Here is a 55,624-nt window from a genome sequence, read left to right on the forward strand (position 1 = left end):
CAGGAAGCCATCTGCTTCCCACACTGAGTTCTTGGATCACTAGGGAGGGATCCAGAGTTGGAACCTATGTGGAATGATTTTACACTCTCCTCCACCAGGAGCCCTGTATCTTTTAACTCCTGGCCCATCTTCCCCACGCCTTGTGGGTGGGTCCCACTGTATCGCTCATCTTTTGGCCTCCTTGTCCACAGAGGCTTCCAGATGCAGAGTAAGACCTACTTTTCATAAATAGCCATCAGATGGCAGGAACACAGTGTCCATTTTACCAGGTGTCCGGTGTCCTGTGCCTCCTTGCTGGTCAGTTCCAAGCAGCGGTGTTGCCAGGCTGATTCGGAGGTCATAATGGGTCACAAGGAAGTGCTGAGCCTGATGTAGGTTAAAATATCAAGTGGCTGTTGTCTGATTCCCCTCATGGACACTAATTTAGCATGTGATTTCTTTATTCTCACCAACAATCCTTTGAACTTTGTATTGATATTTCTACTTTGTGGATGGAGAAATCTGGAGCTCACGGAGATAAAATGATTTGCCCAAGATCATGCAGGAAGTGGCAAAGACAAGCCTTGTGCCCGGTCCTCCAGACCCTCCTCGGTTCTATCACCCCCAGCAGTGGACCCTAGGAGATGTGGACAAGGAGGTGGGGCAGAGGGAGAGGAATTTAGATAAAGATCTATGTATCTGGTGCCTCACGAAGGGCAGGGCTCTGAGATGCCAGCTGACAATTTTACCTGGAAGCCTGGTATTAAAACATGCTGCTCCTGGCATTGCTGGTGCAGATACCGACGACAGCTCCCTTGGTAGGTTCAAACAGGCCCCAACCTGATTTTACTGGGTTTCACACTCCTGGGCAGAGTGGAGGAGATGGCACACTGTAGCCTCTGTTGCAAAATCTCCCTCAGCAACTTGTTCTTTTCAACTTAAAGATGGATTTTGTAAAAACAAACAAAAAAACAGCATTCTTCCACTCAAATCCATCATGCTTTAAAATTTCTTTTTCAACATTTATTTATTTTTGAGAGATCTAGAGTGAGCCGGGGAGGGGCAGAGAGAGAGGGAGACACAGAACCCGAACCAGGCTCCAGGCTCTGAGCTGTCAGCACAGAGCCCGATGCAGGGTTGGAACTCAACGAAGCGCCAGACCATGACCTGAGTGGAAGGAAGTTGGGCGCTTAATCCACTGAGCCACCCAGGGCGCCCCCCATCAGGCTTTTTAATATGCTAATATGATCCTGAGGAAAATGGTTCCTAAATGTCTTAGCCTGTTCAGGCTGCTATAATTCCAGAGACAGGGTGGCTTATACACAACAAACATATATTTCTCGGCCTCTCTAGAGGCTGGCAAGTCCTGGATTCGGTATCTGGCGAAAGCCCTCTTCTGGTTGCAGATGGCTGACTTCTCCCTGTGTCCTTACAAGGTGGGAAAGACCGGGGTGGGGGGTGGGTGGGGGGGTGGGGGTCTCTGAACTTCTTTTATCAGGCACAAAGCCCATTCATGACAGTTCCAGCCTCATGATCTCAGCACCTCCCAAAGGCCCCACTTTCCACTCCCATCCTCTTCTGGGGGTTAGATTTCAACACATGGACTCTAGGGGGACACAAATATTCAAACCACAGCACTAAATATTCCTTTTTAGCTGTGTAGTACTATCATCCAGGGTCCTCAAATTACAGGTTTTAAAAGCTGAAGAAAGCCACATTAAAGAAAAAAATGATAAAGTAATATGAGGCTAACTTAAAAATAAATCACAAGTTTTTAAATTAGTCCTAATAATCAACATTGATGAAAAGTCAGGATAAAATACAAACATTGGTTAAATGGTAAAATTTCCAGTTATAAAATATAAAAGTTTTGGAGATGATAATTACAGCATAGGGAATATAGTCAATAAATTTTTTTTTTTTTTGAAAAAAACAATCGGTCTCTAAGTCTCTCTGCTAACAATTTGGATTATTTTAAATTTTATCTCTCTTACCAGTGCAGATCCAGAGTTCTACACAGTTTGGGGGCAGTTATAATGACAGTAGGTTATAGGCTATATTTAAAAAAAAATTTTTTTTTTTTTTTTACATTTATTTATTTTTGAGAAACAGAGTGAGACAAAGCATGAGCAGGGGAGGGGCAGAGAGAGAAGGAGACAAGAGTGTGAGGCAGGCTCCAGGCTCTGAGCAAGGGGTCGGTACAGATAGGCTATATTTTTAAAATGCAATTTTGTTGCAATGCAGGTAAGCGAAACTTTGTATGAGGACCGCTTGCCTGGAGAGCAGCCTCTTAAAGAAGTTCTGTTTTGGGGCGCCTGGGTGGCGCAGTCGGTTAGGCGTCCGACTTCAGCCAGGTCACGATCTCGCGGTCCGGGAGTTCGAGCCCCGTGTCGGGCTCTGGGCTGATGGCTCAGAGCCTGGAGCCTGTTTCCGATTCTGTGTCTCCCTCTCTCTCCGCCCCTCCCCCGTTCATGCTCTATCTCTCTCTGTCCCAAAAATAAATAAACGTTGAAAAAAAAAAATTAAAAAAAAAAAAAAGAAATTCTGTTTTATAGGCTATCACACTTTACTAAAACATTATTATATAACCATTGCTGTTATCTTTCCTATATGAATAGATCACCCAGGTTAACCCCTAAGTTTTTTTTCTAAGGTTACCCTTTTATAAAGCACTGCAAGTGTGTAGTAAAAAAAATCTAAAGTTCAGCAGAATTTATAATTAAAAACATTCTCTCACTGTCTCCTCCCTATTTCCAGATTTACTTCTTTTTTTTTTTAAAGTTTATTTATTTTTGAGAGGGGGGGGAACAAGTAGGGGAGGGGCAGAGAGAGAGAGAGAGAGAGAGGAGGACAGAGGATCCAAAGTAGGCTCCCCACTAACAACTTTGACACTGACAGCAAAAAGCCCAGTGTGGGGCCTGAACCCATGAACCTCAAGATCATGACCCGAGCCTAAGTCGGAGGCTCAACCAACTGAGTCACCCAGGTGCCCCCAGACCTACTTCTTTGATGCAACCGCTTTTAACCTTTTTAAAAGTTTTAGTTCTGGTGTTACAGGGGAGGAAAAGATTTCCTCGATCTTTTTAAGGTCCCCAGATGGGTCTGAAAAATAAGCTGACAAAGGCATTAACAGAAGAACATACACATTTATTTAATAAAAGTTTTCATCCTCTATCTGAGGGTTTTGTGACCCGTTACAAGGAGAAAAATGGGGAGAAGAGCAGAGTGATCTCGCTTATGCCATTTTCTCAAACTCCTTCAGCCTGAAACACTCTACATGTTAACATGCCATATTTTGGGGTAACCCATCGGTGGTTACCTCCATAATTTCAAGTGAATGCTGAAAGTATGATTTGGTTGTTTATCAGTTTTCGGCAATATCTATTGTCTCTTTACTACTCTCAATTTCCCTTCCTTTCTCCCTCCCTATCTTGAGTTTTATTACTATTACTTTTCTTTATCTTTGTAACTTTTTATTTTATTTTTTTAAATTTTTTTAGCGTTTATTTATTTTTGGGACAGAAAGAGACAGAGCATGAACGGGGGAGAGGCAGAGAGAGAGGGAGACACAGAATTGGAAGCAGGCTCCAGGCTCTGAGCCATCAGCCCAGAGCCCGACGCGGGGCTCGAACTCCCGGACCGCGAGATTGTGACCTGAGCTGAAGTTGGACGCTCAACCGACTGAGCCACCCAGGCGCCCCAATAACTTTTTATTTTTTAATTTAATTTAATTTAATTTAATTTAATTTAACTTAATTGAATTTAATTGTTTTTACTTTGAAAGAGACAGAGACAGCATGAGCAGGGGAGGGGCAGAGAGAGAGGATGAGAGAGAACCCGAGCAGGCTCTGCACTTTCAGCACAGAGCATGATTCGGGCCCAAGCTCATAAACTGAGATCATGACCTGAGCCGAGATGGAGAGTTAGACGATTAACCAGCTGAGCCACCCAGGCGCCCCATCTTTGTAACTTAAAAGTTCATCTATTTATTTTGAGGGAGAGAGAGAGCAGGGGAGGGGCAGAGAGAGAGGGAGAGAGAATCCTAAGCAGGCTCTGCACTGTCAGCACAGAGGCCAATGTGGGGCTCCAACTCATGAATCTGTGAGATCACCACCTGAGCTGAAATCAAGAGTTGGTCGCTCAACTGAGTCACCCAGGTGCCTCTATCTTTGTAATTTTGAATAATATATCCACTTTCCCATCCATTAGCCTATGGATTCTAGAATTTAAGTCTCCTCTGTATGTAAGATATAGACAGGATTCCAGACCCCTTTCCTTTTTATCCTCTATCTGTGTCACATCAGCTACACTTTTATGTTTATGTGACTGAGAGTGATAATGATAATTCTGTAGAATAGGACTAAGGCTAAGGAGAAGAAGCAAGAGGAGGAGGAGGAGGAGGGGAAGAAGAAGAGGGGAAGAAGGAGGAGGAAGAGGGGGAGGAGGAGGAGAGAGGCACTTGGGTGGCTCAGTCGGTTGAGTGTCTAACTTCGACTCAGGTCATGATCTCGCAGTTCATGAGTTCAAGCCCCACGTCGGGCTCTATGCTGACTGCTCAGAGCCTGGAGCCTGCTAAGGATTCTGTGTCTCTCTCTCTGCCCCTCCCCTGCTTGCACTCTCTCTCCCTCTCTCAAAAATAAATAAACATTAAAAGAAAATTTTAAAGCTCAAAAAAAAAAAAAAAAGAAGAAGAATTTTCTTTCATGCTCTCTTCAAGGTGGGCTTTCTCAAACCGGGCTGGATAATTATTTTGGGGACTCTCCTATGCATTGTAGATTGATTATCAGTATATCTCTGGCCTCTACTCAGTAGATCAGATCCAAGAATGACTCCAGATATTACCAAATGTTCCCTAGGGGAGGGGAGCAAAATCACTCCCTACCCTCAGTTGAGAATCACTGGTCTAGTAGAATCTATGGTATATCCCAAAATTGAAAACCAGAATAGCTGGAAAAATTCTAAAGTACCCCCTGCCCCCAGAAACTAATTTTCCATACATGCCTTCTCCCAAACACTAATGTAGGCGTTGCAGTGAAGGTATTTTTGCAGATGTAATTAAGGTACAAATCAGTTGACCTTAAGACAGGGAGATTATCAGCATGGTCGTGACTTAATCACAGGAGCTCTTTAAGTCTGAATCTGGAGGTCAGAGACAAGGTTGTCAGACTCAAAACATAAGGACTCAACATGCTACTGCTGACTTTGGAGATGGAGGGGGCCAAGTGAAGAGGTTCAGGGCAGCTCCCCACACCTCCCCCACCAGAGTGACATTTTGACATGTGGATTATTTTGACCTAAAGGCACTTGAGACCCTGCGGCCTCCAGAGAAATTTTTGCCCCTCCCTTACCTACAGAGAAGAATCTAAATTGGGAGTCTTTCCCAGAATAAGTGTCATTGACAGAGATAAATTTTATCTGAGAGACCCACCTGTATAGTAGGGGAATATCTGATTCCCAAACATTTGCTCTTCTTATCATCCTGTGAAATACATTCCCGTCTTCTGAAATCCCAGACCCCTCCCCACTTCTCCTTATTTCAGAACGACATATGTACCTCCTTTTGCTTGGTTGTCTTTGGAATTTCCATGTCTATGTGGATTTCCCTTATGTACACTTACTAAATTTGATTTTCTCCTGCTAATCTCTTTCATGTCAGTTTGATTCTCAGTCCAGCTAGAAGGATCTTTGAGGGGACAGGAATTCTTCCTCCCTGAAACAAGTCAGCTGAGAGCAGCCTTTAGCTGGCAGTTAGCCAGGAAACAAGGACCTCAGTCCTACCACCACAAGGAACTGAATTTAGCCAGGATCAGGAATGAACTTGGAGGCAGATTCTTTCATGGAGCCTCCAGAGGGAATGTAGCCCAGCCAATGTCTTGATTTCAACTTTGTGAGACCCTAAGCAGAGAACTGTCATGCCATGTCTGGACTTCAGACTTACAGACTGTGAGCTAATAAATGGGTGTCATTTAAAGGGGCTAAGTGTGTGGTACATTATTATGCAGCAATGGAAAATTAACACAGTCAAAAAATGGCACTTGAACCATCCTGACTATATAAGTTTTGTTTCCTGCTGAGCCAAGAAGTGTGTTCGTTTAATACCCTTCTCTAACAATGAACCATATGTGATTCACTATTCAGGCAACTGGAATCTGATGGAGTCTTTCTGGGTTATTCATGTGGCGTAGACATTTTGCTTCTTTCTCAGGCATGGCCAGGCATGCAGATTTTGTATATCTGCTTCTTGTTTTTGTCAGTCACTCATTTGAGGTATCAAGGCTCCCCCTACTAATTACAGAGAAATCTGCATTTGTGCACTAGAAGCTGTTCAAAATTCTAAGATTTTCAAGTAATAGTGTTCTTATCTCTTTTGCTGGAGAGAGCTGTGCTCTTCAATAATGCAAACCGTCTGCAATATGTCTGTCTCCAAATACATAAAATCTGGCAATGGCCTTCTAACAGATAGCCCCTAGCTTTCCCTTTCTGAGATAAAAAGCTGCCTCTATGTTCTGGTCACCCTGAGGTGGTGGATGAGTTTTATATTTGCCCCTTTTGAGGGGGAAGACTACTGAAGCTTTCAGTCTAATCTAAGTTGAAAAGGATCTTCCATTTTGTAAATATGGACTCTATGTAGCACCATTAAACATCCACTAACTATTCCAGTCCAAAGTGGGTTTGCTAGAAGACAATCTAGAATACTTCCACTCATCACGAGGAAGCTTGACTAGCAAGTGTGGGAAGGTGGGCAAGGATGACCTAAGGCTTATTGTCTTATAAGACCTGGATTTTTATATGATCACAGAACAAATAGAACTATGGCATGTGCTTCACAATTTATATAACCAATTTGATGCTCTTTTGGCAATTGTAGCACTTCTTTTTTTTTTTTTTTTAATTTTTTTTTCAACATTTTTATTTATTTTTGGGACAGAGAGAGACAGAGCATGAACGGGGGAGGGACAGAGAGAGAGGGAGACACAGAATCGGAAACAGGCTCCAGGCTCCGAGCCATCAGCCCAGAGCCTGACGCGGGGCTCGAACTCACGGACCGCGAGATCGTGACCTGGCTGGAGTCGGACGCTTAACCGACTGCGCCACCCAGGCGCCCCATGGCAATTGTAGCACTTCTTAAAAATGTTTTCTTTTAAGTAATCTCTACACCCAACGTGGGGCTTGAACTTACAACCCTGAGATCAAGAGTTGCATGTTCTACTGACTGAGCCAGCCAGGTGCCCCATTATAGCACATTAAAAAAAACAAAACAAAACAGTTATAAAATCAGGTTTTCCCTCTGGTAAATTTAAGAGAACTCCAAGTTCATCCCATCCTACCCCAAATGCTGTGATTATACTCTTTCTCAAAAATCACTGAAAAATAATTTGCTTACATGGCATATTGTAGCTTTTCCATCTTGTTGCCTGTTCTATCTCTGCATAAACCACTGAAAGAGTAAATATCTCCTTCCTTCGTCCAGGGTTTGGCACTTAGTATACACTTAGTAAATATTTACTGATAAAACTTATGTAGGCAAGAGACCTCTCATTTGGCCAGTGACAATGAAACCACAGAACAGTCATGCCCTCCTAATAACAACCACCCACTACTGAAGGGTGAGAAAGGTACTAAGGGTTAAATTCTGCCAAGACCTGGGCTGGGAGAGTATATTTAATAAACCAGTGGGACTGGGCTCCAGTGTTCTCAAGCTTTTCTTAATCTCAGAATTTTTATGTTCTTTATCTCTTCCCTACAGCTCTGATACAAGCCTGTCCATAAAATGGACTTTATCTCCATTTTTGTTCATCTTTCTCCAAGGGCATAATAATCTGTATCAGTGAGTTAAAGAAACTCCTTTGCAGAGGAGGTAAAGCAAGAGAGGTGGTTTCTGTTGGGTTGATTTTGCTAAACCTAGATCACAGTGCAGGCAAATTGTACCATCTGCAAGAAAATCTAGGTTTGGGAAGAAAATGGGATCATGGAGGCCTAGGGAATTATAAAGAGTGAAGAAAACAGATGATTCCCTGTTTGATTCTCCACTTTTAGAGTTGCCCTTGGACCTACCAGCATGAATTAAATTAAAAAGACGAAAATACCAAGTGTTGACAAGGATGTGGAGCAACTGGAACCCCTCTGTTTACTGAAGGGAGTGTAAAGTAATAAAATCACTTTGGAAAACTGTCTAGAAGTATCTACTAAGGCTACATACCTATGCTATGGCCGCCAAATCCTACTCTTAAGTAATATCCAGTTAAATGAACATACTCACCAAGACACACGTACAAGTTCACGGCAGCCCCAAAATGGGAAACTACCTAGTGCCCATCAACAGCAGGATGGATAGATTTAGAATGTTACATTCATAAAATGAAATACTATCTGACAACGAGGAAGAGCAATTTATAATTCGTGCAACAATATGGATGTACTGACGAGGGAACAAGATTCAGTGCAAAGGAATCAGTATCACAAACGCCAGTAAGGAGCAATCTGTCAGGCTTAGCTTTTTGCTTAAGTTCATTTCACTTTATTGTCAGCTCTGGTTAGTGATTTGAAGATTTGTATGGGAGACATCAAAAATGTCCATTTCTAGACTTCATGGGTTAGCAGATAGGCAAATAAAGTTTCATAAATCAAACATGCAATGGCATACATATATAAAATATTTTGTATTTATGTATAACACCCTATGCGACACACACACACACACACACACACACACATTTTGCTTTTGTGAAAAATTACTGTCCTTTCTTTCTCGCCTCCTAAGCCCACCCCCAAGGCATCACTTTGTTCTGTGTTGCTCTAATTAAACATGAATCACCTATGGGGCGCCTGGGCCTTTCAGTCAGTTAAGCAACTGACTCTTGGTTTTGGCTCAGATCACGATCTGATAGTTCTTGGAATTGAGCCCTGCGTTGGGCTCTGTGCTGACAGCATGGAGCTTGCTTGGCATTCTCTCTCCCTCTCTGCTGCTCACTCTTTCTCTCTCTCAAAATAAATAAATAAACTTTTGGAAAAAAAATCACCTATGATCTTAACTTGTATGTAGAATTTAAGAATCCCCGAACTCATAGATCCAGAGAATAGACTGGTGGTTGCCAGAGGCAGGGGGCAGGAGGGTGAGTGAAGTGGGTGAAGGGGTTCAAAAGGTACGAAATTCCAGTTAGAAGATAAGTAAGTCATGGTAATATAATGTACAGCATGGTGACTGTGGTGGATACTATATTGTACATTTGAAAGTTGCTAAGAAAGTAGATCTTAAAGGTTCTCATCACAGGAAACAAAATTGTAACTATGTGGTGGTTAATGAAATGTATTGTGGTAATCATTTTGCGGTATATGCATCTATCTAATTATTCTGTTGTACACCTAACACTAATACAATGCTATATGTCACTTGTATCTCAGTAAAAAAAAGTCTCAATGTTTATTAGCAAATAAAGACTATAAATAAGAATTCTCTGGAGAATGCAGTGCTGTTATTGTTTCAATGATCTCAGCCTCTTTGTTTCTAGGCAGAAACGGGCAGTCACCTTGCAATGGTGATTCACTAGTCTCGGTTGTTCTGTGAAAGGTTTCTTGAGTGGCTTCCATTTGCCACAAAACTGAAAGGTCAGTGGCGAAGGCAAAGGTCACGGCAAGATCTCCCTCTCCCCCTTTCTGGCTTAGCAGCCGTTTCTTCCACAGATCTACGCAATGTTCTGGGAAAGAAGTATACGTCTGGGAAAGGGGATCAGCACTCTAACCGCACTGCCAAAATGGGAGTTCAGGGTAACCTGCCAAGACCCACTGGCAGGCAAGGCACCAACTGCTACTAAGAGAAACTAACCTGAAGGGCAGGATTCTTCTCAGCTGGTGACTTAGGCTTGATAAACACAGGCTCGGTGTCCGAGTATGGAAGTGGATTCTTTCTACCTCAGTGTGTGGTTGAGAGGCAAAGCCCTCAAGACCCTGCCTCTTAAGTGTTAGTGTCCGAGCCTGTGTGTGACCCCGGAGAGCCATGACTGCGGGAGCCAAAGCGTGGAGCATTTCCATATGCTGGTCTGTGCCTCCGGGCGGGCCGGTGATCCTCTGGGCTCCATAGTACTGGGAAAGACTCATGAGGACAGAAGCCATGTCTCCTGTGTTCCTAGCTGCATTCTTGGTGCTTAGCCCGGTGTCTGGCACACAGATGGTGCTCCGTGAATATCTGAGCACAAAGTTGAGCATGATGAAGGATACAGGATTCAGAATACAGCAGCAGCAGCACATTTGTGGTAGCAAGCACAGCGGCTGTGCTGGGAGACTCCAATCTCTCTCTTTACCTGGTGTTTGCAAAGGAGGAGTGTTCTACTTTGCACTGGATTCTTACATTATTCAGGCGGAAGAGATAGGCCTTGAGAAGGAAATACTCTAAATGTGAATAAAGGTAAACTAATTTGCAATCAGTTGATTGGAAAAATAAAGAAATCTAACTGTGTTTACACCCCAAGCCAGTGGAGCAAGTCTTGCTGGTTGCATAAGGTATTGTTTCAAATATTTGAACCCTGTAGATCACAAGTGATGATTCCAAGACGGATTCCTGGAGGGGACGTGCCCGAACAAGGCTTATTTCAACTGGGTTTGTCCTTAACACACCCACATTAATTTTTTTTACGTTAGAAATAGCTCCAGATTCCTCAGTGGGCTCAAGTTACTTTTCAGGGGTAAAAGGAAAAACTCGGCATTTTTAATTCCCCAAACCAAATCCCCAAATCAGGTCAACTTTCCCCTATTTCAGGATGAGAAATCAGAGGCAGTAAAGACGACAGCAAAAATACTATCTGGCACTAACTAATATACTCTCAATAACCATTATGTAAATAATTCCAATAAAATATTAACTTTAATAGCCTTGCTTGAGTTTTTAGGGAGTTGAAAACTGCTACGTAAAACCCACACATGCAACTTAAAAACTGTATGTGAATCTGTTTTTATAAACTAAACGGCCCTGAAGTACTCTGAAATACTTAGAAACTACGTCAGTATTGAATTTATTGTTGTAAGCTGAATTAAATTTTAAATGAAGTAAGAGAGTCTCTTAAAGAAACGTTTCCAAATATGTCATTTGGTAAAAATGAGTATTATTTTTTTTTAAGAGCTAACGTCGATATTTGATTTTTCGTTTGCGCAGCATTGCGTGGTAGGAAAAAAGTACTGGATTGTTTTGATCAGACCTCACTTAACAGCCTTGTAGAGAATGTTGGACTGTTGATCTGCAAATGGCAATAAGAAAACCTAGCTCAAAAGATTGTTGTGCAGTTAGAGAAGGAGATACAACACCTAAAGAATCGCCTGTCTCTGAGAAGAACGGTGATGCGCTGTGAGAAAAATCTGACCGACTCTTGCTGGCTTAGAGCCCTGGGGGGGGGGGGGGAGGCGCCCACCCTGAAAAAAAGCAACATCTGACCGTGAGGTCGGTGGAATTACACGGTATCTGAATTGAGCATCAAAATAACGTGTCCCTATCTTTTAGTCACACGTGCTATTTGTTCCCCAGCAGGAAAATAGCTTCTGTTTCGTTGATTTGCACTGGGCAGGGAAAAAGTTGGGGAATGTGGCACAGCCTACCCGCCCCCCTTGCCCTTTCTTTACCAAGAGACCTGGATGGGAAGAGCTGGAGAGAAAGAGAACACAATAAAGGGTAAAGTACAGCAGCAGCTCTTCGTGATAAGGGAGTTTGTAATGTTTTTGTTGTTTATTTTCCCTCTGCTTCCACTTGTCACCAAGCCTGCTTCCCCAAAGCCATAGCGGAAGATCGACAGCAGTAACTGTTTCGGGCTCTCCAGTGTTCTCGGAGCGCGTCAAATCACCGAAATTGAAGTGTAGGATGATCATCCGTGGTATACTCAATTATGGGCCCCCGTGCTTTGTCTTTCCCTACCTCCACAAGTCACTTTGCAGTTCCTGCCGCCAAAGCAGAGTGTATTTCCCCTCCTTTCAACTTTGCACTTGACCCCATGATTTGCTTTGGCAAGTTAGCAGATGTGAGGTAAATAGAAACTCCAAAAGTCCTTATGTGGCGAGGCCGAGCCTCCTGCACTGTCACTGGAGAAGAATCCTCCCCTCTGTGCAGCTGCTCCCTCAAGTATGGGTCCCAGAATGAAAACACACGGAGAAGAGATCTGAGCTGGCCAGACCCACAGCCTGAACGGAAGCTCTCTGCTGAACCTCGCCTAAATCAGTTGGCTAACCTGTGGACGTGTGAACAAATAAATGATTGCTGTTTTAAATCACTGAGTTTTCGGGGCGCCTGGGTGGCGCAGTCGGTTAAGTGTCCGACTTCAGCCAGGTCATGATCTCGCGGTCCGTGAGTTCGAGCCCCGCGTCAGGCTCTGGGCTGATGGCTCCGAGCCTGGAGCCTGTTTCCAATTCTGTGTCTCCCTCTCTCTCTGCCCCAACCCCGTTCATGCTCTGTCTCTCTCTGTCCCAAAAATAAATAAACGTTAAAAAAAAAAAAAATCACTGAGTTTTGGAGTGATTTGTTATACAGTGGTAGCTAACACACCACATTTCTGGTGGAAGAGAAGTACAGAGAAAGGAATACTTTTTCATATGGATTCACAGATTCATATGGATTCATGGATTCACAGGGGAAATGCTGCTCCATCAAAGGCTGGAGGAGAAGAAAATATGTAATTGGGCCAGGGTGACAAGGAGACTATAAGAAAAACAAGATAGGGGCACCTGGGTGGCTCAGGCGGTTAAGCGTCAACTTCAGCTCAGGTCATGATCTCACAGTTCATGAGTTCGAGCCCCATGTCGGGCTCTGTGCTGCCAGCTCAGAGCCTGGAGCCTGCTTCAGATTCTGTGTCTCCTTCTCTCTCTCTCTCTGCCCCTCCCCTGCTTGTGCTCTGTCTCTGTCTCTGAAAAATAAATAAATGCTAAAAAATTTTTTTTGATTAAAATTTTTTTTCTTAAATAAAAACAAGATAAATCTGGAGGATGAGAGAAAATAAAATAAGAGAAGGGTCACCCCTAAGATTGGGTTGTGCAAAGTGACTTCCTTTCAAAAAGTATAGTATGGGGAGGGAGAAAAGAGTAACTTGCAAGTGGAGAAACCTGACAAACACTACCTCAGCCAGGTGACCAGTCAACGTTACCACTGGTAAGTCAGGCTGATCGTGTACAACCTGGGCATGATGTGATGACAATGGTGTCTTAGCCTCTGGTCTTCTTCCAAAAACCCACAACCCAGTCTAACCATGGCAAAAACACCAAACTCCAATTGAGGGACATTCTGTAAAACAGCTGACCAGCACTTCTCAAAACTGCCAAGGTCATCAAACACAGAGAAAGTCTGAGAGGAGGAGAATTGGATGAAGATGGTCCAAAGATGCAAACTTCCAGTCATAGGATAAAGAAGTCCTGGGGCTGGAGTACACAACATGGTGACTCTAGTTAACACGGCTCTGTGGTTTGAAAGTTACAGAGAGAGGGGCACCGGGTGGCTCAGTAGGTTAAGCTCCAACTTCGGCTCTTGTCATGAGCTCGTGGTTCAGGAATTCGAGCCCCACGTCAGGCTCTCTGCTGTCAGCACAGAGCCTGCTTCGGATCCTCTGTCTCCCTCTCTCTCTGCCCCTCCCCTGTTTGTCTGCACATGCATGCTCTCTCTCTTTCTCTCAAACATAAAATAAAACATTAAAGGGGCACCTGGGTGGCTCATTTGGTTGAGCCGCTGACTCTGGATTTCAGCTCAGGTCATGATTTCACCATTCGTGGGATCGAGTCCTGCATTGGCGGATTGGAGCTGCTTAGGATTCTCTCTCTCCTTCTCTCTCTGCCCTTCCCCCTGCGGTCTCTGTCTCAAAATAAATAAATACACATAAAAAAATTTTATAAAGTTGCTGAGAGAGTAATCTCATCAAAAGGAAAAAACATTTTCTTTCTTTCTTTCTTTCTTTCTTCTTTCTTTCTTTTTTTCTTTCAGGATCTATATGATATAATGATATTAACTGAACTTATTGTGATCATTTCATAACATATGGAAATCATGCGAACATCATGTTGAATACCTTAAACTTATACAGTGCTGTATGTCAATTATATCTCAATTAAACTGGAAAAAAATATTTAAAGCAAAGCAAAATGATACAGGGAAATTCTGAGAAACTGCCATAGTTAAGGCAACATGATGATGTAATGTGGTATCGTGGACGGGATGCTGAAGAGAAAAAAGAGCATTAGGTAAAAGCTGAGGAAATCTAAATTAGTTCATGATAATGTATCAATATGGGTTTATTAATCATGACAAATGTACCATATGTAGGACATTAGCAATAGGGGAATCTGGATGTGGGGTATAGGAGAACTCTTTGCACAATATTTGCACTTCTCTGGAAATCTAAAAATCATCTAAATTAACAGGATATTTTTTTTAACAATTAGAACAGCAGATTTTCTTAACCAAATTCTCAGTTTCTGCCTCAAAGACCTTCTCTTTTTTTGCTTTGATTTCACTCATTGACATCTCTTCCTTCTCTTTCCTCAAGGCTTGGAAATTCTAGCTCACTCACCTCTCTTTGAGAGTGTGTTCAATTTCTCCTCTTGCCCTTCATTTGCTCCCATGTTACCTGCTCTTATCCTAGTACATCTGGCCAGTTTTCCTGCTCCTTGATTTGTGAGTGTCGGTAGCGTGCTGCCCTGGGCAGGGCAAGACAGAGCAGGTCTGGGCGGCCAACCTACTATCATCTCAGCAACTCCAACTTTGTCACCTGAAAGAGCATATCTTGTCTCCTTTGAGCAGAGGTTGTTTCTTTGAGGAACTGACAACATAGCATTCTCATCTCAGGCGCTAAAAAAATCTTAGAAATTAAGAACATCATGGCAGGAACTCTGAAAATCATTTGGCCTACACTCTCATTTTAAAGATGAGGGCCAGGAGAAAAATAAAGTGAACAGGATTAAGGTCAAAACCAGGTTTCCTAATTCAGAGATCATATGTGCAGTTAGTTGCACAACATTTTAAGAGAAATAATGACCCAGATCAATTACATTCATATCAGAAATGAAGGATCTACTTTGGGCAAAGCATTGTACTAGATGCTAGAGGTAATAGAGACATGATCCAGAACTGTCTCTGCCCCAGGGAGCTTTCAATGTAGGGATGGGTGGGAAAGAACACCAATATGTGGAATAAACATAATATAAGCAAGAATAATACATGTGCCGTAAGTACTATAAGGTTGTGAGGAGGGAGGCATGACATCCAACTGAGGATATCAGGAAAGGATTCATGGAGGGGGTTTCATTTGTGGTGGACTTTGAAGGATGGGTGAGATCTTGATGGGTAGTGTTGGGGGCAGAGGCGGGGAGTGGGCAAGACATTGGAAACAGAAGATCACAAGCCAAGTCAGAAATGTGAGAAAGGGTGGGGCACCTGGGTGGCTCAGTCGGTTAAGCGGCCGACTTCGGCTCAGGTCATGATCTCGCGGTCCGTGAGTTCGAGCCCCGCGTCGGGCTCTGGGCTGACAGCTGAGAGCCTGGAGCCTGTTTCCGATTCTGTGTCTCCCTCTCTCTCTGACCCTCCCCTGTTCATGCTCTGTCTCTCTCTGTCTCAAAAATAAATAAATGTTAAAAAAAAAAATAAAAAAAAAAAAGAAATGTGAGAAAGGGTAGACTGCATTTGAGGAAAAACAAACCACCTGGTTTGGTAAGAAGAATCTTCAATAGATTAGAATAGTATTCTAGAGGGCTGTCGGTGACTGTGGCTTTGGTATGTAATTCTGTAACTAATAAGGGATGCCCAGTTTGTGCCACTGGTAATGAAGATGTGGTGTTTATCACTACAGAATAGTAAGGTCAGAGCCACACTTTACCTCCAATGCGGAGACACAGCGTAAGAGTAACTGGAGGAAGGCATGTCCTTTGAATGAGGTGGGAACAACTGGGGAACCCAGAGTGTTCTATGAAGACATGAGGCTGAAGTGGAACAACACAAGTATAGCCAGTTAAATGTGTGAGCAGTGAGTTATGCAACACGATGAGGGTGAGGCTGGGAGGCTCAGGACACTACAAATAAGGGGCTCATTTTTCTGGAATATTCTCTCGAGCTGAGCATCAAGAGGGTACTTAAGGAAATGAAATGGACACAATAGAAACAAAATTCCAAAGTGAGTGCTGGAATAAGTTGCAGATTTTCAAAGGAAATGCTCAACCACTAGTTTCATATTTCTAAAAATACTCACCCTGTAATAAGGGTGTCATGGATGGTCGCATGTATCAGTTTAGTCAGACGACAGTACCCAGCCACTCAATCAAACACAAACCTAGGTGTTGCTGTGAGAGTATTTGGCAGGTGTAATTAAAATCCAAAGTCAGTTATTTTTCGTGTGATTCTCTAGATAATCTAGGTGGGCCTGGTTCAATCAACTGAAGTTGAGAAGCATTAAGAGCAGAGCTGAGGTTTCCCTGAAGAAAAGAAGCGTCACCTGTGGGACGCAGCTTTGACTACTGCCAGACAGTTCTAGGCTGCCCTTCCTGATGGCCTGCCCTATGGATTTGCCTCCACAATCATGTAAGTCAATGCTTTGCAACACATTTCTTAATATATATCTCCTATTGGTTGTTTCTCTGGCTGAACCCTGACTGATCGAACGAGTTGAAAGAGGAATGCTCGAGAGACAATTTACTGAGGATAACGTCTTTGGACAGAGATTTTGACCTGCGTTCCCTGAAGTGGGGGCAGCCTGGACTGATGGCAACCTCAGAGGCTGAGTGGTGGGCTTGCTCCTTTAGCAGAGGAGCCCCTGAACCCAGGACAGAAGCTTCCAGGTAAAGGTATGAATGAAACATATACTGACATGTGCTTCCTAGTGAAAGCTTACTAAAATGATCATACATGGGTTTTCCAGAAAGCCATAAATCCAGCGGCACCTGGGTGGCTCAGTCGGTTAAGCTTCTGACTCTTGGTTTCAGCTCAGGTCATGATCTCACAGTTTCATGAGTTTGAGCCCTGAGTCGAGCTCTGTGCTGACAGCATGGAGACTGCTTGGGATTCTCTCTCTCTGTCTCTCTGTCTCTCTGTCTCTCTCTCTCTCAGCCCCTCCCCCACTCACGCTGTCTCTGTCTCTCTCAAAAAGAAATAAACGTTAAAAAAAAAATAAATGAAAAACAAAAAGCCATAAATCCATAAAGATAGGAAGCCTAGAAAAAGGGACAACAGGAACAACATCTTGGCAGCAAGGGGATAAAGGTGTGGTAAAAATCCCAGCAGAGCCTGTGGTGGACCAGGGAAGGTCTTTCTCTGAAGGGCCAGGCTGATATTGCAAGTTACTGCATGGTGGAGAACAGGGGCATGCTGTTTCTGCAGGCTGACTGCCTACAGGAAGGGAGAATTTATCTCTCGTGTCTTCTTCCAAAGCCTCTAGTTAAGTAAGTTACTCCTTCCTGCCAGGGGAAGGGAGAGAAAGTAGGTATGGAGAGGCCAGTAGAATTATACAGTCATGTCCTCCACATGCCACCCCCTTCCCCCCCAATAAGGTCTATGCCATTTTTTAAAAGTGTTTATTTTTTAGAGAGAGAGAGAGAATCCAAAGCAGACTCTGCACTGGCAGCAGAGGGTCCCACGCAGGGCTCAAACTCACGAACCATGAGATCATGACCTGAGCCAAAGTCAAGAGTTGGATGCTTAACCGACTGAGCCACTAGGTGCCCTAAGGTCTATGCCACTTTTATGTTTTTTCTGGGTTTCACAAGGACTGATTTTTTTCTTTTTTTTTTTTTTCTTTTTCTTTTTTTCTTTTTTTTTATTTTTGGGACAGAGAGAGACAGAGCATGAACGGGGGAGGGGCAGAGAGAGAGGGAGACACAGAATCGGAAACAGGCTCCAGGCTCCGAGCCATCAGCCCAGAGCCTGACGCGGGGCTCGAACTCACGGACCGCGAGATCGTGACCTGGCTGAAGTCGGACGCTTAACCGACTGTGCCACCCAGGCGCCCCTCACAAGGACTGATTTTAAAAAGGCACAGGCACAGTTGGATTATAACACATATCAGTTAAAACCCCACATTCAGAATCTCCCAATAACAAAATAGAGAATGAAATAGCTTCAGAGGATTTTTCTTTAACATAAAATTAAGTATAATAAATTCAGCAAAGTACAACCATAGATAGCTAGCCATTGTATTGGCCACCATTTCTGGCTGGTTTCAGTAGAAAAGGGATTCATTGCAGTGATGTTGGGCCTCATGGAGAGCTTCAGGGAAGGCTTAAAAGGCAGGATTGGAAAATGGGCAGAAATGAAAGGAGGCTAGCCAGCCAGGAAGGGCCTGCCTCCCCTGCCGAACACACACCAGGGCTGTGGCTTGCATCACTGATCCTGAACACATTTTTGGCCTTTGTTCACCATCACCCCTCCCCAACCCCTGCTCCACCCCATGAAAATGGATGGTGCAGCCACGGTCAGAAAGAATGCTCTACTTGCTTTGCTTCTTTCCAATGCTAACTTCAGGTTCAAAGACCTAGGTGCATGCATCCGACAGGCTAAATCCAGGTCATGTACCCTCTCCCTGTTACGTGATGTGACAAAGTCGGTATCTGCTGTTCTCACCTGATTGTGGGAGGGAGACCACTCATGGGGAATTTCCTAAATATAGGAATGAGGTCCACAGGCTCAGAGGTGAAGATAAAAAAATGACAAATGCACACTACAACACTTTTCGGCAGTGGTGCCTACAACCAAATATTCTTGTGTATTAAGGCAAATCATACCTAACCCCACCATTTTGTATTCTATAGTGCTGTTATGATCACCAGAGAGATAAACACAAAGTGCAATTTATCAGGAATTAAAGTCCACAAAACAAAATGTGAGTACAACAATAAATCTTGGTTGCAAGGAGGAGAATCAAGGAAGAAAATAGCTAAGACAGGAAATATGGAAGTTCTCATGTGCACTATATCACACGTTTTTGCTACTTTTTAAACTCGAAGCATTTGTCATGTGAGTACAGTGATTTAACATCCTCTTCTCAGTTCAGAAATGGAGCCTCAGGCCAATATTTAAAAATGGCAACCAAACTTTTGTTTTATTTCTTCCTGTCTTTTTCTTAAGTATTCAGCTTCAGTAACAATGTTGATAAGTGTTCTTGGCAGATTGCCCCTTAATTATTCTTTATTTTAACACTCGCTACAATTCAGGACTCTCATTTTGAGAGTAAGGTTATGCTGGAATATAAACAGTTACTGTTTTATTTTTTAATTTTTTTTTTCAACGTTTATTTATTTTTGGGACAGAGAGAGACAGAGCATGAACGGGGGAGGGGCAGAGAGAGAGGGAGACACAGAATCGGAAACAGGCTCCAGGCTCTGAGCCATCAGCCCGGAGCCTGATGCGGGGCTCGAACTCACGGACCGCGAGATCGTGACCTGGCTGAAGTCGGACGCTTAACCGACTGCGCCACCCAGGCGCCCCAACAGTTACTATTTTAAAATAACGTTTGCACGGTAGCATTTCCTTTCCTTGGTTGGAAGCCGTGAGATGGAACTCGCTGCACTCTTCCCACATCAACTTGTCAGTCCTAGACCGGACATACCTGCATGCGTCAAAGAGAGCTTCAAAAATATATTTTAAAATACGTTTGCGAATTGGCATTCCTTATTCTTGATTACGCGTTTTATGTGCCAGCACGTTTCTCCAGGCAACCATACTTGAAACTGGCATTCTGAATATATCATAATGAGCATGATAAACTTGACTGATGTGAGTGTACTTCTGGTTAAAGTTATGGTTCCCACACTGCTACTATCCTCTTTGCCTAAAATAAATTAGGATCATTCTCCCCTCCCCCGCCCCACCTCCACCCTGCCCCATCTCCAAGTCTGGCTAATGCCTGTTAGTTTTTTAAATTCAGCTCAGTCATACTTGTCTTCTGTCTGTTCATCAGACAGGGGTCATTTATTTCTGTCTCAGAACCTTTGTACTTGTTCTTCTTGCAAGTCCCAGGGCCTCCTATGACTGGCTCCTTCTGATCATTCATTTCTCAGCTCGACTTTCACAAGAAATGACTGTTTTCCTAGCCCCCTCATGTATCACCATCCTCCTCCCAGCCAATCATATTTTATCCTATTATCCTGCTTCATTTTCTTAGTATTGTCTCTGGAAACATTGCAGCTTATTTATTAACTTATTTATCGATTTGCTTACATATTTCACTGGTTCCTCCCCATCTTTAACACTGTGACTTATAATTAGAAATGTATTTTTGGTCTGTGTCCCATTTCTGGCACAGAGCTATGAAAACCCTTGGAATATCTTAAGTGGTCAGAGCGATAAATGTGTCATCATTCATAACAAACCCCTTTCAACCCACACTTGAATTTATGTTGATGAGGTGACTTTAGGAAAGCACCTAAAGATGCTGGCTGGTTTTCAGGGGAACCAACCCTGTGTTTAGAGGATTGGAACTTTCAGTCCCTCTATCCGCCCCCTGTTACCCACCCCCCGGGAGGGGAGAGGGGCTGGAGATTGAATTCAATCAACCATGCCTAAAACATGAAGCCTCCATAAAACCTCAAAAGGAGAGGGTTTGAAGAGCTTCTGGGTTGGTGAACGAGAACCTACCTAATGCTGGGAAGATGGCACACTCCAAACTCCATGGGGACAGGAGCTCTTGTACTTGAGACATTTATGGATCTTTCCCTACGTTGTCTTCATTTGGCTATTCGTTTATAGCCTTAAAATCCTTTGTAATAAGCCAATAATTACTACTGTCTAGTAAGTAAACTGGTTTACTGAGTGCTGTGAGTTGCTCTGGAAAATTAATTAAACCTAAAGGGGGTGCCATGGGAATCTCTGATTTATAAGTGGTGGGTGAGGAGCACAGGTAGTAATCAGGACTTGTGACTGTGCCTGAAGTGGTTTGAGAGGGAGGCAGTCTTGTGAGACTGAGCCTTTAACCTGTAAGATTGGATGCTGTTTCCAGGTAGATAGTGTCAAAATTGAGTTAAATTGCAGGACATCAGGCTGTTGTCAAAGAATTGCTTAATGCGTGTCAGAAGTGAAGTTGTGTTAGAGAAAATGGAGGAAACATATAGCAGTGTGTTTCTTTAGACCACCCCACTAGAAAGAAAGTTCTCTGGGCACAAGGACATCGTTTGTTTTGTTTCAAACTGTTAACCTTGTGGGATGGGAATCTTGAGCAAGGAAGGTGCCTTTCTGAGAAAAATGCCAACACCAAGGAAATCATTCTCCACAGTTGTGGAGAGTGCTATAGTAGTAAAGACATCAACTGACCACTTGTATCCAATTTTCCTAGAAAAAAAACGAACCTCCTGGATTTTTCATTATACAAACACATTGATTAAGTTAGTTGATGTTGGTTTCTGTTCTTTGCAACCAAAAGAGTATTGACTAATACACCAGTGAATGGACTCTCCAAATTAAATCACCCAGTTAGGCAACCAGTTAGGGTTTGAAGGGTGTATATTGCCATAAAATCCCACATCTGGCAGGAAGAGTCCTGGGATTACTCAACCTTCAGGCAGCTCCCAGACACCCATATCCACACACAGGAAGGTGGCTGTTCAAGTAGAACTCCTCCATATGGCAGATACAGTTCCTGCCTACGCTTTAGTCTTTTGCTCCGTATTCCTTATAAATAGAACCCAGAACTTCTTTTAGAGAAGGCTGAAGCTAATAATGATAATGGTATGCCCCCATAATGATTGAGTTAGGAATGGGCATGTGATGCCATTCTGCCCAATGAAATATGTGAGAATCCAGAGAGGCTTTTGGAAAAGTTGTCTTTGCTCTTCCAAAGGGATTTTGGGAAGGAAGCCCTTTCCCCCTCTTCCAGCCTTTGGGTATTGTTAGGCAAAGACATAAATCTTAGACCTGTTGCAACCATCTTGTGATGTGACTAAATAAGCCTGAAGACAAAAGCCAAACAAAGCCATGGGGGTAGCGGAGCGAAACCATGGCCGGATCTTCCCGCACCACACAGCTCTTACTCCCTGTGTGCTATGAGACCCTTTCCATGCATCTGTGGGAAGCTCTGAGGTTCTCTTTCATACTCCTTTAGTGTCATGGTGTCACAGCACAGGAGCCATCCTCTGTCTCCTTCGCAGGCAATTCCTCATGCGACCATTCCAACACATTTTCTTTAAAAAATCTACAGACCAAAAGTAGGCGCTAATCTTTATATTTAAGGTGCTCCCACCCTCCCCCCCGGGGGACGTATGTAAAGTTCTTCCAATTCTTCCTCCATGCCCCAAAGTGATCCTAAGGCTGCCGTGGGACAGGACTTCAGGCCCTGCAGCTCAGCAATCAGGCAGTCGAGGAAGGGAATGTCAGTATTCTCTTCCTGTCAGTAACCAAAAGTTTAATTTAACCTGGGAGCAATGGAGAAAGAACCACCCTTCCTCCAAAGGGCAAGAAGAAATTGCCCTCTCCCTAGTATCCCAAACTTCTCTCTGGACTTATGTCTCTTGACCTCCCCCTCTTCCTACCCTTACCACCCTCTTTTCTTTGATGTTGTGGAGGTGTAGTAGGTGGTGGTTGATTGCAGAAAGGTTTTTCTTTCACCAATTCAAAATCCCTTTGTAGGAATGAAACTGGCTCCAGTGTTGCTCTTTATAGACTGTAAGGTATTTAGTGCGTCTTTATTTCTCAGCTTTGGGCCCCAGTGCTCAGTGCCGGCCTGGGTGCTCCAAATCTAGGGTGACTCACATTGAGTAACTCAGGCTATCTGTGAGCTGGACACTATCTTAACATTTTCCTTCCATACACTACTGTGAGGGACAGTGAGGGCAGTATGTGTTTTCAGGAGGTGGAGTCTTCGGTGAGGTACCCCCTAAGGACCCAGAAACTGGGTCATCCGCTGAAGAATAACCTTTAAGAAGTTGACACATACTGAAGCAGAGATAGAAAATGTCACTTCAAAGAAACCAAATGTTACTCAGGCAGTAAGGCTAGACTTTAACCTGATTGATGGTACTGACTTGTTTAGGGAACAGAATGGGAAGTGGAGATGGTCAGTCATGGCTTCATAAAAAAGAAGTCACAGATACAAACGCAAACCATGCCCAGTTAAGAATGGGTCACAGAAGAGATTAGGAGTGGATTGTGTATCCAGTGTTCTTGAGCCATTGGCAAAGCCAGTCTTCAAGTGGCATGGGCGAAGTTCATTGGTAGTTTCGTGGCCTTGGCATATCTTCATTCCTATTTGGAAGACCGTCCTATTGAAAAATGGATACGTCATGTCACCGTAACCTGATGAGAAGAGGAGCTTGAAAGAGCTGTGCTTCTAATTTTCTTCCCAATTCCATGTGTACAATCAATGTCCGAGGATGACACGACCTCCCGTGTTGGTTAACCTAGAGGGTGAGTCATGCGGACTTTGAGGGCTGGGGTCCCTTTTGTACTATCAGTAGTGAACTGGCATTCTGATTTATGCATCATAAACGTGGCCAATGTAGTGCACCCCTCAGAGACGGACTTGTTCTTAGCAGGCTGATAGAAGACGTCTGCTGAGCCCAGGAGCCAGGCACCAAAAGAGTCCCCAGGGTACTCGGTGCTGTCCTCTGAAGCCTCTTGGGAGAAGTTACCTACAATGCCTTACTCGACATCTACCACCCCACCCCAGTCTACCCTCTTTGAACACAACTGTGTTTCTGTATACACAATAGTAGAAGGAACATGGGTTTTGACATCACAAGACCTGGATTTGAATTCCATTTTTGCTACTTTTTAATTGAGTAACTTGAAACAAGTTACCTAACTTCTCTGCACCTCATTCTCCTCGTTTGTAAATTGGGTTTTACACAGTGGTGAATTAGAGGGATAGTGTATACAATACACATATTATAATCGCTGAAAAAACACCATACACTCAATAAACCCTTACTACAAATGTTGACAAGTGAGAAGTAGATTAACCTCAAGATCACACTGTAGGAAGAACATTCCATTGAACTCACCCCCTTGCCTCCCAAACTATATGGAAAAAATATCATACTCTTGCTCTCTTAACACCCCTTTTACCTGAAAAGGACGAGGGAGATTTTACTGGAACTCACCACCACTTGGACTTAGGCTATCACTCTTGATTGACGTTGCAGTTCCCACGTTATACAGTTGATGGTTCCCTTTCCCTGAAATGATGCCCCCTCCCTGGTCCACGACCCAGATATCTCCCGTCACTCCTCCAAAACTCAGCTCAGACACATGGGCCTTTTGTTTTCAGTTCTTCAACTGGGCAAACCTTTGCCCTTCCTGGCCCTTTCACTCGGCATCCCTCTGACTCCAGAGCTAGAGAGGTTCTTCCTCTCCACCTCATGGACCTGTCCACCCAACAGGCATTTTCTTGTTTCATTACTCCACTGCATTCTTTTCTTCACGGTATGATCCCTGCCTGAAGAGACATCAACTTATTCTTTTTCCTACGTAATGTTTGGTTTTCCTCCACTAAGCTTGACTGGATCAGAAACTGTGTCTGTCTTATGTGCCACAATGAACCCTTGAGCCTAGAACAGTGCCTGGCACACTGTAGTGTTCAATAAAGATCTCTGAATGTGATAAATGGACAAATACCACTTGCTCTGGAAAGCCTTGCTTTGCCACCAGGATGAGTTAGGTCCTCCTCCTCTGAACCTCCAGTGTCCTTTGGGCATGCTTCTTTGTATAATGCTTGAACTATGTTGTGATTACTAATTGTGTTATTTAAGAAATACCTGTCATGCGTCCTCACACAGTAGTAACCCTTTCAGGGGTAAGGTGGGAAAGAGGAAAGGCAAGAGATAAAACCCTAGAGAGGAGTTGTGTTGGAAACACCACCTGTTTGTGGGGGTAAAAGTGCCAAGTCAGTAGGGTTTTCAATCAAGTTCCCATTAAGAAATTTTGGGAAGGGGGTAGGCGATGGTTCTGGAGAGAGGAGACTATATCCCTGGGCACCGCAAGCCTACTGTGGAGTGCAGCAGTGGAGGTGAACTAGTGTCATTGTGCTGTCAGGTAGGGACAGGTCCCGAGTTGTGTGGAAGCAGTACAGAAACTCCTCACCTTGCGCAGAGCACAGAAGAGCTGAAACTGACCATGTTGAGGGGCTGTGCTGCAAAAGGGGCTGAGGGAGCCTCTAGCAGAGGTCTGCTGTAGGACTGCTGGTAGGGCATCCAATGAAAGCCATGATGAGCCTTAGGACTATGCAGAGGTGAGCCCGGGTTCCTGTGAGCACAGGGAGGCCAGTATGAGGACCCATGAGCATGGCTGAGCGCCCCACCCTCCTCTGATGTGACAACAACCCAGTGAGCAAATCCAGGTGCCATCTTGCCCAGTAGAGGGACTTGTGGAGAAATAGCCCTGAGAAGGAATTAAACTTTCAATCTATGGAATATTTAGGCAAAATAGAGCTGTTAAACCTGAAGAGACGGAATTGCAAATTTGAAAATTCCTCCCACCCCACCCTCTCCTACTCTTTATCTAGTGAAATATCTAGGCTGGAAACCCAGCCTTTTGCCATTTTTACTTTTCTCCATTCTTTAGACTATGAACTCTTTGAGGAAAGAGTCTTTTGTTGTGTCTTCCTACCGTCTGGCACAAGTGGGAGCCCAGACAAAGTTTTCCATTTTCCAGTAGTTACACAAAACTAAAAAGAAACAGGTGAAATTAATTTTAATAACATATATTATTTAACCCCACATAATCAAAGTATTATTGTAACATGTACCAATATGAAAATAATTAAGGTGATATTTCCTTTTTTTGTACTAAGTCTTTTAAAATCGGGGATGTATTTTACACTTCTCTCACTTTGTGCTAGCCACTTTTCAAGTACTCAAGAGCCACATACAGCTAATCCTTGTTTTATTGGACAGCATAGGCCGGGCACAATCCCTGCTGCAGAGCAAGTAAAAAAGTAAGTGTTTGTCCAATGGGTGAATTTATAATACTAAATGCTATCATAACATCTTCCTGCCTCTAATAAAATTTTTGTTCCTTTCAAAGCAGGGCAGAACAATAAACTATATTTTGCCTTTGATGTGTAGCATCTATAGTGCTTGACCAACATGACTTAGCATTCAACTTAGAAACTATAAGGAAACATAGATCTTAATGTCTTAAAAATGCACATTCAAGTATGACGTTGACTTGACTATGCTTGTATAAAATCGTAACTCAAAAAAAACTTGCAGCCCCTTCCGAGATAAATATATGTATATTTTGTCCTCAACTGCATGGGCCAGAGCTAATATTTGTGTAGCTTGGTATTATCTATTATGTTTCACAGAATCTCTGAGGCTTGTTCTTAAAAATTCAATTAAGATGCTCTGTATCTAATTATTAACCCATTTCATGGTTTATTGCTTAGCTTCCCAGCTATCAATAACTGTGCTCATTTTGCTTAACTGAAGATTAATTCGATCAAAAAGACAATCTGTGCCTTGTGGGAATTTCCTGTTGTGCAAGATGATCATTCTCACGACTATCTGGCTAATCATTTCCTACTGTGAACTCCCGGAGTTGGAACTATTTGCTCTCCCTTTCTAAGAATAAAGCTGTATCTTCTTTCTTCTGGTTGTCTTTACTGCTTTTCAATGCATTCTATGCCAAGAATGTTTAATTCCCCCCCCCCCCCCCCGCCCAATTGCTGTTGATCACAACCAGCCAATTTTTGTCTCTCTTTAACATCTACTTTTTGAGTGTATGAATTGGGCAATACTATGGAGTGACAGCCATTGAGTGGCCTGTTCCCCCCAAGTAATTTATGCCACCAGTTCACAGTGGTTCCATTGCCAGTATATTTTGCCACTTCGCTGTTGAGAATGTCTCTTACTAGGTTAATACCTATAGTGGATAATAAATTTCCTATAACAGTAGTTGTGCGATGCACAGAATCGTCAATGACCACTTGTTAGCAGCATTCCTGGGTCTCAACGAAACAGAGGGGGAGGGATACAAACAACTCTCAGGGTCCCCCACCAAAGCAAAGTTTACGGATTCTCAGTCTGAGGAGGAGATGGGGCAGAGTCTAATTTAAGGCCATAATTATCCTCCTTTGGATTCTCCCAAATGGTGTTCCCGGCGATTTCCTCCAGCTTGTTCCTCTCTTGCTCCTTTCTCTTTTCTGGGGAAGTTAGGTAGTTTATATCCCATAGATTCGCTACACCGGAAATTATGGGGCCCTTCCTTCTTTCAACAACCTTTTATGTGGCATCTACCACATATCAAGCTCAGAAGGTACAGTGGGGTCAGATGGAGCTCCTTTCCTCAGAGTGCGTGGGCTACCAAAACTCCTACAATCGTGATCAACTTCCCTGCTCAGGCCAGGAAGTCACTGGTGTCCTCACTGGTGTCTAACCCCAAACTTTTTTCCAGTTTCCTTAGGAAGAATTGTACCAATAGCAGTCTCTTAAAATTAAGTCAAGGTAGTTTTGAATAGAGGTATTAGGTACTTACAAATCGGGTGTTTAGAATATTTACACATTTACAAATTCTGAGTGATATCCTGTTCCAACTTGTAACGTAGGCGTGCTTGGCTTCTCTGGAAACTAGAAAACGTTAAGATTGAATTCAAAATAAGTATTTCAGAAATCTTACAGGTGAAACCCAGATCTGTTGCTAGGCAACCTGACAGAGTCCCAAGTGGGGACCAACTTGCCTCCCACACTTGACCATCTCTCCCCAGTGGTGGGACGCGGAGACCTCATTGGCTCCTGTCTCCTCTCACTAAACTCCCATTGGTCGGAGAACCTCTCACTCCGTTCCTGTTGGCTCTCGCTGTCTCTCGCCGCTCTGTAATTGGCAGGCCGGCTCTCGGGCCACCCCACGTCACTCTCTCACCCCACTTCCTCGGCACTCCAACTTTATCCCCGCCCCTTCCCCCGCCCTTCCAGCCACGAGGGAAAACCCTAGCAAGATCCCGCCTCTAGTTTTCTTCGGATTGGTAGAAGCCGGGCTGGGGGGCGGGCGCTGCCGGGCTACTCTGTGGGCCACGATTGGCTGCTGGAACCACTGTCCAGCCTCCCACCGACTGCCGGCCTTGCCGGAGTCGGGTGGGTCGGCGGCTATAAAGCTGGTGGTGGAGGGGCGGCCCCGCGTACTGCCCTTTCGTGGCTCGCTCCCTTTCCACGACCACCACCCGGAGGTCACGTTTGGGTGAGTGCCCCGCGCGGAAGAGAGCTAAGTTGCTGCGGTGCTGCGGGCGGGCGGGCGGGCGAGGTGAGGGCCGAGCCGAGGCGGTGTCCTTGACTAGGCCCGTAGGAGGTCCTGCTTGGTTCGGGTGGGGAGGAGGTATGGACCCGGCCCCAGAGGAAGGGGCGCCGCGAGCAGGGCCGTGAGGGGCCTCCCCTGCCAGGGGCCCTGGGGCTCTCACCGCGGTAGATCTGACGAGGGGCCGAGGAGTCGCAAAAGGGAGAAGGCGAAGGGGCGTTGAGGGCTAGGGTTCTGAATGACATAGCCAGGTGCTGGAGGTGCCGGGGACGTGGCTGTGATCGCCGGGAGGGGATTTGGGGGCAGGGAGGCGCATCAGGAGGGGACGATGAGCTGGGCTGCCAGGACGTTCCTGGAGCTTTGGGTTAAGGGTGGACGCCGAAGGATGGGGAAGACTATAATTAGATGGAGGCTTGTAGGTTGGCAAGTGGGTGTGTCCTCCTGCAGCCACATATAGAGAGTTGCTGGGAAGTGGGCATAACTTTTGTTCCCTGGCTCAGGTGCAAGAAAGCATCACAACCGTGATTTAGCCTGGAGGAATACTTGGGCTCTTGACTGCTTCAGGCAGCTTGCTTCAGATATCACAGATTCCGCCTCCCACCTTCCCGCCTCCATATTTTTTATGCCCATATTAAAAAAAAAAAAAAAAAAGGTTTCCTTGGTGTTCTGAAATCCCGTACCTCCCTCCTGCTAATAGCTTCGGGGCCAGCCCGACCTGATACGGTGATGTAATGGGCAGGCACCCACAGGGCCTTCACACACAGTGGGTTTTGGATTAAGCCAGGGACATTTCAAAGCCAAGTATATGGTGTCTTTGAAAAACGTGCGTCCTGCTTTGACCAGTGGTGGAGAAAGATTACTCTCACCTACCCTGGAGGAGGGATTTGGACAACAGATAATGAGATTGTCTCTGCTTGTCATGTTTGCCCTATGGCCTTGGCCATCACAGGCTTTTTTTCCGAGGCTCACCTCTGGGGCATGTCTTCCCTGCTCCTGATGCTCTTGTCATCCAGCTGCAGTAGAAGGAAATGTTCTGGCTGCTGCTAAGTAACATTTGCTCGATTGCACGGATGAACTATGAAAAACAGTGGCAGGATACGTGACAAAATTAAGACAAATGGAAGTGCTCATATAGTTAACAGGTTTTTCCTTCTGCGATGGAGCTTGGGCTTTCATTGTACAGATTCTGTTAGAAGGCGGATTGGAAGTCCTTAACATGGATCTGTGCCAAATGGTTCTTTGCATCTTGAGACGTCTAAGCCGTTTGTGTTCTTTCTTTGATCAAAACTTTGTTTTTAAAATTTCAGTTATTTTTGTGGGGGTGAGGAGGGTAGGGATAGCGTATTTTATGGAAGAGGAGAAAGACTTTATTTCCTTAGTGTTTAACCTTTGCAAGTCTCTTTCTCCTAAATGTGTAGGTTTATCCTTTATTCAGTTCTAGTTTAGTCAGGAACCCCAGTTCTCAGGAAGGTGTTTCCAATGGGGAGAAATTATGGGATATTATGTTTGAGGCCATAAGAGGCCACATCATCTACTGGTAGTTTCTGGGCCTTGCTTTTCATTTTGTTTTCTTTAAGTATTTATCTAGAGTGCTTTTATACCTTGTTATTCTTTTTTGTCTTATTTATTTTTAATTTACATCCAAGTTAGTTAGCTTATAGTACAATAATGATTTCAGGAGTAGATTCCATCCCCTGTGTATAACACCCAGTGCTCATCCCAACAAATGTCTTCCTTAATGCCCCTCACCCATTTAGCCCATCCCCCCACCCACAACCCCTCCAGCAACCCTCAGTTTGTTCTCTGTATTTAAGAGTCTCTATGTTTTGTCCCCCTCCTTGTTTTTATATTATTTTTGCTTCCCTTCCCTTATGGTCATCTGTTTTGTATCTCAAATTCCTCTGATGAGTGAAGTCATATGATATGTGTCTTTCTCTAATTTCACTTACCATAACATAATACCCTCTAGTTCCATCCACATAGTTGCAAATGGAATACATTGTTATTCTTAACTGTGGGAATGACTAAGATTTTTTGATTGAATTGAGATTTTAGCTAGCTCTTCTGGAAGGAAGTTCAAAACCCTGATATTGATGTAATGTGTGTTTCCTGGGTACCCTAAAATTATTTAAACCCATAAAGCAGTGGAGCTGAAAGGAGATGCAGTTGAGGTTCTGGTTCGAGGAATTTGATTGGCTATATATTCAGAATCTATATTTAGTTTCATGTAGAAAGGAACAGAGTCTTATAATTTTATGTTGGGTTACTAACAAACCAAATAGAAGGGTGTGATATTTTTATGTTTCTCAAGATGGTGGTATAGATTCAGAAGGTTTGAAAACATGTTACCCAATCTAATGAGAGGGTGGTAGGACTCAATTCTTAATAATCTATGCATTCTGACACTTGGCATGTGATGATCAGTTGCTGTCTGTCAATCGAGTGAAGATAGAGTAGAGGAGCTCAGTCTTCATCTTGGCAGGGTGTGTGCCTGGGGATGTATGCATACGGGAATGTTGCTAAGACCAACAGACTCCTTACATTTTTCAGTAGAAAGCCACTCTTCTGAAACACCTTCTAGGCACTATTTGGGGCTGCAGCTCATTTACAAAGCGATAGCAAAAGGAACTGACTAATGAGGGCTGCTCTGTGTACTTGAATCTAAACGATTTGTCCTCTAATTGTGATAACTCCAAATTTAGCTCCTCAAAAACTGGCAGTAGAATGCCCTTTACTCCAAGGTCTCAAAGGGATTTCAAAAGAATCAAAATACACCCCCTCTCCCATTAGGAGCCTAGGAATCTAGTATGGATAAGAAGACTGTCAATAACTAGGTTTCCATTGAGAGTAGAATATGAAGACTTTGAGTGAATCACATACTTGCTGTAGAAGTGCGGGACCCTGATGAGAAAACTCTAGGAAACCTTGCTGGAAGAGGCAGCTTAGAACAGGGCCTTGAAATAGGAGTAGAATTTATAAGCAGACCAGTAACTCTGGGGAGAGGCAGGAATGTCTGTTTTTTACTTAGAGAACTAGACCAGAGTGTCTTTGGCGTTGCCAAAGCCTTCACCGTAGTTTTGCTTGCTTGCTTCTAAGGGGGAAAGATGGCCAGCTCTTTCTCATGAGAAAGGGTGTCCTGGATTTCTCTCCTTTTATAGCGAAAAAGATCAGCAGGCAACTGCTTACCGTTTATCATGGACCAAACTGTGTGCTGGGTGAACTTTTCTGACTACTTGTTTGAATCAAGGCTGTAGAGGGATGCCAAAGATGGAATTCAGAACTCTGAATAAACCCCAGGAGAAAGCATCACTGCATGAACCTGGTTGGCCCTGGCAGTCTCAGCAGTTTTCAGTTTTAATCTTTGCCAAACTAGAAGTGCCTATATTGGGCCTCTGGAGGCTCCAAACAGGCTTTGTGGTAACAGTGCCCAGCCGCTTGCGGTTTATTAACTGCTTATTATCCTGACCCATGCTGCTCCATGATTTGCCCTGAAGGGACCTTCTGTTAGAAATAAGCTGATGGTCAGCTGGAGACTTTGGCCTTGCTGTTTCAGTCAGGATAGAGAACCCTTCTAGCAGTTGCAGAAGAGAAAGGAAATCCCTTTCTAATGGGTTATTCCCCAAAGTGGCATTTACACCCTCCATTTCCTTTCCTGGTCTCCTGGCCTCTTCTTCTCCTGGGAGCTTAAGTAGCACAGCAGTCCTCTGTGAATCTTTTTTCTTGTGTTTCTTTCTTTGCTCTAATGCCCTTTTCTCTGTCTCCTTTTCTTTCCCCTCTTCTCTTCCCTCTCCTCTCTTTCTCTTGCTCCCCTTTCTCCTCCTCCCCTCCTCTTCTCTCTGCCTGTCTCCCCCCACCCCCACCCCCGAATTTAAATAATCAAAATTGAAAGAGGGAATATTGGAAGTTCAGGAGAAATTTCCTTGGGAAAATAGTGTCAAATACATATGCCTACATGGTTTCAAGAAGAAATATTACTAAGTTATTTAAATAGTCTCAACATGGAAGGGGAATCATGTTTTCCCCTCACCAGTGAGGACTAGTCCCTGTGGTCTGCTTAATTTGCAAGTTACAAAAGCATAATTGAAATAGCAAAGAACAAAATGCACGTTATTTCTCAAAGTGTATGTATAATTCTGTAATCAAAGAGATCTTTTGAAAAGTTTTTTTTTTTTTTAATTTTTTTTTTTTCAACGTCTATTTATTTTTGGGACAGAGAGAGACAGAGCATGAATGGGCGAGGGGCAGAGAGAGAGGGAGACACAGAATTGGAAACAGGCTCCAGGCTCTGAGCCATCAGCCCAGAGCCTGACGCGGGGCTCGAACTCACGGACCGCGAGATCGTGACCTGGCTGAAGTCGGACGTTTAACCGACGTTTAACCGACTGCGCCACCCAGGCGCCCCAAGTTTTTTTTTTTTTTTAATGTTTTTTATTTTTGAGAGAGCATGAGCAGGGGAGGGGCAGGGAGAGAGGGAGGAGAGGATCTGGAGTGAGCTCTGCACTGACAGAAGAGAGCCCGATGTGGTTCTCAAACTCACGTACCGAACTGTGAGATCATGACCTGAGCCAAAGTTGGATGCTTAACCAATTGAGCCACCCAGGTGCCCCAAAGAGATTTTTTTGGAATGTAGTAGTCTTATCAGGGTTTATTTATTTGGGGTGGGGGGGTTAAACTTAATGAAATAAAAGGAACTAAATCTGGGAGGAGCTCTTAAATGTAATCATGTAAAAGAAATAAATCTTTACTAAATTATTTACTAAAAATAATTCGGACTACTGAATGCGGTCTCTGGTTAATCAGTCAAGGGCAGACGCTAAGTTTGCCAATAATTACATAGAGAGAAAAGGTAATTGTGTTTTCGTTAATATAGGAACTATTGTCTCGAGCAATACTCCTTCAGAACAGATGGCCTGAAGAAAGTGCTCCAGTGTCACCTTCCTATTGCATTTCCACATAATTTATTAAAAAAAATTTTTTTTTCAACGTTTATTTATTTTTGGGACAGAGAGAGACAGAGCATGAACGGGGGAGGGGCAGAGAGAGAGGGAGATACAGAATCGGAAACAGGCTCCAGGCTCGGAGCCATCAGCCCAGAGCCTGACGCGGGGCTCAAACTCACGGAGCGCGAGATCGTGACCTGGCTGAAGTCGGACGCTTAACCGACTGCGCCACCCAGGCGCCCCTCCACATAATTTAAATGATGATAAAGCTTAATGCTCGTTTGTCTTGATACTGCATGCTTATCTTTTTAACACAAGCACTATAGGGAAAATTACTTTTTAAAAAGTTGGGAAGGGTGAGGGCGGACCTGTTGAAAACTAGGAGCACAAGATTAAATACAGGAAGGTAATTAGGTCTTGCTAGAAAGATACATATTTCATTTGAAAAATTCTAAGAACTAGAATAATGATGAGTTGGTGCTTGATATTACAAAACATTTTTTAAGCTTATTTATTAATTTTGAGACAAAGAGAGCACAAGAGAATGAACATGAGCAGGGTAGGGGCAGAGAGGGAGAGAGAGAATCCCAAGCAGGCTCCACACTGTCTGCACTGAGCCCCAGCGCTGAGCGGATATGTGGCTCAATCTGATGAACCCGTGCAGTTATGACCTGACCCCAAATCAAAGAGTCGATCATTTAATTGACCGAGCCACCCAGGAGTCCCTTCACTCCATTTTATAGAAGAGGAAATTGAAGCTCAAAGAGGCACAAATCACTAAAGCCACCAACTCTTAAAAGTGTAGAGCAAGCTCTTGAATGTATCGATCTCATTACTCCAGAGCTTGCTAGTCCTGTACAACTTATTGATATTTCTTTCCTTCAATTCTTAATAATGCAAAGTTAGTAAAGACAACTAACAACTCTCCCAGCATCACACTTGATTTAAAACCTGAATCGGTAATACGAACTTCGTATGTCAGGTCATTACCGGGACCGAACCTACCATTCTAAGCACTAATGAAATAAGGTGGAGATGTTTAGTAAGCTTTAAGTACCATTTTTCCAAGCAAAGTCAAATTTGTTCTATGGCATGTGATTGGGCAAGGAAATGCTTATTTGAACACACTTGGAATTGGAGTCATTATTTGAATTCGTGTGGTGGTTTATGACTTTAAAAGAAGTTCTTATTTGAAATTCCTAGCGCCTGAAGGAGGAACCAGAGTGACAGACCTGGAGACTACAGTCCTTTATCCCTCACACAGGTATGGCATCCTGTCGTGCTGCCGAAGGAAAGTGTGTTCCTCTCCAACGGAAGGGGGAGATTTAATTTTCATCCCAGGGCTAATAACCATTTGTGTGCCCCACACATTCTTAAAATCCATTACAGAGTTATACCTTATCTTTAAACATGAGTTAATGCTGTAGTGCCTTGGGAGACCATTCAATTTTGTGATTGTCAGACTGATGTTTAAAATCTAGAAACTGATTTTTTTTAAAAAGTGTGCCTTTTCTCTCCTTTTTAAAATTTTGAAAGAAAATTTCTGTATTTTATTATAAATGCAGAATAGAATCCCCATTATCCCACTTACATATTTTTTAATTGCGCATACAGTGCTCTGAAAAATAACGAAGTACCTTTTTATGGGCAAAAGGTTAAAAATATTTGAAGGGGATTTTTTAACTGTCAGATCTTTTTTTTTTTTTTTTTAATTTTTTTTTTCAACATTTATTTATTTTTGGGACAGAGAGAGACAGAGCATGAACGGGGGAGGGGCAGAGAGAGAGGGAGACACAGAATCGGAAACAGGCTCCAGGCTCTGAGCCATCAGCCCAGAGCCTGACGCGGGGCTCGAACTCCCGGACCGTGAGATCGTGACCTGGCTGAAGTTGGACGCTTAACCGACTGCGCCACCCAGGCACCCCTGTCAGATCTTTTTTTAAGTTCATTTATTTTGAGAGAGACAGGTGCGAGTGAGGGAGGGGCTGAGAGAGAGGGGAGAGAGAATCCCAAGTAGGCTTCATGCTCAGTGCAGACCCGACAGAGCCCGATGTGGGGTTCGATCCCTCAACTGTGAGACCATGACCCAAGCTGACATCATGAGTCAGATGGTTAACCATCTGAGCTACCCAGTCATCCCTAAACTGTCAGATTTTTAAACTGTATTCTATTTAGAGTTTTTTTGTGGTATTTAGAATAGTGAATTAACCCATTCTGTATGGAGTTAACACCATCATGTGAAAATCTGAGATCTTTAGCTGGCTTTTTTCTTTTCCTTTTTATAATTTATTTTTGGTCTGCTTCAGAGAGCATTGAGAGGACAACACAAGAGCATATGCTTAATAGGATAGTTAAAAGTAAAGATTACAGTTCAGAAACTATACCATATTTTTTGTTGTTTGAAATGCCATGGAAGCAATTACTTCCTTGTATTAATTTTGCATTCTTTTCCTACTTAATCTTACTCTCCCTTAATTTCAACCAAAAGCTAAATATTTCAAATTAGATGGCTTTCTATTGGGAATATAATAAACATCTTGGCCATCAAAACCCCTCAAACAATGAGCAATATTGATTGAGTCAGATACTGTAAAACTTTTTCCATACCAAGATTAGGGTCATGATTGACTTTCAACCTGATGTGAGTGGGTTAGTTAAGCTACATTTTTTACCCCAAATGAAACAAGGTACTTAGTTAACCCCTCGGAGGTTTAAGAATAACAGAGTTATACCTTATTTCTTAAGTACCGTAATATAAGAACTGATCAGAGCTGGTCAGATTATGGTAAATATGGATTAATTCTGGGATCAAAGCCTTGCATTATGGCTTCTTATAAACTGGTTTATACCTTCAGAAGATTGTATATATTTGTCCATTTTCTTTCCAAAAGCGTTGCAAGCTGTTGGGCCAGGCAAGGGAAATCACAGTGTCCTCAGGATGTTTAGAGCAGTTTGGAGAGTTGTAAAGAACCTAAAGTGTCAGCTTGTGGGAAAGGCTGGGAAGGTGGGTGATCCTCCTGCCCCTGGTGACTTCGAGGATAGCATGTAGGAGGGGTTCCTCTTCTAGGGATATGGACTGGTCTTTGTTTTTAAACACTAGTTATAGAACTCTCTTCTGTGGATTATGCAGAGGACTTCATGTTATTTTACTATAAACTGAGAATCTGCCTAGTGACATTTTAGTTCCATTATGTCTTTATTTCAACTTCAGTGTAACGCAGTTTAGATGATCATAAACTGCTAGGTTTCCAAGGAAGAGGGGAAAGAATAGAAGAAGAAAACAGATGCCTCTCTGTTAATGTAGCCAATTTGACAGAATTTCTGTCTAGTCATGACGGTTGAGGATAGAAATCTGGGAGCCATCCTAAACACTTCCTTCTTTTCTTAACTTCTAGTCAATCACAATTTCTGCTAGTTTTTTGCTTCCATATCTTTTGAAGCTGTTCCTTCTTCACCCATCATGTAATTGCTCTGGTTCATGACCTGTCTTCTCTGGACTGCTGTATCTGCTCCCTAACTCACATCTGTTCTCTACACAGCACCAGTGATTGTGCAAAATGTTGACTCTCAAACTTTTTTGACCATGACCCTCAGTAAGAAATATACTTTATATTGCAACCCAGGGTATGTGTGAATAATTGAAACATAATTTTCATGAAAAAATTCTTAAATTTACTGTGTGCCATGCAATCTGATATTTTCTGTTCTTTACTATTACATTTTTAAAAATGTTGTTTGCCACCCACTAAATTGATTTCCAGAGTTGGAAAAACACTGATCCGAACACTAATATGACCCAGGTCACTCCTGTTTAAAACCTTGATGGCACCTTAATGTCTTTATGATGAAGTCGAAGCTCCTTACCATTAGCATAGCAGAACTGTTATGACCTGACCCTGACCTAGTTCTACTGACCTATTACTTGTCTGATCTACTCCCTGGGCCTCACATTTCACTTAGTAAATTAGTAAAACTTTTCATAGTTCTTTGCTCTGTGCCTTTATGTATGCTGTTCACCCTGTTGAAAATCTTCTACCACCATTTGCTTCTGTAGAGCTTTACTGATTACTCCTTACTCGTTCCTAAGACTCAAGTCAGCACCAGTAACCAAGAAGCCTCTCTCCCCACTCTTGCCCCGCCACCAGGTTGGGTTGGGTAGTTCTCCATAACATAATCTGACTGTCTCTGCTGTTCCACTTGTTTAGTATTAGGTGTTTGTATCTTACACACAAGATGGTGAATATTTATTTGAAAGGGCAAGGGTTATCTCCTATGAAACTGGTCCCAAATGTTCAGCATATAACATGTTGTCATTGTTCAGGTGAATAAAAAACATATACATAAGATTCTTGTATTTAGAAGGAAGATTCAATGATACCCCTTAAGACCTTTTTTTTTTTTTTTAATGTTTGTTTATTTTTAGAGAGAGTAAGCATGAGCGGAGGAGGGGCGGGGAGAATCCCAAACAGGCTCTGTGCTGTCAGTGCAGAGCCTGACGTGGGGGGCTTGATCCCACAACTGTGTGATCATGACCTGAGCTGAAATCAAGAGTCAGACACATAACTGACGGAGCCCCCTAGACGCCCCACCCTTAAGACCTTTAACTTAGATTTTGTGATTATATCTCTAGGGGCTTATTTTTTAAGTTTTAATATACTTATGACTTGATGGCTTATGGGCTCAGAGTAGATTATTACATGATTTAAGGATAACCTCTCTGTTTTAGATATTCTGTCAAGATTTCCATAATTAACAACTCACTATGGCCGTAGTTTGTAATTCGTTATACCTGATAATATACCAGAGTTTGCAGAGTGGCAGGGGACAAATGACACAAATATAGGATCTTATTTTCACGTTTAGGAGTCAAAGTAGTGAGTTGGTCAATGCTGTAGAAGGTTGGTGAACCAGTAGGACCCAGGTAACTCTCATAAGCTAAGACCTTTAGGTCAACGAAAACCTGAAATTCTGTCACCTAAATAGCACCTTCCAATTGTGTGATGCCTAAAAAGGAAATTGAGTTGTAGAAGTTTATCTTTTTTAAGTTTATTTATTTTGAGAGAGAGCGGGGGAGGGGCAGAGAAAGAGGGAGATGGAGAATCCCAAGCAAGCTCCATGCTGTCAGCACAGAGCCTGGTGCAGGACTTGAACCCACCAATCGCGAGATCATGACCTGAGCTGAAATCAAGAGTTGGATGCTCAACTGACTGAGAGCCACCCCGGCTCCCCAAGTTGTGGAAGTTTAAACAAAGAAAAGGTTCTTTCTCTAAAACTAACAGGCTGTGCCATTCTTCAAAGCCTGACGACTATATTCCTCTGACTCCTGTGCCGGCTGGGTTCTGGGTAGACTGCCCGTGGAAGTACTCAAGAGAGATTGGAAGGTGGGAAGAAGGGGCGGTCTTGTTGTTGTCAGTGGCAGTGGCAGGAAGGGTTGGGATGGGAGGGGTATCTTGGCTCTAGCTCAGTAGCAGAGGTGCTAGTGCTGACAGCCCCAGCGGCTTCAGCAGGAGTGTGAGCTCTGGGGATTTGAATAACCACCTTCCCCTTTTTGCTCCTCTAGCCCAGCCAACAAATTTGAAACCATTTCCCTCTATTAAATTCTCTCCTGTGAGAAATAATTTAGAATAACTTCTCTTAATGAATACAATCTCTTAAAAAAATTGAGACTCTGGTAGGTCATGTGACTTGCCCGTAGGCAGGCACGTAGCAATGGTGCTGAGTGGCTAGCACATTTATTTTACTGTTAGTAAATAAATCTAGTCACTACTGAAAGTATGTATAGTGTGGCAACAGTTTTCTATAGTGCCCTTTTAAAAAAAAGAAGGGGTGGTTTTTAAAAAAAATTTTTTTTAACCTTTATGTATTTTTGAGACAGAGAGAGACAGAGCATGAACGGGGGAGGGTCAGAGAGAGGGAGACACAGAATCGGAAACAGGCTCCAGGCTCTGAGCCGTCAGCACAGAGCCTGACGCGGGCCTCGAACCCACGGACCGCGAGATCGTGACCTGAGCCGAAGTCGGCCGCTTAACCAACTGAGCCACCTAGGTGCCCCAAGAAGGGGTGGTTTTAAGAGGTGTTATCTAGATGCCACGTAAGTAATATATGGATTACCAGTTTTCAAATTTGAATCAGTTTTTTTTTTTTTCTCTGATTTAGAAGCTAAGTGATACCTTGTGATCATTTGTTGCCTATATACTGGCTGTAGAAAGTATAGGATATTGGCATATCACCCTGTGATGGGTCCTGGAACTTATTTTTGCTTAAAATTTTAATCATATGGGTTCTGGGTGAGGGAGTGGGGTTCTTTATAATAACAGGGGCCTTGTACGGATTGATTTGGTGGACTTCTATAGTATGGCTTTTCTTTAAGTTTGTTTGTCTGTCTGTTTATTTATTTAGAGGCAGGGAGGGGCAGAGAGAATCCCGGGCAGGCTCCACACTGGCAGCGCAGAGCCCAGTGCAGGGCTCGAATTCATGAACTGTGAAACCATGACCTGAGCCGAAATCAAGATTCAGAGGCTTAACTGACTGAGCCACCCAGGCACGCCTGATTTAACAAATTTTAAAGTCCCTTAAAGTCAATAGCTGTGAATAATCCATATATCTATGATGAGTGACTGACTGACTTATTTAAACGTTCTTGGGTGGCCAGGAATGGATTAGGTACTTGAATTCTGATTTGTGGACCATATTACTAATTGTCATTGTATTTTATCTTATAGTTCTTTACAACAGAAGGATCTTATTTGAGTTTTCTTTACCTTTAATAATCATTTCTTAAATCTAAAGAGATCCAGGGTTTTGTTTGTTTTTGCTTTTTAAAGATTTTATTTTAAGTAATCTCTGTGCCCAGCATGGGGCTCAAACTCATGACTCCGAGATCAAGAGTCGCACGTTCCATCAACTGAGCCAGCCAGGCACCCCTGAAAAGGTCTAGTTTTAAATCAGGTGCAAATCTTTGTAAAAGACAGTAATTTTAAATAATAGTATTCCATTCATACTACAATGACTACTTTCACGTATTAAAATTGCCCCTAATATAGTCAGTGGTATTGTACTAGCATTGTGTGGTGACAGATGGTAGCTACACTTGTGAGCAGAGCATATTGCATGGAGTTGTCAAATCTCTATGTTGTACACCTGAAACTAATGTAACATTGTATGTCAGCTATACTTCAATTAAAATAATAATAATAATAATAATAAACTTGACTGCCCTAAGTAAAATATACTAAACTTAGAACCTAAACTAACATTTTGGGTGATAGTTGAACTTTTAATGTTGATGTCTTAAGTTTGAACTTGACAATCTGGAATTTATAACCTAAAACAACATTTTTTTTCTGTTTTTCTTTCTCAAGCTCTTTCACCATGCCTGGGTCACTTCCTTTGAATGCAGAAGCCTGCTGGCCAAAAGATGTGGGAATTGTTGCCCTTGAGATCTATTTTCCTTCTCAATATGTTGATCAAGCAGAGTTGGAAAAGTATGATGGTGTAGATGCTGGAAAGTATACTATTGGCTTGGGCCAGGCCAGAATGGGCTTCTGTACCGATAGAGAAGATATCAACTCTCTTTGCATGACTGTGGTTCAGAATCTTATGGAGAGAAATAGCCTTTCGTATGATTGCATTGGGCGTTTAGAAGTTGGAACGGAGACAATCATCGACAAATCGAAGTCCGTGAAGACTAATTTGATGCAGCTGTTTGAGGAGTCTGGGAACACAGATATAGAAGGAATAGATACAACTAATGCATGCTATGGAGGCACAGCTGCTGTCTTTAATGCTGTTAACTGGATTGAGTCCAGCTCTTGGGATGGTATGTTACATGTTATATGTTACATGTTATTCCAAAGAAACTCTCCTTGAGGATGCATAGGCCCAAACGACCTTTTAATTAATGCCATGTGCAATCTTGCCAGTTACGCTTGTTTGAATATGCTCAGAAATATAGCTCTTTCAACTTATCTGAATTATAAACTTGTTATCTTTATCATGTAGGACAAAATTATAAAAATTTGGAATATTTTTTTCTTTGCCAAAGATGAGGAAAGCACATTCTAGAAAAATAGAAGACTTCAGTTTATATGTGTGATATTTATAGTGGTGATCACCTTCTTATATATTAACAAAAATATTTTTCAGGACGGTATGCCCTGGTGGTTGCAGGAGATATCGCTGTCTATGCCACAGGAAATGCTAGACCTACAGGGGGAGTTGGAGCTGTTGCTCTCCTCATTGGGCCAAATGCTCCTTTAATTTTTGAGCGAGGTGAGTGTTTGAGAGAGCATTTCTTTTTTTATTAGCAAAGTGTGCCAAGAAAGTTGAAAACAGAAACAGAAGCCGGTATTTACTGAGTGTTCATTAAATGCGGCTATTGCCTGCTCAGTGCTTTATTTGTGTTATTGTATTTAGTCTTTACAGCAATTTTATGAGGTAAGTAACATCATTCTCATTTTACAGAGAAGTAAGATGGGTTTAAGTAACAACCAAAAAGAGCAACTGGCCCATAGTCACTCATTAGTGACAAGTTTAATTTGTTTTCAGTTCAGTAGAGCAATTGTGATGTCCCATTTAGACATATGAAGCTTGTGTAAAATGTTGCAGTGAAAGAAGTCTTAGGCCTATCCATGGATACTGTTGTTTCATTTCAATTACATGTTGGTCTCACCTTGTGATTTCTATACTGCAAGTGGCAAGAGTAGATTATTAAGGAAAGTCCCCATATAATGGGATATGCTTACTAACATACAAACATCAAGAAGCAGAAATACATATCATCTTCCTTTTTTGTTCTAATAGGACTTCGTGGGACACATATGCAACACGCCTATGACTTTTACAAGCCCGATATGCTTTCTGAATATCCTATAGTAGATGGAAAACTCTCCATACAGTGCTACCTCGGTGCATTAGACCGCTGCTATGCTGTCTACCGCAAAAAGATCCGTGCGCAGTGGCAGAAAGGTGGGTTTCGTCCATTCTCCTTGGTTTTGGTATCTGTTGAGGGCAGTGCGATATACTTTATCAGTGCGGGATACTGTTGAGGGCAGTGCGATACTCACTAAAGTATCTTTAGTGAGATGTTGCTTTGTAGGAGTGTCCTTTAACCATTTCTTCCTCACCTACCAGATTGCATTTTCCCATAGTTTTTGGGAATGTGTAATTTTGGAAAACAGGTAAGCTTTGGAAATGAGGTATGTCTATGCAAAAATACTTAGATTTATCCTCAGTAAAAAATTAAAACTAGGGTTAAAGAAAGTGACTTGGGGGCACCTAGGTGGCTCAGGCAATTAAGTGTCCGACTCCTGATTTCAGCTCAGGTCAGGATCTCACGGTTCATGAGTTCGAGGCTTGTGTTGGGCTCTGAGCTATGGTACAGAGCCTGCCTGGGATTCTCTCCCTCCCTCTATGGCCTACCTAGGATTCTCTCTGCCCCTCCCCTGCTTGTGCTGTCTGTCTGTCTCTCTCTCTCTCTTTCAAAATAAAAAAACTTGAATTTTGTTCATCTTTTGACAGAGGTACTTTTATAAGGCTTTAGTTTGCAACTGTGATCCAGAGCAAACTCTAATGAAAATAAATTGCTGAAGTGACTCCCTCCGCCCCGTAGGTTGTTTGCATTTGACCTGTGAATTCGTACTTGCTTTTTCAGTGTCCTCATTAATCTCTATTTTTAATCCTAAAAAAATTTCTTGAGATATACTCAACAGTACAGTATTTGAATTAGTGCTATTAAAACACACAGTATTATATAAATCAGGCTTTTTCCATAAACTAACTTTGCTTTATAGAGGTTGTGAGAGAGGGTTAAAAATTGAATAACATAGTAAGATTGAATAACATAGTAAGACTCATGGTGGTCCTGGAGAAGAAGCATTCTTGCATTGTGTAAAATGTCATACTGTTTAACAGTATTTAACAATACAGTGATTTTCTAGCTTTTTATTAGGATCCATAGTGAGAAGTACATTCTACTTTGTCTATGCTTGCTAAATGGAAACAAAAATATCATGAAATTACTTATCCATGCCACAAGTTATACAGTTTGCTATTTGCTACTGTATTGTCTTTCATTAAAAAAATACTCTAAGGTTAAAAAAAAAAAAACAAAACAGAAAAAGCTGGCCCCAACCCACTAAATTAATTACAGACTCTTAAGTATGGAAACAGTGATGTGGTAGTGGATATTGTTCTATCTCTGGATGTCTTTTTGATCTGCATTTTAAGCCATTAGAGATTATTTCATTATACAGTATATTTTTGGTTGCTTTTTAAAGATATAAGAACATCGTAGCCTTGTTCTAAAATCAGCCTTCCAAAGATAGTGGTTTAAATGAATTTCATAATTCCTTTGCGTTTCTCTTTCAGAGGGAAATGATAGAGATTTTACCTTGAATGATTTTGGTTTCATGATCTTCCACTCACCCTACTGTAAGCTGGTTCAGAAATCTCTAGCTCGGATGTTGCTGAATGACTTCCTTAATGACCAGAACAGAGATAAAAACAGTACCTATAGTGGCCTGGAAGCCTTTGGGTAAGAGGAGTTGTTATGATTTTTTTTCCTTCTGTGTGAGAGTATCATTATTTTTACAGACATGAAAATTTTAGAGTCAAAACGATCTTAAAAGTCATCTAGTCTAACCCATCTATGTCATTAGTGAAGAAACGGAGTCCCAGACAGGTGGTGGCTTATCTACAGCAATTCCTTAGTTATTTCTCATATTTTCTGATTTCCTCCTTTTAGATCTGTTCCTGTTGTCACCGTAATAATATAGCCTGATGAGTGCTCATATTTACTACTACAGCCTCTGAAATCTTTTCCCTGCCTCTCAAGTCCCTGTGCCCCATCCCATCTCACACGCTGCCGCTATCAAAGTCGCCTTTCCTACTCCTTCCACATTTTCCCCACTCTTGGGGCTCCCTAGAATGCCATGCCTGTTCCTTCTTGCCTGGGGCCCTTCTACGTCTAATAAAATTCTACTCAACTTTTTAAGACCTGGCTCCTGTAATATCGTGACTTTTCTAACTAAATAGACATTATTATGGACTTGAAAGAGTAGTGTATTCAGCTTGGTGGCGACGAAGCTTTAGTGAGTTTATAAACCCACTAGAATTAAGTTGTCTTAACATGACTATAAAAAACTTCAACCAGGGGCGCCTGGGTGGCGCAGTCGGTTAAGCGTCCGACTTCAGCCAGGTCACGATCTCACGGTCCGTGAGTTTGAGCCCCGCGTCAGGCTCTGGGCTGATGGCTCAGAGCCTGGAGCCTGCTTCCGATTCTGTGTCTCCCTCTCTCTGCCCCTCCCCCGTTCATGCTCTGTCTCTCTCTGTCCCAAAAATAAATAAATGTTGAAAAAAAAAAAATTTAAAAAAAAAAAGAAAAAAAAAAAAAAAACTTCAACCAAAAAGACTGTATGTGTGCAACTGTTACATCTTCCATAACCATTAGCATGTTGCTACTTGGCTTTTAATAAATAAGGAAACTAAATCATACACACAGATTAGAATATTAGTTACGTCCACTAGTATAATAAAAATGTAGTCTTTGAGCATTGTAAGATGGTCTTTTTTCTTAATCTTTCAGGGATGTTAAATTAGAAGATACCTACTTTGATAGAGATGTGGAAAAGGCATTTATGAAGGCTAGTTCTGAACTCTTTAATCAGAAAACAAAGGCATCTTTGCTTGTGTCAAATCAAAATGGAAATATGTACACCTCATCAGTGTATGGCTCCCTTGCTTCTGTTCTGGCACAGTAAGTACCCATTTCGGCTGCTTCACTCCTCTCATTTGGGGATGTTCAATTTCGAAGACTGAAGCCACTGGCAGGCATGTTGTTGGCAGGTCACAGGATGACATTTTATTGCTAGGCTCTCTACCTACTGTCCATTGAGCCAAAGAGAAATGGGATGAGGCTGCAGTTACTCCTGGGTACTTCGTTTCATACTGGCTTTCCTGGCTGCTGTTCTCGTGGTCTTCTTACTCTTGACCCGCAGTTGAACTGTAAATCCCTGGTTGGCAGAGTAACTCATTTTATGACACGATGACTTTCATAAAGCCCCATCATTCCCAAAGAGGCGAATAGTCTTGTTTCCAGTGTGCTTGTTGTAAAGCGCTAGGTTGGCTTCCTGCGGCTACAGGCTGAATTTTGACTCCCAACTCAGTCTTCCCACACCTTGTAGTTTTAGATCAGTGGGACTTTTTCATGACATTTCTTCCCTCTGCGCAGGTACACGCCTCAGCAGCTAGCAGGAAAGAGGATCGGTGTGTTCTCTTACGGTTCTGGCCTGGCTGCCACCATGTATTCCCTTAAAGTTACGCAAGATGCCACACCAGGTAAATGCCAACACTCCCGACAAGTGTGTATCGAGAAGCTGCCGTACCAGGGTCCATTCAGCGGGCTTCCCAAGTGAGCGCTTGAATCTGTCCCGCAGATAATTACATTTGAATCTTCATCACTTCTTTCAACGTCGCCAGAGTTTTACTCTTGAATGATCTGCCTTAACTGGGTAAATAAATGGCAGGATTATGTCTGAGTTGGGAGATCTTTTTCCCTCTCATCTGAGTCAGAAAAAATATATAATGAGCTTAAAAAATCTTATTATGGCGGGGTGCCTAGGGGCTCAGTCAGTTGAATGACCATCTCTTGATTTCAGCTCAGGTCATGATCTCATAGTCTGTGAGATGGAGCCCCATGTTGGGCTCTGTACTGGGCACTGAGCCTGTAGCCTGCTTAGGGTTCTGTCTGTCTCCCTCTGCCCTCCCCTGATCACGAGTGTTCTCTCTCTCTCTCTCAATCTAAAAATAAAGAAAGAAAGAACACAGCACTGCACTATACTTCCTCCTCCCCAACAGTTTTAAAAAATACATTTTTTTAGAGGTTTTATTTATTTTTGAGAGAGAGAGCTCAAGGGGGAAGGTGCAGAGAGAGAGGGGGATAGAGGATCAGAAGCCGGCTCCGTGCTGACAGCAGAGAGCCCAATGTGGGGCTCGAACTCACAAACGTCAAGATCATGACCTGACCTGAAGTCGGATTCTCAACCGACTGAGCCACCTAGGCACCCCATTAAAAAAAAAAAAAAAATCGTATTATGGCATAGTGTTTGGCTTTTCCTTCTTCAGCAAGTAACTATTTTTATCCTTTGTGTCAGTTTTAAAGCATTTATAAACCGGGGATATAGGTAGGGAAAGGGATGCATATCTGTTTACTACAGGCAACTTTTGAGTCTGATCATACGAGTAATAGCAAACCGTTTCTTTTTGGTTTGGTTTTATACTAAGATATTTGATTTTTATAGCTTTCTAGTTTTTGGCTTATATTTTGAGAAACTTTTGTCCCTTCCCTGAGTAGGAAGGAGCAAAACATGGAGAAAAACTGGTGGAAGACTTGGCATTACTCTAAGACTGAATCATGTATTGACCATAGACAAGTTACTTATAGTTTCAGATCCCACTGATTTCCCGGCTTGTCTATTGTCTGATACCAAACAAATGTCATAGGGAGGCTGCACCAAACAAATACTATCATATCTTTCAATTAAACAATATCAGGTAGTTCTACAAGGAACAAAAAGTTGTTTTTCCATTTGGTAGCATTTTGTTCAGGCTTTGGGGCATGCTACTTTTGTCTTTTAATTTTGGTGTTTACTGTTTTAGGGTCTGCTCTTGATAAAATAACAGCAAGTTTATGTGATCTTAAATCAAGACTTGACTCAAGAACTTGTGTGGCACCAGATGTCTTTGCTGAAAACATGAAGCTCAGAGAGGACACTCATCACTTGGGTAAAAATACCAAATTGTGTTTAAACATTTAGGTATATACCCAAAAGCCTATTGGAGGGCTCTAATAATATGAAACATGTTACACGTAGGATAAGGATATCTAGGCTTTATTCGATACTAATCCGGTATCAGTAAAAATTGTGGGGAAATATGCAACTTTTTATCTCTAGTTTTATTACCAGGTGAATTGTATATCATAACTAACGTTTCATATTCTCTTCCTTTCCTTTAGTCAACTATATTCCCCAGAGTTCAGTAGATTCACTCTTTGAAGGAACATGGTACTTGGTCAGAGTGGATGAGAAGCACAGGAGGACCTATGCCCGGCGCCCCTCTCCCAGTGACGACACCCTGGGGGAAGGAGTGGGACTTGTGCATTCAAGTACAGCCACTGAGGTGGGTAAAGCTCGTCGTGCTTGTTCTCTGCCTTTGACAGCGTAAGAAATTTCCATCCCCACATCTCCGGGGGACCCGAGACTGAGCCACCTAAAGGAATGTCGAGAAAGCAGAGTAATTCAGAGCTAGGGCTCTGGTGTTGGATTCCAGCTGTGCCATTTTCTACTGTATGAAGTGCTTTGCACTCAAATTATTAGCAGTTTGGAAATGGATAGTAAATACTAGGTTTTATTAAGAATACCAACATTTAAAGGAAAACTGATGTAGAGAGAAGGCTCATTTTGTGGTAATGTCTTGGTGAGAGAGGAGCCCCCGTCGTCTCTTCAGGCCATTGTCAAATCTCTATAAATTGTCAAGCAGCAACAATAATAGCAATGATTTGAATTCCTATTATATGCTAGGAACTTCATTTACATTTTATTTTTTTAATGTTTATTTGTTTTTAAGAGCAAGAGAGAGCCCAGGGAGGTACAGAGAGAGAGGGAGACAGAGAATCCTAAGCAGGCTCTGTGTTGTCAACGCAGTGCCCGATGTCGGGCTCGAACTCACGAACTGTGAGATCATGACCCGAGCCAAAATCAAGAGTCAGATGCTTAACCGACTTAAGCCATCCAGGCGCCCCTATTTACATTTTCTGATTTAGTCCTTACAAAATCCATCTCGAGTAAACGATGCTATCCCCATTCCACAGATGAAGCTGCAAGAAGTTAGATGATTTGCCAAGTCAAGGCCACGCTTTAAACTAAGGACTTTATGACCTTGAAGTTGTTTATTTTATCTGCTCATCACAAACTTGATGAATGCATAGGCTCGCTTCTTGCTCTTACACAAATTAGGTAGCAAGTCGTGGCGCTAGAGTGAGAGTTGGCAACGCAAGAGTAGCAAGTAGAATACTGTGTATGGAAGGTCTCGGTGGTCTTCTCTCCCTCGCTGAGTATTTGTGTATTACTTCACCATTAGGTAAAGAATTGCTATTTAGTTCCTTCCCCGAAAGGTTCTGTAGGATAGGTGTTTAGCATCAACCTCTCCAAAGTTGTCCTTTCTCAGGTTTTTCTTTAATGAGAATTTTAATTAGCACTCTATCTCTAAAAAAACCCCAAGGAGTCAACAACTCTTTTTCCTTCGATTTTAGCACATTCCAAGTCCTGCTAAGAAAGTGCCAAGGCTCCCTGCAACAGCGGCAGAACCCGAAGCGGCTGTCATTAGTAACGGGGAGCATTAAGATAATTGTGTGAAGTGGAAGACTTAAGTCAGTGTGGGTTCGGGTGGGGGGTATGTATGGGAACAGTTCTGGGAATGGGATGTCTGGGGACAATTTTAAAGGATTACATGTTATGTAACTTTTTATGTGACTGACATGGAGCCTGGAAAACTATCGTGTTCTTGGGAAAGTCTCTTTGCTCAATTTGCTAACATGCTTCCTGTCGTGGTCTAGCCAATGCTTAATGTACCGGAATGATGTTTAAGGGCTCTGTAAACTTCATACCTCTCTGGCCATTTGTATGCATGAAGCTTAGTTTTTAAATGTGGTATGACGAATTGTGCGCTTTGGGCGAAGAAAGCAGAGGTACTGGTGTCCGATTTTAATTTTTTTAAACACGTAAGAATTTTGTACTTTGAACAAACAAGCTTACTGAAAGTACCTGTGGTTTTTGAAAAAAGTTTCTAGTTCAGGGCGTATGGTCTTAAAATGTGATATGCACAAACCCTGTTTAAAAATGGCAAGACACACCTGCTCTTTTTCTATAATTTATAAATCCTGAAGAGGGAGAAGAGTTGGGATGATATGGCACTGGTTCTGGAAACCGGAATGTTGCTTTAAATCCAGGCCAGCAGGGATGAGTTATTGCAATGACCTCTGTGAACAGAGAGATGCTAGCGTTGAGTGGACGTTTGGCATAGACAGCGTGCTGCACTGGGAGCTGTGGCTGTACCTCTGGGTCTGCTTCTGGATCGTTGGCTCAAGGTGGATTATGCTGAACAACATTGAGATGTCGGTGGAGCTGTGTATGAGGAAGTGTTGGGATCCTTCTTTGCACCTTATTTTGAAGAATAAGTAAAACATCTTTCTGGCTGCCTTTAAAACTTTTAAAACAAGATGGAAGGATGAGGCAGGGCATTATTAGGTTACTTCTGATGCTTCAGTGTTATGAATTCAACTTAAAGACTGACAGCCTAAATTCATGGTGTAAGTATTCCTTTTTTTTTTTCTTTTTTTTTTTTTTTTTTCTTTTTTTGGGTATCTTTTCAATGAAAAAAACAAAAACAAAAAACTGCAATCCACGTTTTTATATAGTATGACCAGCCAAAAAGAGTATTCCATTTCAAGTTCTGGAAGTAGGATTTATAAAGCATTTTTTTAGACTTTCACCTTAAAAAAACAACAAAAACTATCACATAGGATGAATAAGAAGACTGGTTAGATCGTTTTGTAGATCTTCTTGGTGCTGAATACGACATGAGCCTTATAGATTGTAACATAGAGATAGTTGGAACTAATGTACAGAACTCAATTTTTTAAACTTTATTTGCTGTTAAATTCTGTGAAGTTTCAGTTATCTCAGATAAACTTACACAAATATGAACTGTAATGTTTCAGATTGCAAGGTAATATGTAATGTAGTGTTTGTAAAATACTCTTGTCTAATATTAACTAGTGGTATTTTGATTTGTACAGTCATAATTTGTTAAAATGACTTCATTTTAACATCTACTGATGTAGATTAATAATGTAAGTTCACATTTAAAGATTAATGGGAAAATGGTGCATGTAAGACTTTCACAAGTATTGGGAGTTTGGTATGTTTTGAAAAGAGTTAATTTAACTTTTGGGTGTCAGGAAATGGGTTTCTCAAAGTCCATTGCCGGCAATGGGCAAAAGCCTGGTGAAATTGTCAGAGCATTAACTGTACACCTTATCAACAGTGAGGTGAATAACTTTGAATAAAGTTTTAGAGAAATATTTCAGATATTTGAGTATTCTTTTTTTTCCCTCCTGAACTAAGAATTTAGGCAAGAAATCAGCCAAGGTGCTATTTCTAAATATGGGCATTTGTTTCATTTCATTTCATTCATTCACTAATTTATTCATTCATCACTCAGCAAACATTTGAAAACCTGATATAAGCAAGGCACTCTGCTTAGGTCAGAATTAAAGAGTTATAAGGCATAATGTCTTGTCCTCAAGGAGCTATTCATCTAGTGTGGAAGAATTTGTACTCATAATTTATTATTTTTACCTTTTAAACGAAGTGGGTGGTCAGCATGTATAAATTTGGCTGTAAATATTTATGAAGAGAGTTACTGTGTTTTCCTGGAAACAACCTAAGATTAAGAGTTACCAATTAAAGATCAAACTTTACAGCCAATGAACTGCTTCCAACCAGCAAGAGCCTCCAACGTAAGAGTCACGTGGTGCTGGTGCTCCCAGGGGTTTTATAGAGAATTTTCACATTGGCAGTAATACTGGACCAGATCATCTCTAAGAGCCGTATCAACTCTTAGGATTGTATGAATTAGGAATTAACCCAGATTATTTGCTAATCCCAATCAGCTCATATCATCGTGTCATGTCTACATTCAATACTTAGTGATAATTTCTTAACCTTCTGGGTTTTTGTTTTTATGAACACTAATGAGTAAGTTTAAGATTAGCAGTAGATCAAACTCAAACGGATGCAAACAGCTACTTTTGATCCTCCTGTGATTCAGTTGAAACGCTTCTTCCCTTACCTCCTGTTTGAAATGTCCTGAAAGAAACACTAAAGACGGCAATAGAGCAAGGAATGAATGTAACAGGGTCTTGAAATCATTTCAAGCGAGGTAATCTTGACATCAAAACGAACACTTTTAAAATTTCCAGCAACTACTTTTAATTAAGTCCTAGGTTCCTTGTGTTTTTCCAAATTGGTGGTCAAAGAAAACAGTCGTCCTGTGATTCCCCTCCCCCAAATTATTTAATGGTAGTAATTTGGTGCTGAAGATTATGAATAGCAATTCTCAAGAAGTTTATAGATCATCAGAGTTCTGGCTTATAATAATAATGCATTTTTATTTTAAATGTTTAGAAGTAAAAAGGAATTCATCTTTTACTTTTCTTTGCCCATGTTTCATCATTGTGCAAGCCTCTACAGTAAAAAAAAAAAAAAAAAAAAAAAAAAGAAATGAGGGGCACCTGGGTGGCTCAGTCGGTTAAGGGTCTGACTAGCTCAAGTCATGATCTCACGGTTTGTGAGTTCGAACCCCGTGTCGGGCTCTGTGCTGTCAGTTCAGAGCCTGGAGCCTGCTTCGGATTCTGTGTCTACCGCTGTCTCTGCCCCTCCCCCACTCATGCTCTGTCTCTCAAAAAATGAATAAATGTTAAAAAAATTTAAAAAAAAAGGAAAAATTAAAGTTTTGTTAGACTGATTTTAGAAAAGCATCCCTGTGCCTCCATGTCTTTGAGATGCTATTAAGCAAGCACCTCCAACCCACCTTAGCAAAACTCTTGATTTTTAGGGCCTCAAGAGTTGCTTCCTCCCTGAAGGCTGCCTAGACTGCATATGTGCTTACTGCAAATGTGCTTACATTTCACTCTATCAAATTCCTTATTCAGGCTTGCAAACTCCTAGAGGATCTGTTCTCTGCCTACTTCAACTCAGTACCACACTCACCAAGATTTACAATGTTTCCATCTACCGTGTCTTCTCCGTTCCTCAAAATGTGCCAGGTTTATTCAGGCCTTAAAGCCTTTGGTCTATGCATCAGAACCCTTCCACACATTTCAGATGCTCTCTGCCTTGCCTTCAACTCCAGCCACAAGGGTGGCAACTGTCTCCATTCAGTCTTTGCCCAGGACCCCGGAGAATGTGATAACATCTCCCTTTGGATTCCCGCTATAGACCTTTCGCCTCAGCCTCACTGTGATGTGGGGTCCCCGCAGAACTCACTTGGCACTAATTTCAACAGGCTGCAAGTGCAGAGGAGTTAAGTTCCCACGGACACCCTTGACCAATGGTGGACCTTTGGCTGGCGGATAAATGTTTCCTCCTTTTCTCCCTTGGGCAGACAGTTCTGAGAAGCGTTCCAGAAGTTTCCTCAGAAGATCCTACAGAATCAGCCACCAGTTGGCCCATGGCCAATTTGCGGTGCATCCTTATGTGGCTTTCCTCTATTCAGTTTTACTCCGCGTCTCCTGCGTGCTGGGTCATTTCCCAAATAAGTGAGTTGCATGTAAGCTTTTGTCTCGGGCTTTTTTTTCTTTTCTTTTCTCTCTCTCTCTCTCTCTCTCTCTCTCTCTTTTTTTTTTTTTTTTTAGAATCCAGGCTAAGACGATTGATACCCAGAATAGCCCTATAATGCAGACCCTCAGGGTAGGGGTTGAGGGCTGGTTTACTCACCAGTCATGGCAATCACCCCATTGCTGTTTGTAGTAGGCATACGACTCCCCCGCATCCCCAAAGATGACCATGTCTAGAACTTGTGAATATGTTTACCTTACTTGGCAGAAGCAAATGTCATTAAGGGCCTTGAGCTGGGGAGATTATGCTAGGTGGTCTGGATAGGCCCACACTAACCATGCAGGCCCTTAAAAGCAGAGAACTTTTCTGGGCTGTGATCAGAGGGAGATGTGAGTTACAGAAAGATGGTCAGAGAGATGTAACATCGCTGACTTTGCAGATGGAGGACCGGGGCCACAAACCAAGGAATGTGGACAAGGAATTTGATAATTCTTTATCAAAGTCCAAGCCTTGGTAAGAAGAGATTGGGATACTGGGGCCTGAGTTAGTAACCACAGTGTAGATGAACCTGAAAATGCTGAGAACAAGATTCTGCTTACACAGGACTGGCAGAAGCAGCTGTTCTCCCTTGCCTGGAGCCCCTGCCAAGGTCTCTGGTGAGGCAGATGCCTGCAAGCTGAGACATGACCTCCTCGAGACCATCTTCCAATACCCTTATTCTCCAAACCCAGAACCAGGTCAGGCCTCAACAGCTGCCACACAGACTGAGGGGAGAAATACAGCGTCTGTGTGGGAAGAAGTAGCTTGGGCACAGGAGGCATTGCAGAATCAAGCTAATATGTATTATCAGGAACCAGGGCAAAATGTGTTCGAGTGGATCTTGAAGACATTGGGCCCGGGGTGGAGGTCGAGGGAAGAATAGCAGGTGGGATAAGGGAGAGCTAATCATCCTGGGAGCATTTACCCATGACTTGGAGAGGACACCAGAAACTGGTCCTAACATGCAGCCAGGATGGCTATAGAGGTTTGGACATGAGTGCGGCCTGCAGTAAATGAGGCAGAGATGGCACAGTGTTAAGGAAAAGGTAAGAAAGTTCCAGGAGGTACGAATATTAGGTTTCATTAAGTGAGACTGAAGAACCACCTACGTACATTCCCCAGGAGGACATTACCTTCCCTTGAGGCAATAAAGAATGTTCTGGGAGGGGCGTACCAGCACTTATGTAAAGGTCAGTGATGGCTACACACTGCCAGCAGGCCTTGGCAGTGGGAAATGCTGCCAAGGAACCAGGCGTGCTATGGTCAGCGGGGATGATGGGATTCTAGAATGACAGAGGCCATGTATTATCACTTAAATGTTAGAGGTGAGGTGGACATAATAGAATGGACAGTCTGGCTGGAGTGAAAATCAAGGAGCCTTTGTTTTGTGACAAAGGCTAATAGTTCACACAGTTCTGAGTGACAGCTGGCTAGAGTGTTACCTGACTTGTATAACCAAAAAAAAAAAAAAAAAGAAAAAGAAAAAGAAAAAGAAAGAAAGAAAAAGAGGCAAGCTGGTGAGGAGAGGCTGATATAGCCTGTCATGAGAAAATCATGGTCCCAGAGCTAAGTTATAGACCCAGTGCACAGTGACTGGGAGGCCAGGTCTTGAGAAAAAGCCTGCTGGCACAAGTATATACGGTATACGTGCCCAGAATTTTTAAGGACTGTTGGCTAAAAAGTCCAAACTGACTGGATAGCAGGAAATCCTAAACACTATTATGACCCTAAGTGTGGATGGGCGTCTTTAGAAACCAGGTGATGAGTGGAGTTCTGGCCAAAGTCTGTCTCCCAGTGGGTCCCACCTTGGGGTTCCTTCCCCAGTCTCCAACTATCTACTTGGGATCGATACTTTTAGACCACTGACCTGTGGAGGAAGAGCCACGTGGAAACCTCCAGGGCTGTACCCTCTCCCAGGCCATGTTCGTAAATCACGAGCAATCACACGAGGAAATGCAGCCATCAGTATTACCGTCCAAACTCAGCTTCACTACTAAAAAAATTTAAAGGCACAAAGGTAATGGGCTCCATCAAAACCTCCTTTAACTTATCCATCAGACTTCTAAGAAAAGAGCAGGCAGATAAGAAAGGATGATGGCTGTTCTCTGTTGTCGCCCCCACGCAGGATGCGGCATCTTCACTGGCAGCCTCTGGCACTGATAGCCGTTACTTTGGAAAATGCATTCCTTTCAATTTGCATCAGAAAGGAGGATCAAAATGCGTGGGACGGGCAGCTGGTCTCATTTGCTCCAGGCAATTGTCAATCTCTGGCTCGAGGTCACAATATCGTCTGAAGGACTTTACCTTACAGTGCGGAATATCACGCTAGCCCACTGTATTGTGACAGCGTCCTAGGTGGGTTTAGCATCAGAAAGTGGCAAGAACTCAGATGCCCTAGTGAGACTTATGTGTGCCAGAGCGTGGGTGATAAACTCCCTGAAGAATCAGGGGCCTGTTACATTGACCAAGTATTCAGAGGCCCAATGACCTGGGGCAGGCCTACACATTCCTTCTAAGGTAAAGGACAATTTGTTGCATCTTTTACCCCTTAGTGCTGAGACAGAGCCACAGGGTTTAGTAGGACTCTCTGGGTTTTGGAAGTACATTACGTTTAGTACATTCTTCCAGTTCTGTCATGGCTGCCCGTTTCCAGTAGATCTCTCTCTCTCTCTCACACACACACACACACGATCCAGTTTCAGGCTTTGCAGCAAACTGCATTGCCACCCTGGGTGTATTACATGATGGTGAGGGATACTGTGGGGGGTCCGGCAATCCCAGTGGAAGGCTACAGCACAGCCCTGTAGGGTCCTGGAGTGACACCACACTTTCTGCAAAAGAGAACTGCTTGGGCTCCTGGTGTGTTATGGGGCCCTAGGAGAGACTAAGCACCTGATTATGGGACGCAAAGAGACAAAGCAAACGGAGCCATCTCCTCATTCACTGGGTCACTATCAGATCCATGGAGTCATAAAAGCAGATGGCACAGCAGCGACCTTACTGGAATTGACATCTACTCAGGATACAGGTTTGCCTTTCCTGCCCGCAGCGTACCCTCTAACACAATCATGCTATGACACAGAGAATATCTGATCCATTTTCATGGTATCTCT

General features: G+C 42.7%; 1 protein-coding gene across 2 annotated transcripts; it reads left to right on the forward strand.

Moving 5' to 3' along the window:
* The first annotated feature begins 27,935 nt into the window (after positions 1–27,935).
* HMGCS1 (3-hydroxy-3-methylglutaryl-CoA synthase 1) lies at positions 27,936–50,215 on the forward strand. 2 transcript variants are annotated; one of them, XM_043599033.1, is made up of 11 exons: positions 27,936–28,081; positions 34,279–34,339; positions 40,437–40,894; positions 41,221–41,346; positions 41,878–42,042; positions 43,444–43,609; positions 44,660–44,830; positions 45,305–45,411; positions 46,732–46,857; positions 47,090–47,253; positions 48,386–50,215. In XM_043599033.1, exons 3-11 carry the CDS (start codon positions 40,447–40,449, stop codon positions 48,473–48,475), a joined length of 1,563 nt encoding a protein of 520 aa, XP_043454968.1. In that variant the 5' UTR covers positions 27,936–28,081; positions 34,279–34,339; positions 40,437–40,446; the 3' UTR covers positions 48,476–50,215. The 2 variants fall into 2 exon arrangements, with proteins under 2 accessions (XP_043454968.1, XP_043454977.1); XM_043599042.1 differs by lacking the exon at positions 34,279–34,339.
* Positions 50,216–55,624: the final 5,409 nt, after the last annotated feature.

Source organism: Prionailurus bengalensis, chromosome A1, assembly GCF_016509475.1.
Source record: "Prionailurus bengalensis isolate Pbe53 chromosome A1, Fcat_Pben_1.1_paternal_pri, whole genome shotgun sequence".
In the NCBI taxonomy this organism is placed as follows: Eukaryota; Metazoa; Chordata; class Mammalia; order Carnivora; family Felidae; genus Prionailurus; species Prionailurus bengalensis.

What these genes read in the sequence shown, in the direction of transcription:
- HMGCS1 (XM_043599033.1), top strand. Translation starts at nt 40,447, where the DNA reads ATGCCTGGGTCACTTCCTTTGAATGCAGAAGCCTGCTGGCCAAAAGAT. An exon ending in CTTGCTTCTGTTCTGGCACA is followed by an intron (nt 44,831 to 45,304) that starts GTAAGTACCCAT and finishes CCCTCTGCGCAG; the next exon opens with GTACACGCCTCAGCAGCTAG. An exon ending in TACGCAAGATGCCACACCAG is followed by an intron (nt 45,412 to 46,731) that starts GTAAATGCCAAC and finishes TTACTGTTTTAG; the next exon opens with GGTCTGCTCTTGATAAAATA.